The following is a 72089-nucleotide window of genomic DNA, read 5'->3' on the forward strand; positions in this document are numbered from 1 at the left end:
TTTGCTTGTAGCATATCTTCTTTTTTTTCATCAAATTTTCAAACCCATTCTCGACAGTTTTACACCACTAGAAAATTTGTTGCGCCTTAGAACTCTTAAAAAGGTTCGCAACCAACAACATTTTATCATATGTCTATTACCTCAAACTTGTAATTCACATGGCATGATATATGGCTATTACATCATCATTTAATGATAATAAGGACTAAAATTTATGATAAATAATAATTGAGAAATTAAAATTAGTAAAAAATTATTGAAGGATTAAAAATGAATTTTCTAAATATAAAAGACTAAAAATAATAATAATAAATGAGTTAATCACTTATATACTGTTAGTGTAAAAAAATTTTACATTGACAACCAATTATATCTTTTAATTATGTTATGTCACTGTTAAAAGTAAATATATTTATAATGACATGACATAATTAAAATATATAATTGGTTGTCAGTGTAAAATAAACTTTACACTGATAGTGTATAGATGATTATCTCATAATAAATATTATAAGACTAAAAATGAATTTTTTAAAAAGATAAATAACTAAATATATGAATTAAAATATTACATATAATTATCACATTAAATTAATTGATATTATAACTGTTAAATTGGTTGTCATATCATCTTTGATAGTACTTACTAGTGATAAATTCACTAAAGCATCTCGATCTACTAAAAATATGTAATCTTTATCGCTAATTATTCTGATTATATATTCCAAATTCAACCAATTTTTATTAATTTCTTTTTAAAAATACTTGTAGAAGTTCACGAAGATGGTTTGAAAATGGCAACAAGTGGATGAAAATAATCCAAAAAGGTTGGCGAGATAAGGGAAGCGATGGTAGTAGATGGGCTCTTTCAACCTATTGTTAATTGGGATTTATAAGTGGCTCATGATATATACATCTTTTTTTTTTTTTTATAAGTACACTTTTTAAAAAAAATATATAATTAAATTTATAAAATATCTTTAATTTTTTAATTTTTAATTTTTTTAATTTTATACCCTAACATTTAATTTAACACTTTTTTTTTCACACACCTCTATCTCTTGTTTTCGTATATATCCCTACCTATTTTGATAGGTAATTTTATTTTTTTTAATTTTACATTACTCTCTTCTCCCCTTCTTTTTTCAATTTTCTCACTATTATCTTCTCACACTTTTAATTTTCATACACACCCAGAACATAGAACTAGTTTTTGACAATATCATAGGTGTTGCGTATGGCTTTCTCGACAATGTCAAAAGTACCGAGCTAAATGTGCATTTTTTCTTCTAGCACTTCTCTCATGTACACATCTAAAACACAACATCAAATAGTGTGTTTCAAAAAGTAGTTTTTAAAATAATAATTTTATCGAAAGCAAGTTTTAAAATTGAGTTTTTAACATACTTCTGAAAAGTAATTTTTGGAACACTAAATTACTATTCTAGAAAGTAATTTTCGAAATAATGTAAAATAAATATACTTCTAGAAAGTACTTTTCAAAGCATTAATTTTAATGTTTCGAAAAGTACTTTCCAAAAGTGTGTTATTTTACATAATTCCAGAAAGAACTTTCTAAAATAATAAAAATTATGTAAAATAACACACTTCCGAAAAGTACTTTTCAGAACATTAACTTTACTATTCTGAAAAGTATTTTTCGGAACATTAACTTTACTATTCTGAAAATTTATTGTTATGGAAAGTACTTTCAGGAAGTATGTAAAAAATACATTTTTAATGGGTTATTTTTGGAACACTAATTTCACTATTCACAGTACTTCGAAATAGTAAAAATGTTTTTTTCATAACACTAAACTTCATGCTAAGGTTTTTTGGAGGGGTAAAAGGAAAGAAAAATGTTAGAAGAAAAAAAATGTATGTCTAGTCCGGTAGAAATCGTCAAGAAAGCTGCAAGTACCTATAATATTGTCGCATACTAGTTCTACGGTTTGGTTGGATCAGAAAAAGTGAAAGATGTGAGAAAATAAGAAAATAACGTAAAAACTGAGAGAATTAAAACTATCTATTGAAATAGGTGTTGAATTATAAGAAGATAAAATGATGTATGTGAAAACTGAAAGAGAGAAGAAAAGACATGTGAAACTAAAAAAAAGAAGAAAAGACATGTGAAAAAAAAAGTAGTAAATTGAAAATTGGAGGTATAAAATTAAAAAATAAAAAATAATTAAAAAATTATGAATATTTTTATAAAAAAAGGTATATATATCATGAACCTTCATCAGTTTAGAAAGGCACAAAGGAGGGTCCAGCCCAAATGCATTTCAGCCCAATCAGTGCAAGTTTCTGCCGAAAACCAAAGGCAGATGATAAACACACCTCCACTCTCGTATAAACACACCTTTTTTTTTAAAAAAAATATATATAAAATGTCTAAATTATCCTTAAAAAAATGAAATTCCTAAATTTACACCTCCCTTCCCCGCACCCCCTTATCCTGTATCTGCATGTAAACTTTAGTCTGGAACGGCACCAGAACGGGCCGTTTTGCAAGAAGAACGGCCCGTTCTGAAATCAGTACGCCCGTTCTGCAAGCAGTATGGCCCGTTCTGAAAGCAGTACAGATCGTTCTGCTTGCAGTACAGGCCGTACTGAAAGTAGTACAGGTCGTTCTGCTGCAGTACGGGCCGTACTGAAGGCAATACAGGCCGTTCTGCTTGCAGAACGGGCCGTTCTGTTGCTGTACAGGCCACCGCGTCACTTTTAAAATGGCTACCCTATGACTGATTTTAAAACCCCGATTTTAAAAGTCATTTTTGTACTAGTGTTTCTTTCCATAGAACAAGTAAGAGTTTTTCTCTTACAAGACCACCTGCTGACATTGCACACCCCTCTTCTTTCTCTTTGTGGCACTCCTCTTCTTCTTTTTTTTTCCCGCACCTCGCACACCCCTCTTCTTTCTCTTTCTGGCACTCCTCTTCTTCTTCTTCTTCTTACTGTTACGGAAAGTTCTTTATGGAATTATATAAAAATGTTCCGGAAAATACTTTCCATAATATTAAATTCTTATTCCGGAAAGTATTTTCCGAAAATGTTTTGTTACATAATTCCGAAAAGTACTTTCCATAATATTAAAGTTACTATTACGGAAAGTTCTTTCCGGAATTATATGAACAATAATTTTACTATTCCGGAAAGTACTTTCCAGAATGCTAATGACTATAAAAGTACTTTCCGGAATGCTAATGATTGTAAAAGAGCCTTTCTTATACTAGTTATGGTGGGGCTAATTCTTTTTTTTTATTCAGAATGATTGTAAAAGTATATTACTTAATGACATTGAGCGGAAAAAGGCTTTGGGAAGAAGAGAGGTGTGGAGTATGGGGTGCGGGGAAGGGAGGTATAAATTTAGGAATTTCATTTTTTTTAAAAGGGTAATTTAGACATTATATATATATATTTTTTTAAAAAGGGGGTGTGTTTATACGAGAGTGGATGTGTGTTTATTATCAGCCAAAACCAAAACAAGAATGGAAGCCATTAGCGTAGTTGGCGGTAGTTTGCTTTTATGGTGAAACCTATTAGTTTACCTTTGAAAATACATCATATCATAAGTATTAATTCATAATATAACTCGTTAGTAACTAAATTTAATTTTTCTCCAAAAGGTTAACTTTTCTTAATTCTTTGGTCTTATAAAGCCTATGAAACGATAAGTCTATAGTTCAAATCCGAACATTGTATATAAAGTTGACTTGTATTGTTAGTCGAGAAAAATTGTTATGAAACATTAGTATAAAACAATTTTATTTCAATATTCAATCACAAATTATTATGGTATTTTTGTTGATTTTTACATTAACTATCTCAAAAGTAATACCAAAAATATTCATTAATCAATAGTATAAAAAATTTTATACCGACAGTACATCATTATTAAATCTTTATTACTACTACCATTGACGGATTCACATTGTGAGTAGTGGGGACACTTGTCCCCACTACTATTTCATACATAAATATTTTTTATTTAAAAAATAATATATTTTTAAAAAATAATTATATTTTAATAAAATAATTATATTTTAATAAAATAAATAAAATATATTTAAATTATCATATGTATAAAATATAGATTCAGAAAAGAGATTCATTTATTTGATATTTATCAAACTTTTGAAGGATATTAATTTTCTTATGTGATAAAGAATATTTTTTAATAACGAATCAATTTTCTTAAAAAGTTTAATTATAATATATATAGAGTTAATCACCTATATATTAACAGTGTAAAGTTTTTTACATTGACAACCAATTATATATTTTAATTATGTCATGTCACTTTTAAAAGTAAATATGTTTACGGTGACATGACATAATTAAAATATATAATTGGTTGTCAATGTTAAAAAACTTTACACTAGCAGTGTATAGGTGATTAACTCATATATATATATATATATATATATATATTAATACTCACATATATAATGTAATATATTAAAAAAAAATCAATTTTTGATAAAATAAAATTTACAGTATGCATGTTTATCTTTTGCGTTTTCTAGTTATTGTATATGTTGATTAAAAAAATCAAAATAAGAAAAATCGGAAGATTTATGTTCCATTTAGAATTGTTATATAAAATATATTTTAAAATAAATTATCATCTAAAAATATATATTAGATAGTAAAAATATGTTTATATCATAAATAAATTAAACTTGATTTTTATAAAATTTAACATATTTATTTTATATTTTTAATAGTGTTAAATTATTATAAAGTAGGTCTTTAGGATTGTAGTTCTAACCAAACATTTAAAAAATGTCTATGATAGATAAATAAGTCATATTTAGGATATATATTTTTAAAGAAAGTTAAATTCAAACCTATTAAATTATAATAAAATTTAGTCTAACCTAATTTATTTTCATCTTTACTTATAATCGTAGATATAAAAACTTGTAAAAAATAATTATGATATATATTTATGCTTTTAAAAGTTATATGTAAAATTTTTAATACTACAAATATATGAATAAATATTGTCTCTACTATCTAAAATTTCTGGATCCGTCAGTAACTATTACCACTCATAAGTGAGATATCTTCCGCCCTTCTATACTTAATTTATCATTGTTATTTGGTTTCTAAGTTTGAAAATCATTTTGTAAAACCCATTGTCAAGTTCCTCTTCTATGGAAGGGAGCTTATATAGCACCATAACTATATTATTATATATTCTAACTATTTTGATATATTTTAGAATGCCGAGACCCTACAAATTTTTTTTTTTTCATTCTTGGGATCAATGAAAGCTGATTATAAGTTTTGCTTGACAAGAACTACAAAAGCGCAAGAACTCTAGATGAATATTATTATTGAGTTACATTAAGAGTAACGGAAGACTAGGTAAAAGTTTATATTTTTATACTCAAAAATTGAAAACTGGTTTTGATATCTATAGGGAACAGAGCCTTAGATATCTGATCTGTCCAGAGTTATATTATACCGATATTAGTATTGAAACGATCCCTTAATTGAAAGAAAAAATGAACAAGCCTGCACTACCTTATAGTATGATATGGCATATAATTATCGGTGAAACAGCTCTCACTGAAATGATTAGTGGAAACTTCCATAATTCAAACATGGAACCTTTTTCACCAAAAGAACAGTGTCTAAACAAAGTTTTTCATTGTGCATATCTAAATATACAATGTTCAATGTTTATACATTGGATGAGAGGGTCCATGAGCTCCTCCTTGTTCATTTTGCAGTAGGCAAAAGGGGCTCGCCAGCAGCAGATTTACCAGGTTTCCCTCTCAAATTTGATAGAACCAAATACAAGAATCCTGCAGAAAAGAAGCTAATAAACCAGGCATTGTTGTAGATCACAATAAAAGTGTGAGGAACTGAAGTTGCAAATCCAACTTTCTGCAAGAAACCAGGAACCACAGGTAAAACTCCCATAACTAGTGCCAGAATAGCTGCTATATTAAACCCCCCTGAATACCTATATGCCCCATAAGGACTCCTTGAGTACAAATCACTTATATTCAAGTTTGTTTTTTGTATAATATAGTAATCAGCTAGAATAATCCCTGCAATAGGACCCAACAAAGCAGAATATCCAACTAGCCAAGTATAAACAAAGCTCTCACTTGACTGGAGAAGCCTCCAAGGCTGAAATGCAATCCCAAGGAGTGCAGTTAAAAGAGCCCCTCTTCTAAAGGTGAACCACTTGGGGCTGAGATTAACAAGAGCATTTGCTGGTGCCACAACATTGGCAGCAATATTGGTGGTGATAATTGCTAGGCTTATGCCAAAGATTGCAATGATCCTAGTTGTGAGGCCACCAATTTGACCAAGAAGTTGAATTGGGTCAGAAATAACTTGACCAAATATCACTTTTGTGGATGAGGTAACAGCTAGACCAACGAATGTGAAGGCCCCCATAAAGATGGGAAGCCCAATTTGACCAATAATTTGATCCTTCTGACTCTGGGCATATCTAGTAAAATCAGGGATGTTGATAGCCACAGTGGCCCAAAAGCTTATATTGGCGGTGAGGGAAGGGAAGAAAACAGACCAAAATTGTGAAGTGGAGAGCCTTGAAGACAAAGAGAGCATGTGACCAATTCCACCAGCTTTAACACAAGACCAAATGAGAAGGCAAGAAGTGAGAGCAACCAATATTGGAGCTGAGTACTTCTCAAGCTTCCTAATGCCATCAATTCCTCTCCACACAAATGCCAACTGAGCCACCCAAAAGACCAAAAAGCAAGCAAACTCAAGTGGGGAAGTGCCAAGCCAAGGTAGAGACTTTGACAAAGAAGTTTCCTTCACTGAGTTTGGCAAGAGAAGGAAAATTGCCCCTCCACCAATCCAAGACTCAATTCCATACCAACCACAACCAACAAGGGCCCTTAGGAGGGTGGGAACATGAGCACCATGGATGCCAAAGGAGGATCTAGCAAGAACTGGGAATGATATGCCATAAAGTGTGCCTGCATGGCCAGTGAGGACCAAAGGAACCAAGAGGATCATGTTGGCTGCCACCACAGTGGCTATGCCTTGCCACCAAGCCATTCCAAGATCCACAAGGCTTCCAGCAAGGTAGTAAGAAGGGACACCAACAACTAGTCCAACCCATAAACTAGCTATTTCAAAGCCAGAGAATGTCCTTTGGCTTGGTGCTGTTGGCTTGAGGTCTTCATTGGTGAGTGTTGGATCAAACTCAAACTCATTTGAAGAGTTGGAACATTTCATTGGGAAGTGTTTGGGTGAGGGATAATTGTATGGGGTGGGAAAGGCTTTTTTCAGTTTTGGTGATGGCAAAGAAAGATGGGTGGAAGAGTAAGAGAGTCTTGGAGTTTTGGAGAGTGAGAATTGGGTGAGAAAAGGAGTAGTGGGGTGAGGAGGGACATGGAGGGTTAGACATTTGGACACTACCATGTTCTTTGTGGTTGCAAATGCTAAGGTTGTTGTTGTTCCAGAATATAATGGTGTGTGATTGAGATGGATGATGAGTGGTGGACAATGGTTGAAAGTCCATCACATTTTTATTTTATTGTGAACGAAATGAATTTGAAGAAAAAGGAAAAGAAATTAAAATTCGTATAGTGAGCTGGATCAATGAGTTGTCTAGATCAAGGAACCAAAAACTGAGATTTTTTTTTTCTACATTATTTGTTATTGAGATTATAAGTTACTAAAAAAAAATACTCAAAACAATGTTTTATTATTCTACACGTGATTCATAAATAAATTGGTACTTGCTGGTTTGAACTGTCGATTGCATGTTAGCTTAAGATCTTGGCACTGCTGAAACAAACAAGAGGCTAAGAGAACAAAATTTTAGGAATTAATTGATAATTGATTTTCTGCTATCAAGCACAAAAAAATCATGGGTTTGTTTTGAATGGTAATGATGATTATTTTTTTTAATCACAATATTAATATAAAGTATTCAAGATCAAAAATAATAATTAATTTTTATCAAAAGTTATGAATGCATGCAAGATGGTGTTTTACCAAGATTCAAATCATTGACATTTGAGTTAACCAATATAAGGATTATTGCATTTTTCACTTTAAGAATCGTCATAATTTCTTCATATACTTCATGTTATTATGTTAGAACTCATGGTTGACGTAATAATGCAGGATTATTATTTGAATTTTTGGCAAGTGAATAGTCAATTTGTATTCAATTAAATTTTTTAATAGGATTTTTTATGCTAATAATAGGATTTGATTAAAAGAAAATGTGTTTAAGATTTCAAAAGTCAATAAGAAATTAAAAATGTTAAAATTCATTGAAGGGAAATAGATTTAAAATTTGTTTTTTTATAATCATAGATTTAAAACTGCTTATGAGGACTGTCCACTAAAAAAATTTAGTATAAATTTAAATTGTTTGTTGTTTATTTAAATACGATATTTATTATTCATTATTAAATTTTACATCAGTCCTTTATTCAACTATTTATTTGACTATATCAATTCATACATCACATGTTGTTTGTTTCAAGCAAACCTTTGAGGTTATCAAAAGTTGTTTTTTTAAGAAAAAATAACTCTTCCAAAATAAATAATAAGAGTATATTTTAAAGATAAAATATAAAATCATAATCATGATTGAAAGATTAATAGTTTTGATGTTAATAACTTCATGATTTATTATATATCTTCATAATTTATATCATTATTTTTTTTTTCAATAACTATAAACATATTTTTACCTTTTAAAATACCCTTCACCTTTCACTTTGAATGATGAAAATCCTTTTGAATCTTTTAACAAATCAGAGCGAACGCGTGTACAATTGAAACATCCATTGTTGTTTGGGTCTATTTTATACAACAATTATTGTTTGCGTGCATAATTGAAAGCCCCATCAATATTTTTTAATCAATATCAATATAACAAACCGAATCTCGTGTATTGAGGCTGGCGTGTTAATTGAGCCATTGTTCAGGCCTCGTAAGTTTGGGCTTCTTAAGCAGCTTATGAAAAAACTAAAATATTAGACCCAAAAATAAATAAATAAAACACTAGCTGATTTTTTAAAAGAGGGTTTAAAAAAATTTGGCTGGTTTATTCTTCCTAGAAATAATTTTAAGATGTTTTGCTGACTTCCATATGATGAGATGAGATGAAATGTATAGTCATGGATGTTGAGTACATAATTTTTGAGACGTAAAATATATTATCTTATAGAATTTAGATGGAGGATTTAGAACAAATTCTTAATTTAGAAAAAAAATATATAATAAGAGAGAAAAGAGTTGTGTTTAATGCATTTATTATCGATTCTCGATATTTATAGAAAAAGATATTAATTATAATTATTATAATTAATTAAAAAAATTAAAATTAATTAATTTTAAATCGTTGATCATTTAAAATTAATTAAACTTACAACGATTAAATTATTATATCTTATAAAATTAATATTAATTAGGTTTTAAAACTTGAAATTAATAAAATAATAATTCTAAATTGAATTTAAATATAAAATAATTTTGTGAATAAATTAACTTTTTGAAATATCTCAAAATATATAATAATTCCTCACATATTTCAAAAGTTAAAAAAAATATAGGTTATCATATAGGATGTAATACATCAGGCCTGGTGTAGCCAAACAATTGAACCAAACTTACATTCACAAAATTTAATATATGGTATAGTGAGTATAGCAAGCTATTGTACCCAAAACACTTGGCGTGCATTAGAGGTTAATCAAACATAATACACTCCAATAATTATTGTGGGAAATGTATTGCACTTTCAAGCCATACACAAGTCCGATATTTATGGGTGTTCTAGAAATCTCGTCAAATTCTCATGTAAGTGATCTTACTTGACAATCATATATTTGATTTTATCAAATGTATATGTCACCCATAAGAGATATGAAAATCATTAAAATATTTATAAAAGGTAAGTTTTTCTCATAATCACATAAAAGTCTAAATATAAAGATTATCATTTCATTAATGCAACTTTAGCACCTTTTCACATTGTAGGAAGAAAAAAAAAATTGATTAAAATCAATTTTAGTGCTAACAAAACTAACAAGTAACTTATTTTTTTTTCCATTGAACCTTCTTCATTGATCTCTGATCCCAAAGGTTAGGTTATCATCACTATTTGTTTCAATTGGTTTTAATAAAATCTCATTCCCCTTGATTTTTATAAACAATACATAATGTTTCGTAAATAATATCTTTTCAGGGTTTAGGGTCAAAGGATTGACAAAATCCATTATTGACTAACAAACTCTAATTCAATATATAATTAGCTAAGAGATTCCCAATGGAATATTAGCTAAGAGATTTTCAACCACTAAATCTTACAATCAACCATTTCTTGAGTAACAAACTCTAATTCAATAATTATTATTGGTTGATTTCAAATTAATTTCACTGTAATAAAATGTAATGACACAAAATTAGTGGATGTTGTCTTATATGAATTCAGTACTCAATAAAATCATCATTGTATTTTTTTTAACACAATAAAAAGTTCACAACGTTAAACATCATAATTTATGGCATCATTATAATATCTCAATTTATGTAAAATTTGTAATATGAATAACATCATATTTGACACTATAATCAATCATGTTACTTATAATTATTAACATTTTCACAACGTCTATACTAATTCGTGTCATAAATGACAATAGTTTAAGAGTTAAACTGAAAAAACTCATATCAATAATACCACCATACCACAAAGGTATCAATAGATATAATAATATTGATTTTAAGGTGAGTATCATCTCATTCACGAGAACCAATATTAATAATTAATTCTTCCAACTATAGAGAGAATCTCAAGAATTAATTGCTTAAATCATTTTCCAAACAATGTCTCACACTTATTTATTCATGAAGAATAACTCAAATTAATATTATTATTAATTTTTGGCTTCCACACATATGGAGAACTATTTAATTCTCCTCAATGTTTAAGCACAAAGAATTAAATATATAAAGTCTCTTGACATAATGTGCTAATCATGATTGTGAAACACGTACCATGCACCGAACATTTAATTAATAGTTAGAATTTACATATCATAATTAAAAATAATAATTCAATATAACAATAATATATTACATACCATGAGAAGCTATTACTCCTTAGTAATTATCCACACATAAAATATTTAACACATGAAATTGCTACTTGATCAAGAAAATTTTGGCAAATTCTTACCAAATTGGTTGATAAATTAATTATGCTTATTGTTATTGATAAGAACTCCTTCTTCCTACAAAACACAACGCTCTCCAGGAAGCTCACCAATGTCATAATCATGTTTGACTAACCAATTGGCACCTTGTTCTTCTCCACATGTGATAGTTATAGTAGCGTATGTTGTGTTCTCTTTGGCATCGCAGCCCCCCTTCTCAGCGTGGCTTGATCTCCAAGAATTTTCATAGACAACAATAAGTCCTTTAGATTGTTGTCATGGATTTGAGTATCAAAATTGATCTGAACTTCTAAGTGTGCAATGCACTATCCTAGAGAACTTTTTTGCAAACTCTCATGTAAGTCCCCTAAGATACAACTGAATCTTTCAAGTACTAGATTGAAGATGTACAATTCACAAGTCCTTAACTCAAAAAAGAGAGAACATACAATAAGAAAAAGAAGAGAGTAGTACTTAGTGCATTGTTATCATGTGATAAATTTTTGTCTCCCTAATTTTTTTTCTTTTAGTTCTTTTTTTTCTCTCTCTCTCTCTCTCTCTCTCTCTCTATATATATATATATGTGTGTGTGTGTGTGTGTGTGTGTGTGTATGGCAATTTCAAGTTATAAATAAGGAGGGAATAAGAATATTCTATAGAAGATAATAATTTGCAAATGGATGAATAAATATGTGAAAATTGGCATAACTCGACATGGGTTGGAAAAAGAAAACTCGTTATTTTATGGTATAAAAAAATATAGGCAAATAAACTAGTGAAATTTAAGCCAAAAATATCAAACCTTTAGCCTAGCATTTTTTTAATTATATATAAAATTATTAAAATAAAATAAAATAGACTAATTTGATTTCAAGAGACAATAGGCGTCTATTATTGACCATAAAAATAATTGAGTCAAGTGCATTTTTACACCCTATCACTAAATGAAATACTCAATTAAAACTAAATAAATCATCAATGACCTAATTAAAATATTTTTAATTTTATGAACTCACTTAAAAATTTTCAAATAATGTAAGGACTAATCGAGTATTTAAACTAATATTTTTTCCTCTCTTCCCTCCTGTTAATTATCACTAGTGCAAAAGAGGTATTTTACATCTTTTATTTTGAGGTTTCTACGTCAGAAAAAAGTCCAACGTGAATGCTGGAGACGTAAATTTACGTTGGGTTTAAAAGCTGACGTAATATTACGTCAGAGATTTTTAAACACCGACGTAAAAAAGTTGTAACAACAAGAACAAATCGCCACCCCCGACTTCGCCACCTTGCTCTTTAGAAACTCCTCCACGACGTCCATCACCACCCGCGGCGGGTCCACCGCCTCTTCCATCGCCATCGCTATCTCAGCCCGCAGCGACGCCGACTCTTTTCGCTTTGAGACCACGAACAGCAACAGCGCCGCCGCATCCATCTTCTGCGAGAGTGACCTGAGAGAGGTCGAGAGGTCGGGGTCCGATGACGTGGTGGAGCGGAGCTCAACGAGCGCGACATCCTTCTGGTCCTTGATGCGGGTGGCGGATGTAGACTCACGCTCCGGGATGGAGGCTTCGCGGTGGTGGAGGGATTCTAGGGTTTCCTTGGAGCGGGATTCAAGGGCTTGGAGCTTGGAATGAGGAATTGGGATTTAACGGTGAGGGAGTTTTGGAGGGAGGAGAAGTGCTTGGAGAGGGTGGTGAAGAGATTGGTGCATTTGGTGAGGATGGTTTTCTTTGCTTCTAGTTCGTCGAAGAATTGGTGGACCCTGTCAGAGGGTGCCGCCATTGGAGGGTGCTTTCGCTATCTTCTCAAACTAAAACCCTAATTAACCGTTCAAATTCAGAGGAAGAACAACATTTCGCTATCTTCTTGATATCTACGTCGGTTGTGTCTTCTGTCCGACGTAGATTTCAAATTTTACGTCAGACTACGTAGGGTCCAACGTAAAATTGTTTGACTTATTTTCAAAAAATGCCACTACGTCTTTTTCACGTCGCGTATTTGTATGTCCGACGACAAAGAAGTGACGTAAAAGACTGATTTTCTACTAGTGTATCTTTGAGATTAATTATAGTTTTGATGCTTTTACTATTATCACTTTTCAAATTTTGTTCCTCCTAATTTTTTCTTTGAATTTGATTCCCCAATAGCTTTTATTCATGCATTTGATTTCTCCCTATTTTACATGTATAATTTTTCTACATTTGTTAACTTCATATCTAATAATAAAAATGATGATATGACAATCTAGTATAATTCTATGTCAGCACTCAACATCAATGTACTGGCGTGACCATGCAATAAAATATCACATAATTTTTTGTTGAGAACAAAAGATTCTTCTTTTCTTTTACGCACAATAATAATGATAAAAAAATATATTAAAATAGTACTATAAAATAAATAGGAAAAGATTAAACAAATTTATTTAATGTGGTTCAGTCTCTCGTACCGATGTTCACAAGGATGTTCATTATTTATCTCAAAATATATTACATATATCATGAAAATCCTCCCTTCAAGTTTTATAGGTTAAACTTGAAAACCCTTTCCTCACAAGTTTTATGGGTGAAACTTGTAAACTCCTTTCTCACAAGTTTTTTGGCGAAACTTGAAAACCCTTATTCACAAGTTTTCTGGTGAAACTTGGAAACCCTCTTTCACATGACCTCCTCTCTCATTTAAGGCGATGACCCCCTCTATAGGTCGGGTGATTCTTCTCATATCAAGAGTCTCTATTTATTGATTTTACATCACAATCTTAAAAGAGGAAACAAATATCTAAAATAAATACAATATATTTCAATTCTAAACAATATCCTAAAAGAATCAATATAAAATAATATCTTAGAGATTTGAGTTTGAAAACTTAATTATTTTTTTAACAATTCCTTCCTCAATTAAAATTTTCAAATTTGACTTTCTTATTGTCATGGATGCTTGTCACAATCATCTTCAATCATACTTTTACTCTACAATATTTTTTGTCTCCATTTCTTGGGTATTGAAATCATTGTATGTCAATCTTCAATACTCAAGTGACAGGTCACTAGGCTCTAGAATCATGAGCTCTGATACGACTGTTGGGAACAAAAAATCTTCTTTTCTTTTTCGCACAATAATAATGATGAGAAACATATTAAAATAATGTCATAAAAGAAATAGGAAAAGATTACCCAAATTTATTTAACGTGGTTCAGCCTCTCATGCCTACATCCACAAAGATGTTCATTATTTATCTCAAAATGTATTACATATGATAAGTGTTATGTTTTCATGACCCAATTTGGAGCACTTATATCAATTTCCAATAGCTTGAGATCTTGTTTTTAACTCAAAAGATATCTAAATTGATAGGTGATTGATGAGGCTTTTGATAACACACCACTTGGCAAGCGGACCAAGTTTCGTTGTAGAAATACAGTATCATCCTCAAGGATTTGAGTGTTTAGTAATTCTTACTCTAATGATTTATGTGAAGATGTTGGTGTGGTTGCAATTGAGTTAAGATGATGTAAAGCAACATAGTAATATAAAATTAGTAAAAACAATTTTAAGAAACAAGGATTGGTTCAGAAGCACTTGCTAACTCTCAACTCTTCCTAAACAAATATGATTTCAATTTCATGACTTCCACGTTCATTTAGTAATTCAACAAGATTCCTCAAAGTTGAATCCTAAAGTGATTAATCTAAAACATGATTCCTCTATGTTTTATGATTAACACTTTGCATTAAGAACAATAACTTAAACAAGGTGACTAAACAAATCAAGTTTATTCCTAGAGCAAGAGATGTTTAGGTGCAAGACTCAATTCTGATTTTCAAAAACATTTTCCAACCGGATTCAAAAACCAAAAATCGTACAACGGATGATCAAACTGATGTAAGCATTAAGAGAAGAATCAAACGCAAGTGATGAGAATGAAATACATATATATTTAAGAAGAAGAAGAGTTAGTAGTTACATCCAACCAATCCTAAATAGGTTCAGCCACACCCATTCCAAGATCAGAGAAGTAAAAGAAGAAATTACAAGAAGGGATGAAGAAAATGGAGTTGATCTTCGTTCCCAAAGGATTCAGCTTCCAAATCCCGTTCTCCCCTTGTTCTTCCCTCGTTTTGTGCTTCAATCTAATCTTTTTCCTCTGATTTGTGATACCCTGTTTTCTCTCTCTTTTTCCTTTTATATTATCTTCGAAACAAGGGCCAAAATGAGATTTTTCTCTTATGGCTGCAGCTGTAAATCCACAGCTATGGATGTGGAGAGTTCTTCAAGGTAAAGTAACCTCCAACGCTGCAGCTGCAGATCCACAGCCATAACTGTGACAAATCCTTCACGGTGAAGTAAGTCATAGCGCTGCAACTATGAAACCACAGCTCTGGCTGTGAGTTTCTGGAATTTTTCTTGATCTCCCATGCCTCAATGCTTTAGCCGAGAACCTACAACTATGGCTGCAATTCTCTAGAGTCCTATTTTTGCACTGCAGGTTTCCACAACCATGGCTGTAGAACCACCACCATGGCTACAAGTTTCTGACTTCCTGATTTCTCCCCAGATTCCCACAGCTAAAGCTCTAGATCCACAACTATGGCTGTGGAACTCTGTCTTCTCAAATTTTCTGTAAAAAAGGGAGGGAAATAATTAAGATTTTTCTACTACTCTTCTACCTATTTAGTATACTTTGATTCTTCAAATTTAGGGGGTAAAATATCATATATATATATATATATATATCTACAATTTCCAAAAAAGTGTACCAAAAGTTGAGTGTAAATTATGAATAAAAGAAACTCAACAACTCCCCCAACTTAATCTTTTGTTGGTCCCCAACAAAATACCAATCAACTAAAACTTTCCATCATGAGATTGCTTCTGTATCAACAATAGGCCAACACTCAATCAATTTACTATCAAAAACCATTTTCTACTCACTGAGGTGCCCACAACAACAATCATGCTCAACCACAAAGATTGCAAGGAAAATCATAACACGATCATTACAAACCAATATTTGAACATACTCTCTCAAGAATGGCTCTCCAAGGTGAGTGTTTCTCTCAATTTCATTCATCATTTCTATGAACATAAGCATTGATATCATCTCTTCATTACTACTCTTTGAGAGAAAATAAAGGATCACAAGGACTTTTTTAAGGGTTTGGTTTTACTGAGGCTTGGTTAACAAAGGAGTGTGGTTTTTCATATTAACAGGGTTTAAACCCAAGAGAGTAGAATGAAAATGAACCAAACACTCTACCTTGTTTTACTCTTAATATTCAACTCCAACCAAATCTCTCAGCCCAAATTCTTCCTCTAATTACACACCCTTTTTTTCTCAAAATTCTCTACCTAGATTTTAAGAGACCCCTCTATCTTGAGACTTTATGTACAAGTGCTTGCTTATTTTGCTTTTAATTTTTTATTTTTGAATTTTTTTTTTGAATTTTTTTTTTAGAATTGATGATAGAATAAAACTAACAAGCACAAGCACTGCTTTTGACTTAAACTTGAACAATGATGTTGATATAGGGTGACTCTTTCCTTCAAACCATGCACTATCTTGATTTCACCATTTTCCTTATTTCCTTCAACCTTAGTGATTTTAACAACTCCCCCAACTTAATCCCCAATTCATTTTCATTATACTCTCAAAATTTTGGTTAGGGTGAAGAGTTGGTAATTGGAATAGGCTTAAGGTTAACTGAAGGTTAAGGCTCAAACAGGTTTCAAGGAAGGGATTCAATTATGGCTTACTGTTTGGCTCTACGCTTAAGAAAAATTCATTTATGCACAATAGAATGCCTTGATCCTGTCCAAAACTTCCTCACAAGAGTAATCATTCAAGACTCAACCAATGCAAACACATATATCATGATGATGGCTCTCAAAGTAGAAGTGAATATGATATATGCATTGTTTAGTCTCTCTCGCTCACCAGTTTGGCTGAATGTTCAAATACTATTCTTTCATGTCATGCTAATCAAATGACTCAAAACTTCATGATCAAACAAATTGGGTGAGTGCAACCTCAAAGAAAGCTCAAAACAACCATTTTTAAGTGAATTAAAAGATGTGTTTTTCGCTTTTTGTTGATATAAAAGCCATCTCATTTCCTATCTTTCAAGAATGATTTTCAATGTTTCCCAAAATATATATATATATATATTTTTTTTTTTCCACAAAAAGTATATATGTATTCACACTACTGCTATCAAAACAAGCAATGGTGCAAAATTCCAAAACAATGAATATCCCAAACATTAGTATAATTGCACCACAAAGTATGAAATTCAACCAAGAACACCAAAAGTTCAGGCACTTGACCAAAACAAGTAAATCATCAGATAGTCTAAGCAAAACGGAAACTAAAACAGCTGAAATTTAAAATGACTGGAATTTAAAATGGCATAAAATTAAAATGGAACTCCTTTTCTTCAGAAAGTAGGTGACAGTGACCCTTCATCCTCTCCCTCATTCTCTTCTTCATTAACTCCTTCTTGCCTATTGCTTCCTCCCTCTTCACATTCTTCTTCTGAATGCATTGTTTGTCCATGCTCTTGCTCCCCTTGCTCCCCAACATGATCTCCACCCCCTCCAGAAAAGATAGGGTTGTCCCCAAGCCACAGAATTGCTTCCTCAAATTGCTCAGGTGTAGGCCATGGGTATAAGCTATCACCTGTGTCTGCCCAGTGTAAGGTGTAATTGTAGAAATAAGAGTGCAACACCAACTGTCCTCTGTGATTCGTAGCTTGTTGAAGCTGGACATGGCACATATGAGACATTTGTAGCTGGTGTTGCACTTCCATATGTTGGAATTGTTGAGTCATGTAGGTCTGCATAGTGGATAAATCAAAGGGCCCAGTTGGTGGGGCTGGAGGTGAGGGAATGGATGGTGGAGGGTGTTGTGATAGTGTGCGGGATCTTCTAGATGCTCTTGGAAACTCTCTTTGATTATAGAATCAGGCCTTGACGAACACATGATCAATTTTCTTTCTTATGGGAGTAAGTGGTTGTGGAATATGCACTCCCTTTGCCTTGCACATACCAGTGATCAGTCCCAGAAAAGCTAATGGCCGCACCGCTCTAGATTTTGAGGGCTTGGAAATAATAATGGCATGCATTTCATTAGATATCAAGGTATCAATGTCCACGTCTCTCTGTTGCATAATACAGAATATGAGCTTTGCTCGTGCAATGGTGATGTCAGAGGTGTGGGTGAGAGGAAGGACATTGCTGTATAAAACTGCTTGCCATAACCGAATAACAGATTTCAAGTCCGCTGTGAGTATATGGGTGGGTTGACTCCTTGTACCAGCCTGGTACTGGCTACCGGGAAGACTTAGAGTTTCCAGCAACAAAGCAGACATATCTTCATCCATGGCGGTGTGCATGAGCTTTTGGTATTCATCTTCCGAAGGAATGGCATAGTCAGTTTGCAAGTATGCATTAATGGCTTCCGGACTATAAGGAACTGAAATGCCTCGCACCCCAGAGGTTAGATCTTTTGAATCAGATTTAGTCGGGTAGGCATTGGCGTAGAACTCCCTGATCAGAATTGCATTGTATTTCTCTTCTGGTTGTCCCACCTTGGTCCATTTTCTTCTACTAAATTCATCACTGAAGTCTAACAGAGGAAGATATGTGACCACTGGTCGCTATGAAATTATATGTCTGCCCTCCAAATTTATAAATCTCGGTTGTTTAAACTTGTTCCGAAATCTGTTGGGCAAGAAAGTGAAACCCTTGGGTGGTTGTGATGGTGTGGGGGTTTCTTCGTCCTCAGAAGATGAAGATGAATTTGGAGTAGAAGCTGCCACTTTTTCCTTTTACGATTAGTCAGAATTTCGTGGGTTGGTCAAGAACCACCACCTCTTGAGCGAGCCATCTGAAAATTTGATAACCAACCTTACATCCAAGTTAATCCACAAATTGATCATACAAACAAAACACAATGCTTCATGGGGCATAAGGAATGATCAATAAGCATTCTAACATGTGAAACGCTAAAGTTATTTCAAACCCAGAAATGAACAAGCAATTATTTCAACAAGAATCTTACACATGTATTTGAACAACAACCATTAATGAAGTACTATTAGCACTAACATCTTATTCACAGCAATGATCAACCCAGTGTTCCAAGGAAAAATCTTTTTAAGTATGGCAACCATCAATCAACCAACTCTTAACAACAAGAATTATCAATCCACATAATGATTTTACACATTAAAAAATGAACACATATTCACTCAAGTATTTAACCAAACACATGGTGGACACGATAAAGAAAAGCAAAATGCATGTTAATTCCTGCCATGCAAGGCTTCAACTTCTTCATAAAAATGGAATATTTTAGTGATCAATCTTTTCCCCAACGTTCATTGTTTTCAAATAAAAAATTCCTCTCATTCAGGTATTTCATCAAACACAAAGCAAGCAGAAGATGAGAAGATTCATCCATGCGCAAGATTGAAGGATTAAACACCCAAATTCATGTTATCCAGTCCAAAGAGAAAATAGCCAAAATGTATGCTTCCACATTGATGAACAGGTTCAAAAAAAAACATGATGAGAATCATGGAGGGAGTTCATGAAAGATGAAGAACCTACAAATACGTCTCATGCAATGAAGAAAGAAATAAGAAAGATGGAGACTTTACCTTATAATCCTAGCAAAAAGTGAGTGCTTTGATGTTTTAGTGTGTGATGAATGAAGAAAAATGAAACCTTGATGCCTAAGAATGGGAACTTTATAGAGAAAATGTGAGGGGAAGATGAAAAGATGAAGAACCACGAAGTTGCAAGAGTGGGGGGGGGGGGGCTCGGTTTTTAAACTGATAAAAACTGTTCACATGGCCCCTATTTATACGTCTTCGTGTTTGGGCGCATAGCCACGAGCCACCGCTGCAGCGGTGGCTAATTAAATTTGAATTTTGGCTCTAGAGAGTGAGCGCTTAAGCTGTGAAAGCTGGCGCTTGAGCGCTGGAAATAGAACCACACCACAAAAAATTGGCGCTATGGCTGCAGAATTTGACGCTACAGCGGTGGGATTTTATGGGGTCCAGAGAGTGAGCGCTTTAGCTGTGGAAGCTGGCACTGTGGCTGTGAATTTATTTGTACCTACAGTGAGTTGGCGCCATGGTTGTGAGCTTGGCGCTTGAGCATTGAGAGTTAGATATGTCAAAATAACATCGATATAAACTTGGCGCCTTAGCGGTGGAGCTAGTGCTTAAGCGCTAGAATTTGAAACATACCAAAAAGTCCAACAGAGAGTTGGCACCATGGCTGTGAGCATGGCGCTTGAGTAGTGGGACTTAGAATTTCATTTCTAAGCATGAAAATAACTCCTTCAAGCATTCATCTAAGATAACCTTCATTTTTAAAGAAAATGACTTGAATTCTTAAACGTGGAAGCCAGATTCATTCTGAGCTTTCACTTGAGCTTTTCAACTAAACCATCATCTCACATTGGTACCTCTATCAACACCTTAAAACCTCACAACCAAGTGTAGATTTAATTTGTTCATGAGAGTCCAAAACATCACAGAGAATTTCACTACTATTCCACACTAGACATCAAGATCAACATGTACTTAACCATCAAGCAACAGTAGTATGAACTCAGCCAAAACATATTATAACCTATACTACTATGTACTAAGAATTAGAATAATCACAAACTCAAGACCCAAAAATTGCACAACCAACAATAAAACATCAAAGTAAATTCCTACCCACTAACACACAAACACAAACAGACCTTAAACTAGATCAGCAATGTTAACACATTCCAAAACATGCAATCATCAAGCAAAATTCATTTTGAAATCAAGCAACTCTATGAACAAAAACTCTTAACTACTCACTATTCAAAACAAAACTTAATTTAAACTAAAATTAAACAAGAACATGTTAATTTATTGTCTTTAGCTTGACAATTCCTGTATGATCATGGCTCCTTCAGATGAGTAGTGGTAGTGAGTCTTTCAACCTCACCACCCAAATAGTGTTTGAGCCTTTGACCATTCACTAACCAAGTCCTTCCAGAGGCAGGATCTTCAAGTTCAATTACTCCATATGATTTGACAGATTTAATTGAGAAAGGGCCTGACCACTTAGATTTGAGTTTCCCAGGGAAAAGTTTCAACGTGGAATTGAACAATAATACTTGTTGGCCAGGTTAGAAGTTCCTGTTCATAATTTTCTTGTCATGGTATAGCTTAGCATTGTGCTTGTAAGATCTAGAAGGCTTATAAGCTTGCAACCTCATTTCTTCTAGTTCATGCAATTGGAGCTTTTTTTTTCCCCTACAGCCTTCAAGTTATAATTTAAAGCCTTCAAAGCCCAGAATGCTTTATGTTCCAATTCCACCGGGAGATGACAAGCCTTACCATAGACAAGATGAAATGGTGAGAACCAAATAGGAGATTTAAATGCAGTCCTATAGGCCCATAGTGTATCATCTAACTTCAAAGCCCAATCCTTCCTATAACTAGCTACTGTCTTCTCCATAATTCTCTTTAACTCTCTGTTAGAAACCTCAGCCTGTCCATTGGTTTGAGGATAATAAGGTGTGGCCACCTTGTGCCTCACATTATAGTGCTCCAGAACTTTTTGCAACTGAGCATTACAAAAATGAGATCCACCATTACTAATGAGTACCCTTGGTGATCCAAACCTGCAAAAAATGTTTTTCTTTAAAAATTTTATGACAGTTCTGGCATCAGCTTTCTGCAAAGCACTAGCCTCCACCCGTTTTGAAACGTAGTCTACGACCACAAGGATGTATTCATTCCCAAAAGATGATGGCAAAGGCCCAATGAAATCAATCCCCCAGCAATAAAAAACTTCCACTTCTAAGATGTTTTGCAGGGGTAACTCATGTCTCTTGGAAATTATCCCTGTTCTTTGACACTTATCACAACTCTTGCAATGTTCATATGCATCTTTGAAAAAGGTTGGCCAATAAAATCCAGATTGGAGAACTTTTGTTGTTGTTCTTTCTCCATTATAATGCCCTCCATAGGTGAGTTATGACAATGCCAGAAAATATCTCTGATCTCAGCCCAGAGACACATCTCCTTAGTAAACCATCAACACCTATCTTAAACAGATACGGATCATCCAAGACATAGTAATTAGAATCTCTGAAGAACTTCTTCCTTTGTTACCAGTTATACTCTTCCGGAATAACCCCTGCTGCTTTGTAATTTGCCATATCAGCAAACCAGGGTCTTTCACTCATTGCAAACAACTTTTCATCAGGAAATTCTTCTAAGATTTCTTCTTCTTGACTAGTCACCTGCTCATTAACAAGTCTTGATAGGTGATCAGCAACATGATTCTCACATCCCTTCTTGTCCTTGATTTCTAGATCAAACTCTTGTAACAATAGAATCCACCGGATCAATCTTGGCTTTGAATATACTTTTGTCAACAAATACTTGATAGCAGCATGGTCAGTGTAAACAGTGATCTTTGAACCCACAAGGTAAGAACAAAATTTTTCTAATGCATACACTATGGCAAGTAACTCTTTTTCAGTTGTTGCATAGTTAATTTGATTTTCATTCAGCACCTTACTTGCATAGTGAATAACATGAAAAATTTTATCCTTCCTTTGGCCCAAAGCAGCTCCTATAACATAATCACTAGCATCACACATTAGTTCAAAATCAATTTTCCAATCAGGAGCAGTGATTATAGGGGCTAAAACAAGCTTACTTTTTAACAGTTCAAAAGCCTGTAAACAATCATTATCAAAATCAAACTTGTTATTTTTAAGAAGAAGGTTACTGAGAGGCTTAACTATCTTGGAGAAATCTTTTATGAATCTTCTGTAGAATCCTGCGTGCCCCAAAAAGCTTTTAATTCCCTTCACGCTGATTGGTGGTGGCAGTTTTGAAATGATATCTACCTTGGCTGGATCTACCTCTATTCCTTTTTGAGAAACTTTATGGCCAAGAACAATGCCCTCTCTGACCATGAAGTGACCTTTCTCCCAGTTCAGCACCAAATTAGTATCTACACACCTTTTGAGAACAGTGTTGAGATTCTTATGGCAAACTTCAAAGGACGAGCCGAACACGGAGAAATCATCCATGAAGATTTCTATGCATTGCTCCACCAAATCAAAAAAAATTGCAAACATGCAATGTTCAAAGGTAGCTAGTGCATTACACAATCCAAATGGCATTTTCCTATATGCAAATTCACCAAAGGGACAAGTAAAAGCTATCATCTCTTGGTCTTCCGGATCCACAACAATCTGATTGTAACCTGAGTAACCATCCAGAAAGCAATAGTAAGCTTGCCCTGCTAACCTTTCAAGCATTTGATCCATGAAAGGCAATGGGTAGTGATCTTTTCTTGTGGCTTGGTTCAACTTCCTATAGTCTATACACATCCTCCACCCAGTCACAGTACGAGTGGGAATCACTTCGTTCTTCTCATTATAAATCACAGTTATACCTCCTTTCTTAGGCATGACTTGAACAGGACTAACCCAAGCACTATCAGAAATAGGATAAATCATGACAACCTCAAGCAGCTTGGTCACCTCTTTTCTCACCACCTCTTTCATCGTTGGATTCAAGCGTCTCTGAGGTTGGGCTACTGGTTTATAATCCTGCTTCATATGAATCTTGTGCATGTAATAAGAAGGACTAATTCCTTTCAAATCAGATAAATTCCAACCAATAGCACCTTCAATGGCTTTTATCACTTGAATCAATCTACCTTCTTGTTCCTTTGAAGGCTGGCTACTAATTATGATTGGTTTTCCACCATTCTCTTCTAAAAAGACATACTTCAACTGAGGTGGTAACTGCTTCAATTCCAACTTCACTATTTGATCTTTTTCCTCCTTCTTCAATTCTTTTTTTGATTGAACATTGGCAGAAGCGTTTTCACCTTTAGTCAAAGCATCAATCACATCCTGAACTTCCTTATCTATGGCTTTATCCAACTCTTCATCAAATATAGACAAAGCTTTCTCCAATGGTGATGAATTCTTGAAATTATTTTGAGTTTCTAGATACACATCATCTAATACATCAATTCTGAAACAATCTTTATTGCCTTTCGGAAACTTCATTGCTTCGAAGACATTGAAATTAACCTCTTCATCTTGAACTCTCACCTTCATCTTTCCATCATCCATGTCAATAATAAGTATAGTTGTTTTCATAAAGGGTCTGCCCAAAATCAAAGGAACATCAACATCCTCCTCCATGTCCATGACTACGAAATCAACAGGAAACATGAACTTATCAACTTTCACTATCATATCTTCCACTATGCCATGTGGAAGCTTAATGGACCTGTCTGCCAACTATAAGGTCATTCTTGTAGGTCTTACTTCCACTTTTCCTATCTTCTTCAGCATGGATAAAAGGATCAAATTAATACTGGATCCAAGGTCTAAGAGTGTCTTACCCACTGATAAATTACCAATTGATACCAGGAGAGTGAAACTGCCTGGATCTCTGGACTTTTGAGGTAGAGACTTCTGTATAATAGCACTACATCTTGCCTCAAGCTCCACAGTCTCTTCTTCAAGGACTTTTCTCTTCTTAGTTAACAATTCCTTCCTGAACCTGGCATAAGTGAGCATTTGTTCCATGGCTTCAGTGAAAGGAATATTTATTTGGAGCTTCTTTACGATATCCAAAAATCTCAGGAACTACCTTTCTTTTTCTTTCCTAGAAGGAGCATGAGGGTAAGGTAAGTTTCTTATAGGAACAGTAGAACTGACTTCCTTGCCCTTCTTTTTATTTTTCTCCTTCTCCACATCATTTTTTTCTTCTATTTTCTCACTATTTACACTCTTATTTTTATTGCTTTCCTCCTCATTCTTCTCATCTTCTTCCTTAACCTCCCTCAATTCAACATTTTCTTTCTTTTCATTTTTCTCATTTTTCTCACTCACTCCAAAATCTCCACCAACTACCTTCCCACTTCTTGTTGTTATTTCTTGGCAATGCTCCTTGGGGTTGGTCTTGGTGTTGGCTGAAAATGGGCCTCCAGACATGTCAGCTAATTGTTTAGCTAGCTGACCCACCTATACTTCCAAATTCTTGATGGAAGCCTCAATATTTTTCTGGTTGTTCATAAACACTTGCATGAACTGGTTCAGAGTCTCCTCCAATTTACTAGTTCTTTCGTGCATGTGGTGGTGGCCTATTGGATGGTCCAACTTCATTCATCCATCCATATCCCTGGTTGTTGTTTCTCCAACCTTGATTCCCCTGCATATAATTGTTAGTATTATAATTACGGGAATTAAAGTTACCTCCTTTCTGTTGGTTACCCACGTAGTTGACCTCTTCTTCATTTGAACTCTCAGCACAATGATCATTGGGATGCTCTCCCCCACAAAAATCACACTTTAGAGAAGAATTTGATTGAGCTGGGGAAGAAGCAATAGCATGAAGCTGCTGTGGAATTTTGGCCATCTGCTAGTAAGTGCTTCAATCTGTTGAGATAGCAGCTTGTTCTGAGCAAGGATTGCATCACTGGTACTTAGATCAAGAACTCCTCTTTTATGAGATTGATGTCTCCCATGCTCTGCTTGGTGATCAGAAGATGCCAAAGACTCTATAATTTGAGTTGCTTCTTTTGGGCTCACAGTCATCATGGTGCCACCAGCTGCTGCATCTAATAACATCTTTACCTCAGGCTTGATTCCATTAAAAAAGACGTTGAGTTGAGCTATATCCTCAAACCCGTGGTTAGGACATTTTTTAAGCAATGACTTAAATCTCTCCCAGACTTCACAAAGGGTTCATTTGCACCTTGCCTGAAAGTTGTGATTTCTTATTTGGCCTTAATATACTTGGATGATGAATAGAATCTATTAACAAACTTATTTTCCACATCACCCTAGCTTGTCAGACTTTGATTAGGGTGAGATTGTAACTAGACTTTAGCTTTTCCCGTCAGAGAAAATGGAAACAACCTCAAATATACAGCTTCCTCATCACCTTTAGGAATTCCCATTGTTCCACATAGCTCATAAAAATTTGAACGGTGTGAGTATGGGTCCTCAAGATCAAGGCCAGCAAGTTGCTGTGAGCTAACCAAAGTAAGGAAAATAGGCTTCATCTCCATAGCTCTAGAAGTATTTGGAGCTGCTATATTGGAGAAATGCCTAGGACTATGTTGTTGTGTGTAATCACCTAGGGTCCTTCTTGGAGGCCTAGCTGTTCCATGTCCACCATTATGAGTTCCTATTCCTTCTTCAGCGATTTCTGATTCAAGGAATGGTTGATTTGATGAAGTAGAAGAACTTGGAAGATCTTGTTGTTGTTTTTGGAGTCTCTTCAACTGTCTAAGCCTTCTTGTCCTACTGTTGTTCCTCCTTGTCATTCTTTCAATTTCAGGGTGAAAATGTAATTCCTCGGTTGGAGTTTTCCCTCGCATACAAATTCAAGAAGTCTGTACAGCAAGGTGAGTCCACAAAACACAACAAGATAAATGTATCTATATATTATAAATATTCACAGAATGAATTATTTACACAATTACAAAATCAAAAGAACAAGAATTACTAAATAGCACCAAATCCCCGGCAACGGTGCCAGAAACTTGATGAGGATTTTGATAACACACCACTTGGAAAACGGACCAAGTTTTGTTGTAGAAATACAGTATTGTCCTTAGGGATTTGAGTGTTTAGTAATTCTTACTCTAATGATTTATGTGAAGATGTTGGTGTGGTTGCAATTGAGTTAAGATGATGTAAAGCAACATAGTAATATAAAATTAGTAAAAACAATTTTAAGAAACAAGGATTGGTTCAGAAGCACTTGCTAACTCTCAACTCTTCCTAAACAAATATGATTTCAATTTCATGACTTCCACGTTCATTTAGTAATTCAACAAGATTCCTCAAAGTTGAATCCTAAAGTGATTAATCTAAAACATGATTCCTCTATGTTTTATGATTAACACTTTGCATTAAGAAGAATAACTTGAACAAGGTGACTAAACAAATCAAGTTTATTCCTAGAGCAAGAGATGTTTAGGTGCAAGATTCAGTTCCAGTTTTCAAAAATGTTTTCCAACCGGATTCAAAAACCAAAAATCGTACAACGAATGATCAAACCGATGTAAGCATTAAGAGAAGAATCAAACACAAGTGATGAGAATGAAATACATATATATTTAAGAAGAAGAAGAGTTAGTAGTTACATCCAACCAATCCTAAATAGATTTAGCCACACATGGCCATTCCAAGATCAGATAACTAAAAGAAGAAATTACAAGTAGGGATTAGGGATGGCAAAACGGACCAGCCTGGCCCGTTTTGGTCCAGCCCGCCATTGGCCCGCCAAAAACGGGCCAGGCCAGGCTGACCCGCCAGTGTAAAATGGGCTGGGGATGCTGGCCCGCCCCGCCTAAGGACGAGCTGGCGGGTTGGCGGGCCAGCCCGCATACAAAAATAAAAATAATAAAAAATAGAAAAAAATATATATTTTATGTTCAAATAAAAAAAAATTGCTACAAATAAATAAATATAACCATATGAAATTAAAAATGCATACATATTGAACATAATATATGGTCAACAAAAGCAAATTACAAACTTAGAACAAAATCAAATAGAAATTAGTCCACTTACACCAAAATCAAAACCAAATTATGAACTTACAAATTACTTATAAACTAAATTTTTTGATAGACTACAAAACAAGTTCAAATACAATTAATTAAATTTGAATTTTTATTTTAAGAATATTAGAAGTTCTCTTGGAAGAAGTTGTCTCTACTTTTTTTCTTGATCATCTTAATCCTCATCTTCTACATCAAAATAAAATAAACATAAAAATAATTAAATTAAAATAAAAAAAATATGCGAGCCGGCGGGTTGTGGCGGGTCGGCCCGCTATTTGGCCCAGCGGGTTAGCGGGCTTGGCAGGGCGGGCTTGGCAGGTTGAAATGATTGGCCCGGCTCGCCAATTTTTGGCAGGCCAACGGGCCAGCCCGCGGGCCACGACCCACTTTGCCATCCCTAGCAGGGATGAAGAAAATGGAGTTGATCTTCGTTCCCAAAGGATTTAGCTTCCAAATCTCGTTCTCCCCTTGTTCTTCCCTCGTTTTGTGCTTCAATCTAATCTTTTTCCTCTGATTTGTGATACCATGTTTTCTCTCTCTTTTTTCTTTTATATTATCTTCGAAACAGGGGCCAAAATGAGATTTTTTTCTCTTATGGCTGCAGCTGTAAATCCACAGCTATGGCTGTGGAGAGTTCTTCAAGGTGAAGTAACCTCCAACACTACAGTTGTAGATCCACAACCATAGTTGTGACAAATCCTTCATGGTGAAGTAAGTCCCAGCGCTGCAACTATGAAACCACAGCTCTGGCTGTGTGTTTCTGGAATTTTTCTTGATCTCCCATGCCTCAACGCTTTAGCTGAGAACCTACAGCTATGGCTGTAATTCTCTAGAGTCCTATTTTTGCACTGCAAGTTTCCATAGCCATGGTTGCAGAACCACAGCCATGGCTACAAGTTTTTGACTTCCTGATTTCTCCCCAGATTCCCACAGCTAAAGCTCCAGATCCACAATTATGGATGTGGAACTCTGTCTTCTAAAATTTTTTGCAAAAAGGGAGGGAAATCATTAAGATTTTTCTACTACTCTTCTACCTATTTAGTATACTTTGATTCTTCAAATTTAGGGGGTAAAATATCATATATATATATATATATATCTATAATTTCCAAAAAAAGAGTACCAAAAGTTGAGTGTAAATTATGAACAAAAGACACTCAACAGTGATCAAATTTTGTCTTTAAATCATGTTTTTAGGCAATTTACAAGAATTTGATTGCTATTTTGTAGTTTAGGAGAAAGTTAGGAAAGAAGGAAGGAAGCAAAGGACAAAGTGGCGAGTTCAAAGTAGAAGGAATTTTCGGTTAAGTTTCCACACTAAGCCTCAGATCCATGCTCAGGCTCAGCTTGACAAAGAGTCGAGGAACAAACTCCAATCCTCAAGCTAAGCATGGAAATTGGCACTAAGCGTTAGTGTTCAAGAAAGTCATTCCTTTCTAGACCAATCCCTCACCCTTAGTGTGGCATCTTACGCTTAGCGTGAATTGTGCTGACATGTGATTAATCATGTAAGACAAAAACTTTCATGACCTAAAAGGGGGAATTTCGAGGATAGAAAAAGGAGAACCTTTCTTGGAGTCTATGTGGCGGCTATAGAGCTCTGGAACCTTCAAGATCAACCTTCTTCCTTTCTTCATCATTTTGTAGAGTTCTACATGTCTATGTGTAGCTAATCTCACCCTTGTTGGGGGGTTTGATGTAACTAAACCCATTCTCATGTAGAAACTCTAAGTGATAAATCTCAGTTGTTATTTAGCTTTATTGTTTTGTTTCCTGTGCATAATGCTTGTTATGGTTTAAGATGGGGTTATTTTATGGTATTTGTCTGAGGGAATATTTTATAAGAGTTATTTTTATCAGATGAGCATAATCTAATTTTATTCATGAGTTTCTATTTATAGAGAAAATTTGTTATACAAAATCAAATATTGACATTATCCTATTCTAAAAATAAGGAAACAAATCCTAAAATAATCAAAGCAGATTAAATTTAAATATTTGAAATATAATTCTCCTAAATTTGAGTGCTATTATTTTGACTGTTCTATTGGAATAATTCCTTCTTATTTTTGCCACCATTGTTGTTCTTCCATCTGGCTAAATATAGACCTTCCACAGTTCTTTCTTATCTCATAAGTCTCGTTTGTTCTAATGCTTGCAATGCATGTAACACCTCTGCCAAAGTGATCTTATTTAGATCTTTTGTGTTCTCCAAAGTTGTTACTGAAGCTTCATAACTTTTAGGTATAGTTACTAGAATTTTTTCAACAATTCTAGAATCAAGAAATTGTGTTCTTAGTAACCATACCTTATTAGCCATGCTAAGCAATTTTTCTAAGTATTGTTTGATTGTCTCAGTCTCATTCGTTCTTTGTATCTCAAATTCTCTCATTAAATTTAATACTTGCATGCTTTGAATCCATTCATCTCCAACATATTCTTCCTTTAGATAATCCCAAATTCTTTTTTCGATTTGAGAGTTATGATCCTAGTAAAAATATTTTGTGAAACACATGCAAAGAGACAACTTTTTGTCTTTGCCTTCTTGATTTTCTTTTCCTTGTGAATTTTCATTTGGGCTACGGTAGGATTGTCTGGCAACGCAGAAACATGATAATCTTCTTATACGGCTTCCCAGAGATCTAAAGCTTCTAGGTATACTCCATTCTCACCGCCCAAAGATCATAACTTTCTCCATCAAAAATAGGTGGAAAAATTTGTGAAAAGTTTATTTCTGCTTCCATCTCCAAGATCGTAACCTTAGCTCTAGATACCAATGATGTGGTTATTTTATGGTATTTATCTGAGGGGATATTTTATAAGAGTTATTTTTATCAGAGGAGCATAATCTAATTTTATTCATAAGTTTCTATTTATAGAGAAAATTTGTTATAAAAAATCAAATATTGATATTATCCTATTCTAAAAATAAGGAAACAAATCCTAAAATAATCAAAGCAGATTAAATTTAAATATTTGAAATATAATTCTCCTAAAGATATTTAGGCATATTCCTAACAGTTTGATCACCCCTAACTTGCACTTGAGGTTTTTAAGAGATTGGAAAATGATTTTAAACTTTTGAATGGAAATGGAGCAGTTAATGGTGCTTATTGCTAGGAACAGAGTAAATGACATTAGTTTTTCTTAAGCTCTGATTTTGAAAGTTGGTTTCTTGGTTAAACTATGCAAGGGATTGATAGGTTAATCTAGCAACTTATGCCAACTTGTAAGGGACTAGGGTTGGTTATTTTTTAGAGTGATTGATAAATTTTGGATGATGACTATTGTGAGCTCATTGATAAACACGAGTGATTTTGTATAGTGTTGCGCAAGTCCCTTACGAGACGATACTCATACTTTCATTGAACTACTTATATGATTTGGTATACTTGCTAAGGGAGATAACATCATATATCTTGAAAATCCTTCCTTCAAGTTTTGTGGATTAAACTTGAAAATTTCTTTCTCACAAGTTTTATAAGTGAAACTTGGAAACCTCTTCCTCATAAGTTTTCTAGCGAAACTTGAAAACTCTCATTCACAAGTTTTTTGTCAAAATTTGGAAACCCTCCTTCATATAATCATATGACCTCCTCCCTCATTTAAGACGGTGACCACCTTCTATAGGTCTGGTGATTCTTCTCATCTCAAGAATATCTATTTATTGACCTTACATCACAATCTTAAAAGAGGAAATAAATATCTAAAATAAATATAATATATTTCAATTCTAAATAATATCCTAAAAGAATAAATATTTTAAAATCTAAATAATATATAAGATATTTGAATTTAAAAATTTAAATTGTTTTTTCAACATTTTTTCCACCGGATGTTAGTTGTTGTCGAGATAATAAGTAGACAAAATATTACAATTAAAATAGTAAAAATGCCAAATTTATGAAATAACGATAAAAATTACAATCAAGCCTCATCTTGGTTGGATTAATAGAAAGAAGTAAAAGTAAATTTATTATTATTATTATTATTATTATTATTATAATATTGATCATGATTCAACTGTAAATTAATTATTGAACTTAATCGGTGTATGAATCGGTTGAATCATTGATTTTAAAAATATTAAAAATAATGATAATAGATCTGAACTCGGAACTTTGTCCGATGTTAACTACTATGTATTATTGTGGTTTAAACAACAGGTCAGCCAAATTTTGGTTTAAGCACAACTGTTATTCCACATAGAACCAATATTTGTTATCAACTCAGTTTGATCCTTCATTTTCACTGCCACCAAATGGAACCCAGCTTACCTTTATTCAAACCACCTTTTGAAAAGGAAGTCCTAACCAACCACTACTATTACTTCCCTACAACGTGCATTCTAGATGCAACATTATTTTCATCTTTAACCACAACCTTAAGCAATTCTTCCCCTAATATAATTAACAGGGTTAACCACAAACTCATATTTATTGGTTATAACTTATTCAAAATTATAAAATTACAAAAGGAAAAATCATTACATAAAATGTGAAATCTATTAAATTTTGTATTTTTAAATAAATTTTAACTAATAAAAAAATGTATTTATACAATAATTTGTATTATATTATCACTTTTATCATCTTTCTATCATTTTAAAGAGAAATATGAGATAAACATAAAAATAATTTGCCCAAAATTGTTATACTGAACACCTCAAAATAATGTTGATAAGCACGGGCATGAATTAGTGGGTGGTGATTTGACTGTTTCCACCTCAAAGTTTGAACACCCCACCTGGGTTGCTTGGAAACACTGTTTGTGTCTATGTAAATGGATTGGACCCATTTCATGCTCACACACTGCTTAATTGCTGGATACAATTACATATGGAGACTACAAACAATGTGCATCATCAAGTTGTTGATCTAGCAAGGTTTTGGATTTCATCTTCGTGGATAGAAAAATATAATTAATCAGATTTTATAATAGAAATTACTCTTCAATAAATCAGATAAATATATATATTTTTTTACTAATATTTATCCCATGCTAGCTTTTAAATTGTAATTATGGTCACGCCACCTTCATTTATGGTACGTCATTGTTTTAAATTGTGGTGTTTAGCGACTTTGATCAGTTTTAATTTGAAATGTTCAAATCATCTTATACATCCAGATCGTATTTTAATTTATTTTAAAATTTAATTAACTGCTCGTGGAAAAAAAAAAAAACTGTTTCAGATATTTATTAATATGCTTTTTTTTTAATTACTGGCTGTCATTTCCTTCTCAAATTTTTATCATTATTCTATTGCCTTGGCCTATAGTTAGGATGAGTTTGTTAAATTTTGGGAAATTTGTGAACCACGAGATAAGTCATTGTAACAATCTGAAGTAAAATGTTTATTCGTGAGATTGTGATTAGTTTGGTTTGTAATATTTAAGATCGTTATCTTGGCCTACTCCGATCATGAACTAGAGGTAGTATTAGTTGACAAAATATTAATGAGTAATAATTTCAATAATTTTTATTTAAGAAGATTTTTTTCCCCAAATTTATCGAGAATTGAGAGTAAAGTAATATGTCTAATAGTTCCACTTGTTTACGTTATGTTTAAGATAAAACAGTCTAATCTTATATTTTAATGCATAACAAACAAAAATAATGTAATTTATTCATTTCATATTACTTGTTATGTAAAAAGAAAAAAATAAGTCATAAAATAAGTGTTATTTTAATTTTTAATGTAATTTTTTTCATTTATATCAATAATATTTTTTAAAAAAATATTGTTGCATAGGATTGCTTTTAAAAAAAAGATTAATAATAAAATTAATTCTATAAAATTATCATTATTTTTTTATCTATTTATTATTTTCTTTGTTTATATAAAAAAATTTAAAACTGACACTTATTATAAAAGGAATTGAGTATTAAATAAATGTGATGTATGCTTAACAGTTTTCTCTAAGTATGCAAGAATCATATATATGCAGTGGCATTCATCTAAATTATTAAGGTATGCAAGAATCATATGTCAAGAATAGAAGAATAAACACAACTTTCAAAATCTGAATTATAGCAACAACAACTATAAACATTACTTGCATAATAAATGCTACCAATGTTCAAGTTTGGTTGTAGCATCTTGAGGCTAAAGAAATCCCTCGACGTCTCTGAAGAGGAACTGCTACAAATATCAAAAGCAAAGCATTAAATAATTGTTGGCTGCTTAAAAACTGACATGTACCTTAGCTATCTTCGTGTCTTTTTCTCTTGTGCATTTACTATATATCCTTAGAAAAGAGATTTAACAATTATCACAAAATTAGTTTTTTACCATTCACAATAGTTGTTTTTATCTTTACTAACACTGTGTGGAAAATGGAGAAATTTGTGTGAGAATTATTGGGATTGAATCTAAAGAGATAAATTAATAAAATGAGTAGTGAGAATTAATTTTATATTTTTGTTTCATCTTAATAAAAAAAAAATAGTGAATTATTGTTAAATTTTTTAAAAGAATGTCAATTGTTGCATATAGTAAAAGGATCAAAGTCTAAATATTAAATTCACATAAAATAATCAATTTAGGTTTGAATGCGTGATTATAAAAGTTATGTTCTTAAATTTCAGACTCAGAAAACAGTTTAAAATTATGTTGTAAGCCATATTAAAAAATGTCAAGAATTGATTTTACTGATATTTCTCGTATGCAACCACAATTTATTCAATTTCAATATTCTTTTTAATCCAACAACATATAAATTATTTTAATTTTAATATATTATGTGAAAAATTTTAAATCTCTTAATTAAAGTCTCAAATATTCATTGATAAAGCTGATTAAATTATTTGCCTTAAGATATGAGATTTAAATATTGATTAATAATTTTTACATTAATCCTAACACTAAGTGTTATTAGGTTCCTTTCCATATTGTAATTTTAAAAGTGTTTTCCAATAGCAATCAAGTGATTCCATAGGATCATGTTTTGGGTGATCAAAACAAAATAACCATTAAAAGTAAGAGAGAAAACAATTGGTGGAATAAAACACCTCATTGAATAATATATAAGTTTACATAAAGTAAAATTAGTTATGCTAATCTTCAACATGAGTGAATTAGTCACTAATGAATAATCTAATAAACAAAAAGATTCAAAAAAGGCCCTTAATGGTTCTATCATGAAGGTTTTTATTAGTTCAAAAGACAATCTTAGATCTCATCGATTTTAAGTTTTGATGTTCACAAACAAAAAAGTCCTCGATCAATAGTATAAAAGTTTTTTTAAGAAAAAAACTAAGATGAACTTTCTAAGATGTAATTTTTCAATAAGACGGATCCTTGTATAAGACGAAAATTACATTAAGATAATTCTATTATTGAATAAGACGAACCCTTAGTCATAAAAAAATGAATTAAATCTTTATCATTTACGATCTCTAAACAAGAAATTGACTACGTTTTTTTTAATAGATCAAATTTTAAAATACTTCCTTTGTTCCAACGTTCTAGCAAAAGGAAAGAAAGACATGTTTTGCGTTAGAAAATGACAAACAAGTTTCTACAAACACAAAAGGTTGAAATCAAAAGTTGTTTCATCACTACAACGTGCTAATACACACATGACTTTATCCATTTGGTACCTAAAAGGTGATAAATAGCTTCTTTGATTAGATAAGAAGTGATAATTTAGTGAAAGTATTTAATACAAAAATTTATTACATCAACAAACACTTCTCACTTTAAGAAGCAAATTGTGAAGACATGTGAAACAAGTCATGAGAGAGAAGTTCAATAATTTGCAACAGTCATCTTTATTGAAGCCTTATAAAAAGAAGTTTGAAGTTCACAAAGAAGTGATGACGAAAATATGAAAACACAAGACATTGTTTCTTCATTCTTTCTGCAATTAACTTTGTACTTAACTTATTGTATCATGTCTTGAAAGGAAGATAAAGCAACTCTATTAACCTTTTATAACTTTGAGTTCTTGAGTTTGAGTTTGGAGAGACTTTTCTATAAAAGAATGCTTGTTGCTTGAACTTGAAAAGACTTGCCTATGAAAAAGTACTTAATATTAAAGTCTGGAGAGGTTTTGCGTAAAAAGAATATTTGAGTAGTTATTTGAAGAGTCAAGTTAAAGAATATTTAGGATTGAGTCACAAGTGGTTTGGTAAAGAATACTTAGGGTCAACCCCCTTTTAGTATCTCTCTTTTCTCCATAGTTTTTGTGTCATTTTGAGTTCTTTAAGGAAGACCTAATTTTTCCTCACCACAAATTATAAAACTTTTGTTTTTGGGCCTTTTACATGTCTCCAAATGTGAGCTTGTTGAGCCTTGTTTGCTTAAGCAATTAGGATGACTTGCTTAAGTGAGTTTTTGAAATTTTTTCCAATGGTTCTCGGGTTGATCTCGCTCAAGTGAGAGTGTAACTCAGTAGTCGCACCAAACAAGTTTAGTGTGAAATAGGCTTAGAGCCTTTGACTTGGTTTTCTTAAGTTAGTAGGTTACCTTGCTTAAGTGAGTCTTTTTTTGTGTGAACTTTGAAGGTGCTCTCAATCAAGTCTCGATCAAATGACTAGGATGACTTTCTCGACTCTTTCTACAAGCTTTTTTTATCTTTTTGTATCTTTCAAATGTCTGAAAGAACTATAAATATTTAAAATATATAATAAATAACAAAATATGTATCAGATAACTTATTTTACTTTTATTACTTATTCTAAGTAAAAATACAATTAAAAAGTGTAAGGACTCACCATGGTCCCTACACTAAGAGGACTCGTGCTAACTACACTAGTCATCTAAGATAAAATATTAAGATGGATAACAGAATATACATATAAAGGAAGTGATAAAAAAAATCAAATATTTATATACAAACTATAGTACTATGTATATACAGTCATCCAAAATAATAATGTCCTAGTATCGGTCAAGCACACCTAATCAATTACTCCAATAGTAACTTCGACATTGGAACAAAATATCAAACTCCTCAACAGTGGCCACATCAACTCCGACCTAACCTTGACCTGTTCTCATACAATGTATGATCATCACAATCTATTCACATGAAAAGAGAAGGGTAAGCTAGAGTTCAATAAACAACCATACAAGTACAGAATCTATACTACATATTCATCCAATCATATCCCAAGGGACTTCTATCTCACTTAATCATCAACTCACCAATCATGAAGTCAAACACCATACATTTCAATATAATAGAAATCATGCAATAAATGCAACTCATGACAGATATCAATGCATATCAATCATGTTAGTCAAATAGCCTTGTATAACTTAAGAGGGGGGGGGATGAATTAAGTTTTCCAAATTTTCCTCTTATAAAACTTTTCCGAATTACTTTCTTACAAATTCAATTCCTTAGATAAATTTATATGTAAATAATGAATGATGATACAAACTACTTAATCACAATTAACAACAAGTAATTAAAAAGTGTAGGGAAAGAAGAATTGCAAACTCAATTTTATACTGGTTCGGCCAATCCTGCCTACGTCCAGTCCTCAAGTCTACCACTTGAGATTTCCACTATTCTTATAAACCTTACAAGACTTGAATTCTCCAACACCTCGGAACTCACTTTCCTTGTGTTGAGATTCAAAAACCAACAAGGAGAAAAACCCTTTCTCCTTCACAGATCCAATGATCAATTTGGAATTACAGAATAACTCTCTTTAAAGAGTATATATACACTTTTATGATCTTAATGAACTTTTTTAGAATAATGCAAATGAATTTGGCCAAGATGTTTTTGTATATGACTTTTTCATAATAGAGTTCGTAAACTTATTTTGAAAAATTATAGGTATTTATAGACAATTATTTATTGGGTTGTTTCTTTTCATGAAGAGTTATAACTCTTTATAATTTTTCAGAAAAGATACTCTGGTAATCGATTACAAAGTCTGGTAATGGATTACCAGAACATATTTTTGCATAGTTTCAAAAACTTTTATGTAGAAAACTTCATATCAATAATTTCTTCCACAAATCTCTTTTAAGAAATGATTTGAACTATTCTTTAAAGCTTTTGTTAAGTCTTTTGAAAATAATTAATTTGAGATTTTTGAAAACTTATTCTCAAGGCCAAGCATACTTGCAATTCTAAAAGATTCTTTTACATTCTTAGCTAAGTTGACAAGACTTATCTATGTAACACTTGAGATCTTGTTCTTGCATCAACTTGCTTTAGCTCAACCTTGATTCTTCTTCAATGCTTTATAATCACTTTGGCATCATCAAAATATTTGTGCATATTTTCTTTCACAAATCATCTAATGCGTCGTCACGCATTGATCTAGGAGATCTCCTTAACAACAGAGGAGTATAAGTGACATCTCATCCTATCGAAACCACCCCAATCGTTTTCATGCCCAATGCGCCTACTCGTTCACAGTAAATCGGGATATGAATCCCCACTCGAGTTTACTCGGATAATGACACTTACACACTTGGAAGTTCAGTTCCACCGTCAGGTATAGCATAACTAGGTACATGCTTACCACGACCTTGGCATGCATTACCAAGTCACTTGTGGAGTTTGCCCACTAGTTATCCGCAAGGAACCACGCACCTTCCCCATTACTTAGTTAAGGGAATAGTCCTCAACCATATACCCCACTCCAACACTAGCTAAGGACTTAGAGGATACTCACCCAAACCAGTGGCCTATCCAAGCACTACTCTCACCCAAAACCAGTGGCTTATCTAAGCACCACTCTTATCTAAATCAGTGGCTCATCCAAGCACCACTCTCAAGAGACTTTATGTGAGCTCTTCCAGTTTGAAAACGTTTCCCCTCTCCTCAAGTCCTAGGCTAGACACATGTCATAAGGCATCACATGCAACAATGCATCTACATCATACATGGTCAATCTACCATCATGATCAATATTATTCTCATATAGACATATATACATATCCTATCATGTTTAAACATTCATATATATCATTACCAAGCATACATATGAACCATACTTCACCATACATCATATACCATACATACATGATCCAACTTTAACATTAAACATGCGAAGACATCATATTCAATTATAACACTAAACATATTCACGCCCACCGCAGGATAGGTCACGCCCAGCCTAAACCCAACCCAAGAGCTCTAGGGCTCTTCCATGCCCGACATCATTTAGACAAAGGCCCCCTTCAGGAATCACGGCTAGCGTAGTTTACATTGCGCCCGACCTCATGAAGCCAAAGACTTCTAAGGGATTCCTCGCCCAGCGCATCTAGCCCTACGCCTAATGCTATATTAGTAAAACACCATATAGAGCCACTATTTGATATCGCACCCGGCGTTGTTCTCCTCACGCCCGGCGTGACTCATCCAGAGGCTCTCATCTCAAGTCACGCCCAGCACGATTAACTTTGCGCCTGGCGTGATTAGGAAATGGTTGCCTCTGATGAATGCACGCTCGACGCCAAGAACATGCGCCCGACGCAAATTCAAACAGTAGCCCCAAAACCCTAGAAATTCCATCCAAAACCTAAAAAATCAGAAGATCCCAACCACATGCAATCCGTGAAAATAATACATAGACTCCATTCAATTCAAGAACAATCTCATATTCAACATACATATATTTGATGTATCAAAATCACCAAAAACCTTATTTTGCCCGAAACCCCTAAAATAAGAAAATCCTTCAATTCAGCCATTAATTCCCGAAACTCATGCACCAATTGAGTTCCTAAACTCAAATGCAGCCAAACAACCTACATTCTAGCTCCCCTCACCTGAAGAATTGGCTTAAGAAAACCAAGAAATGAGAAGAAGAATTTTCCTCGAAGCTCGACCCGCGGACTTCAATCCTCCAAAAACAAGCTTACTAGCCTGAATTCTAGGAAGAGACAGAAGGGATTAGTGATCTAGAGAAGAAGAATAATCAAACAGAAAAATTTGAGAGAGAAAGGAGTTCACGGACCTAGAGTCATTCTCTGTAAAACTTCTCTCTAAAACTTTCTTTGAGATTGAGTTTATGAGGCTCTGATTCTCAGAGAAAGCCTTATATAATCTTCTCTCTAACATCTAGTAAACTCTGAAATCAACTTACCACATTACAAAAAAAAAAAATGACATATCCAATAATTACTTAACATTACTTAGAAATATACACATTTAACAATTATTAATAATTAAAGATTGGTTGTAATTTGAGCTATTAAGTGAATTAGTATAGAAAATTAGGTTATGATTTTTATTGTATTTCTTATGGTGGAGTTTAATCGTGAAAAAATATTTTTTTAAAAATTAATATTTTACTCAAAGTTGTTTTTATATCATCATAGTCCACAAGACAATATTTGCTTTTGTTTAGATTTGTGCATGTGTACTTTTTGTATCATATATAAAAATATAAAATGTTTCTTTTGCAAAAAAAGAAATAAAGAAAAGTTTTAGTGAAAATATATAAAACACTGTTCAACCTTTTCTTCTCGTGTTTTGTATTATATCTTTTTCACCTAAGGTGAGATGAATGTAATTTTTTTTTTTGTAACTTCTCTGTTAAATGAGAGGCTTTTGTTAAGTTGAGTTTGAACTTTCGACACCATCCCTTCAACCTAAAATTTTGTTCATTAAAAAGATGTTGAAAACTAAAATTAATAAATCTTATCTAAAATATAATAATGTGTGTCAACAAAGATTAAATGAATTTGTTCCTCTATTATTAAAATTAAAGGTTTAATATGGTCTCTTAATTTTCTAAAATGATACAAATAATTTTTTTTTCCAATTAAAATTAATGATATTAACTTTTTTTTTACACTTACTGTAACGACCCGGCTGGCCACTACACTCACGATCACAGCGCACCGGAAACACTAGACAGAACAAAACGAGTATATAAATATAGGATCTAGAATATAAATATATACAAAGGTCCCAATCCGACTAGAGTTAGGGTGTACAACACAAAAATACATCCAAAGTCACTATGCCAAGTGGCTAAAACAAACAAAGCATCAAAAGGAGTCAGCTCCACCTGCCAGCTACAGATACACCACCTATCCCTGCTCTGCTCCCATACATAGTATGATCATTGCAGTCCAATCACATGGAAACAACAAAAGGGTAAGCTAGCATAAAAAGAAACCACATATAGGAAGATTTAAGTAATAATAACAACTACAACTATCAATACTTCATCAAAATGCATCCCGTCAATTCTTACAGCAAAATCATCCATAAGCATACAATGCGTCGTCACGCATATCAACTCGGAGATCTCCTACAACAACTCAGCCTTACGGCCTACAACAACTCAGCCTTTCGGCCTACAACAACTTGTTGAGCTTAGGAGAGATTGAATCTTCAAGGAGTTTTGATGATCACAACAAGTATACAACAACAACTTGGAGCACAAAAACAAAGGCAAAGAAGAGTCAAGAAAATGCTATGAAATGGAGCTATGTAATAGAGCTTAGGAAATAAATTGTTTTGAATGTGTTTTTATATTTTGTGTGCTTAGTATGCTTTGTGCATAATCAAATCTTATCTAAACCAAGTAGAGAGTATATGATGATGAGTTAAAAACATTGGAAAGTTATTTTGAGTCTTAAAATGAAGTTTTAAGAACTAACTCAAAATAATCGATTATTGTTAAATATAATCGATTATTTCAGCAAATAGGCTAAGTGGAATGCCTTGCTGTAATAATCGATTATTTGCCAAAATAATCGATTATCCCAGGAACAACTCTCTGGAATAATCGATTATCCAGCTAAATAATCGATTATATTGTTCTTGGTTGGTTTCCAGAAAACCTGAAGAACAAAATAATCGATTATTCTTTAAAATAATCGATTATCTGTGTCTGAAACTTTTATAAATAGTTTGAACTTTGAGAAACTTCAAACAAGAGTTAGAACTGATAATCAATTTGTGAAAAACGTTTTTGTGAGTCTTTGTGACATCTTGGAGAGTTTTCTTTGTGAAATCCAAGAGTGAAAACGTTTGTGAAAAGCTTTGGTAGAAGATCATCATCATCATAATCTTGAAAGGGGAAGATAAAGATTTGTTCAAGAATTCCAGGTGAATTCGTTCCTTTTATTCTTTGTGAATCTTTGTGGAAAATCTTGAGAAGGGTTTCTCAAGTGGTAAGGTTTCTTGTAGTGGGTTCTACAAGGGGTGCTTTCTTGGGGTCAAGAAAGTGGTTATCTTTTAGTGTTGAAGTATATGCATGTGTGTGTGCTTGTAAACCTTCTTGCTTAAAGATAGTGGAACAAATCTTAATCAGGTGTTGATTAAGGACTGGATGTAGGTCACATGTGGAGTGGCTGAACCAGTATAAAAGACTTGTGCAATCTTCTTCTACCTTATCTTTTACATTGTGTAATTTCTTGGTTAAACTTTAAAGAAGATAAAATTTGATTAACAAGTGTATGTGAATCTTGATGGTTTAAATCTGTAATTGAACATCATTTTTGAACCTCATTATGTTGTAATCAAGTGAGCATATTGCATTCATATTTTCATAACAAGTCTTTAGAAGAGCTTCATTTGGAAATTCTGTCATAGAAAAGTTTTGATTGAAATTAAGATCCAAAATACTCTGATAAATTTTTAAAGGGTCATTGAATCCAATTCACCCCCCCTCTTGGATTGTGCCATTCTTTTCTAACAATTGGTATCTAGAGCAAGGTTCTTGAGAGTTATTCAAGATTTCAAAAATGGCCAACAACAACTTACCCTATGGTGAGGGTGTGTCTATTCATAGACCTCCTGTTTTCAATGGTGAAAACTATGTCTATTGGAAAATTAGGATGAGAATTTTCATTGAAGCTATTGATATTGCTGTATGGGATGCTATAGAAAATGGACCCTATATTCCTATGAAAAAAGATGATGATGGTGAGCTTAAGGAAAAACATTGGAGTGAGTGGAGTGATGAGGAAAAGAAAAGAGCCCAACATGATAAGAGAGCCAAAAACATTATAACATCTGCATTGTCTATTGATGAATTTTTTAGAATTTCACAATGCATATCTACTAAAGAAATGTGAGATACTTTGCAAGTCACTCATGAAGGAACAAGTGATGTAAAGAGATCAAGAAAGCATACTCTCATAAGAGAATATGAGCTGTTTAGAATGCAAAATGGTGAATCTATTTCTGATTTTCAAAAGAGATTTACACACTTGATAAATCACCTTGTTGACCTTGGCAGGAAATTTGAGAAGGAAGAGCTGAATTTAAAAGTGCTGCAATGCTTGGACAGATCATGGCAAGCAAAGGTGACAGCCATTGAAGAATTAAAGGATTTGACCTCCTTGACATTAGCTACTCTCTTTGGGAAGTTAAGGGAGCATGAGAAAAAGCTGCACATATTTGATGAACATGAGCAGCAAGATAAGAAAGGCAAAGGAGTGTCATTGAAAGCCTTGAAATCTGCCAAAGGTAAAAAGGTGTGTGAAGAAACAAGCTCCGATGATTCCGAAACCGAGAACTTCAATCTGCTGGTAAAGAAGTTCAGAAAGTTCATGAGAAGAAAGAAGAATTCCCCCTACAAATTCAATAAAAAGACAAACAAGAAAGAGGAAGCAAGCACATCCTCCTTTAATTGCTTTGAATGTGGAAAACCAGGACACATGAAAGCTGAGTGTCCAAATCTCTTGAAAAAGGGAAAATGAAAAAGGGCCTATATTGCTTGGGAAGACAATGACTCAAGCACAACAAGTGAAGAATCTGAAAGTGAGGAGAACAACCTGTGTTTGATGGCTGGAACTGACCATGACACAATTGTAAGTGACTCTGACCTTGAATCCAATCCAGATTATGATCAGCTCCAAGAAGCTTTTATACAAATTCATGAAGAAGCTGTCAAATTAGGAGCCTTAAATTCAAAGTTGAAAAACAAGCTGAAATGGTATGAAAATGCTTTAATTGAAGCTGAACAAGAGCTTGAAGATTTGAAGCATGAGCATGAAAATCTTCAAACTATGTTTAACTTTAGTGAAGCTCACTCCTCAAAAGATGTTTGTGAACATTGCAAAATTTTTGAAAAAGAAAATGCTAATTTAAAATCTACACTTGCAAGGTTCACTAATGGAAATGAAAACTTGAAAATTCTTTTGGGAAAACAAAGAAACACTTTTGATAGGAGTGGACTTGGTTTTAACCAAGGTATGAGCATGCCATTTAAGTCAAAGAAAGAAGCTTTTGTAAAAAATCAAAATTTTAGAAAATTTAAAAGCAACTTTTCTAGACAAACAACTTGTTTTTATTGCTGCAAAAGAGCATTACAATTAGGAACTGCTATTCTAGGAAATATGGAGTTCCAAATGGAGAAATGATTTGGGTTGAGAAGAGTCAAAGGCTGAGAACTAACCTACAAGGACCCTCCACATGGGTACCTAAATTTTTCCTCTGAATCTTTGTTGTAGGAATGCTTGAGGGCCAAAAATCTACTTTGGTATCTTGATAGTGGCTGCTCAAGGCATATGACTGGGGATCCTTCAAAATTCACAAATCTGAAATTGAAGAATGAAGGGTATGTTACCTATGGTGACAACAATAAGGGAAAAATTCTTGGCCATGGCAATGTTGGTAATCCCTCCTCTCAAACATTGATTGAAAATGTTTTGCTTGTTGATGGCTTGAAACATAATTTGCTGAGTATTAGTCAATTGAGTGATAAAGGCTTTAAAATTGAATTTGATGATACATGTTGCTTGATATGTGATAAAAAGAGTAAAGAAATCAAATTCATTGGCAAAAGAATTGACAATATATATATGCTTGACTTAGAACACTCTATAACAATGTCAAACACTAAGTGTCTAATAACTCAAGAAGAAAACATATGGCTTTGGCATAGGAGAGCTGCACATATTCATATGGACCATTTGAATAAATTGAGTAGGAAAGAATTAGTGGTTGGTCTACCTAAACTCAAGTTTGGTAAGGACAAACTATGTGATGCTTGTCAAAAGGGCAAGCAAGTGAAGGCTAGCTTTAAAAGCAAAAATCAGATTTCCACATCTAGACCTTTGCAATTAATTCACACGGATTTGTTTGTTCCTTCAAGAACCATGAGCTTAGGCGGAAACTACTATGGCTTAGTAATTGTTGATGACTATTCTAGATACACATGGGTTATGTTTTTTGCAAATAAAAATGATGTTTTTAATGCCTTTAGAAAATTTGCCAAACTTGTTCAAAATGAGAAGTGCTCAAACATCACCTCTATAAGAAGTGACCATGGAGGTGAGTTTTAAAACTTGATGTTTCAGAAATTCTGTGAGGAACATGGTATAAACCATAATTTCTCAGCACCTAGGACTCCTCAACAAAATGGGGTTGTTGAGAGAAAGAATAGGTCCTTAGAAGAACTTGCTAGAACAATGTTGAATGAAACAAACTTGCCAAAATACTTTTGGGCTGATGCTATTAACACTGCTTGTCATGTGTTAAACAAAGTTCTGATTCGACCTATATTAAAGAAAACACCCTATGAAATTTACAAAGGTAAGAAGCCTAACATTTCATACTTCAGAGTGTTTGGGTGTAAGTGCTATGTGCTGAACAATGGGAAAGAGCAACTTGGGAAGTTTGATGCAAAGGCTGATGAAGCAATATTTCTAGGATACTCTACAAATAGTAAGGCTTATAGAATTTATAATAAGAGAACTCTAGTTGTAGAAGAATCTGTCCATGTGGTATTTTGATGAGTCAAATAAGCAAGAGACTAGGCAAACTGAAATTGAAGATTTAAATGAGTTGCTTGATCAATCCCTATTGGAGAATGAACCTAATGAAGTGCCTAAGGAGAGTGAATCACATGAAAAAGCAAAGGAAACAAGTGAACAACTGCCTAAGGAATGGAAAACCACTAGAGACTTATCAATGGACAACATAATTGGAAGCATTGGTAAGGGTGTCTCAACTAGGAGTGCTATTAAAAATATTTGCAACACTATGGCATTTGTGTCACAAGTTGAACCTAAGAACATTGATGAAGAACTTAAAGATGAGCATTGGTTAATGGCCATGCAAGAGGAACTAAATCAGTTTGAAAGAAATGAAGTGTGGGATTTAGTGCCATTACCAAAAGATCATCCAATTATTGGAACTAAGTGGGTTTTCAGAAATAAACTTGATGAATCTGGAATAATTCTAAGAAATAAGGCAAGACTAGTGGCTAAGGGGTATAATCAAGAAGAGGGAATTGACTATGATGAGACTTTTGCTCCTGTAGCAAGGATAGAAGCCATTAGATTACTTCTTGCTTATTCCTCTATAAAGAATTTCAAGCTCTATCAAATGGATGTGAAAAGTGTTTTCCTCAATGGATTTATACAAGAGGAAGTATATGTGGAACAACCACCTAGCTTTGTAGACTTCAAGAATCCTAATCATGTGTACAAGCTCAAAAAGGCACTCTATGGCTTGAAGCAAGCTCATAGATCTTGGTATGATAGGCTGAGCAAATTTCTAATTGAGAGTGATTATGAAAGAGGAAAGGTGGATAATACATTGTTTGTCAAGAAATTTAAAAATGATACAATGTATGTACAAATATATGTGGATGACATTGTGTTTGGATCTACAAATACCTCTCTATGTAAAGAATTTGCTAAAATCATGCAAGGAGAATTTGAAATGTCAATGATGGGAGAGCTTACATTCTTTTTAGGATTGCAAGTTAAACAAATGCATGATGGAATTTTCATAAGTCAAAGCAAGTATTGCAATGAACTTCTGAAAAAGTTTGGTATGGAAGGGTGCAAGGAGGCTGCCACACCAATATCAAACAATTGCAATCTTGACTTAGATGAGAAAGGAATTGTTGTTGATAGTTCAAAGTATAGAGGCATTATAGGATCACTCTTGTACTTGACAGCAAGTAGGCCTGACATAATGTTTGCTGTGTGCCTATGTGCAAGATTCCAAGCTAATCCTAAAGAATCTCATATGAAGAGTGTGAAGAGAATTCTTAAGTATTTGAAAGGTACAACAAATGTGGGGTTGTGGTATCCAAAGGGAGTTTCACTAAGTCTGATAGGCTACTCAGATTCAGACTATGCTGGGTGTAGACTAGATAGGAAGAGCACAAGTCGAACTTGTCACTTGCTAGGTAGTGCACTTGTTTCATGGCATAGCAAAAAGCAAGCTTGTGTTGCTTTGAGTATAGCTGAGGCTGAATATATAGCTGCCGGAAGTTGTTGTGCTCAAATTCTTTGGATGAAACAACAATTAAGAGATTATGGAGTTGAGTTAAACAAAATTCCTTTGAGGTGTGGCAATACTAGTGCAATAAATTTGACCAAGAATCCAGTGTTGCACTCTAGAACAAAACATATTGAAATGAGACACCACTTTTTGAGAGATCATGTTCAAAGGAATGATTGTGTTGTAGAGTTTGTGGAAACAAGCAAGCAATTAGATGATATTTTTACAAAACCTCTACCAAGGGAAAGATTCAACCAATTGAGAATTGAATTAGGAATAATCAATGAATCAAGTTTGAATTGATTATGCTTTGAGAATGGAAGTAAGATATGTGTGGAAGAATGTATTTAAAAGTGACAAATAAGACTTGGTAAAATCTGACAAATGTTAAAATTTCTGAGAAGCAAAACTTCTCTGGAATAATCGATTATCTAAAGATATAATCGATTATCTTAAGTAATTCATGGAAATAATCGATTATCTTGGGTAATAATCAATTATCTGGAACATGAAGAATTTCAAGAGTCTCTGAAATAATCGATTATTTGGGTAATAATCGATTATCTGGTAAGAAGGAACTCAAGAGTCACTGTAATAATTGATTATCTTGGGAAATAATCGATTATCTGAGTAGTGGAATCTGAGAAGTCACTGGAATAATCGATTATTCTGTAAATAATAGATTATCTGGGTTGTGTTAGGAGAAAATACCCTCTGTAATAATCGATTATCTTGAAAATAATCGATTATCCATATCAGATTTTGTTTTTGAGAGATTTTTACTGATGCAAATAATCAATTATTTGCATAAATAATCGATTATCTGGACCGTTTGAGAAGTTCCTGAAGTGGTTTCAAACGGTTATCTACGCGCCAACTCTTAAAACCACTCATTACTCTTATACCTAGAATGTGCTAGGGCATAAAACACTTCTCCCAACTTCTCTTCTCTCATTCTCTCATTTTCTCTCAACCCTCAAAACCCTAACCCTCTCAAATCCTCTCAAAATCTCTCTTCTTCTTCATTTTCTTCAAGACCCATCCATGGCATCTTCATCCAAAAGACCAAAGAAGCTTGAAGTGAGGGGGAGCAAGCGTCCTCTTCCCTCTGGGCAGCTGATTACAAAGTGGTTTGCGGATGAGAAAGCTCAAGAATACTACTTTGAGTGGTACGCCGGTCGGAGAATCATTCCTCCAAAGACCCTGAAGCTTGATTGGTTCAAGAACGAGGGTTTTAGCTTTCCAACCCTTCTAGAGCACTAGGAGCTGAAGGCATTTTTAGAGATGGATGGACCCTACTATCCTGAGTTAATCAGGTTATTTCTCTGCTTTGCCTCAACTAATGAAGGGGTTATGCAATCTGTGGTCAAAGGGAAGCTGATCAGGTTGGATGGACCGACATTGAAAGCGGTTGCGGGTCTGAGCGGCACCGGAAAGGAGAAACCCCAACCCTTCAACTTTGGGGATTTTGAAGAGCTGACCACATTCCGGGATTGCCAAAGGAACCCGTTGAACACCAATTATGAGAAATTCTTGGCGGGAGGTATGAAAAAGAACTCTCGTTTAATTTCTTTTATTATTGCTTGGATGTTAAAACCCAGGTTGCACAAACATGCTCAGATGTCTAGAGATGACATTTTGTTGATGCATGTGATTAAGAAGAAAATAAAGATCGATTGGGTATCGGTTGTGAACGATTGTATATGGAAAGCAAGGAGAAAGGAAGATGGTCTGATTCCATATGCTCTTTTGCTATCTAAAATTTTTGAGAATGCTGGAGTAGATTTGACAGGTGAAAGAAAAATTGTGTTGCACGCTTCGAACAAGATAGAAAAATCTTCATTGCATCACATGGGGATGCTTAAGCAAGAAGACAAGTGGGTGTTTAAAGGCGATGTACCCCCTACACCGGAGCCGGCAACAGATGAAGACGGTGTTCCGTCTCAAGATGAGGATCAGCCACCACAGGTGGAAGCTGAGCCTGGAAGGGAGTCTGAACCGGAACTGAAGCTGTTCTCACCGTTTGAGCAAATCATGATCAACAAGATGGATGCAATGATGGAAATGTCAAGGAGACATGAATCTTTATTTTCTGGAATTCTTGACAGATTTGATGATTTGGATTATGAAGTGAAACTGATCAAGACTCAACTTGGCATTCCGGAGGATGAGGATTGATCCGTGTTCTATTTCTTTGATTAGTTTTAATTAGGACTTTTAATTCTGTTTTGGAACAATTAATTTCAATTTGGTTGTAAGCTTTTTTTGGTTCTGAACAATTTACATTCTGATGAAATTTGGACTTTATTTTGCTGATTTGTTGGTCTGAATGTGGTATCATGTTATGGTGTGCTTGACTGATGCAAAAGTGCTCTGTTTTGTGAGCATATGAGTTGCTATTTTGATTTTGATTGGAATACTCTGTTTTTAATATTGTGACCGTGTTTTTCTTGACTTGATTTGGTCTGAACTGTGGCTAAATGGTGCACATATGATTGGTTTGGTTTGCAGAATCAAAGTTTTATTTTGGTTATTGCTAGACATACTCTATACATGGCTTATATTTGAAGAACTTGGCTTACTTTGTTTTTGATAATGCCAAAGGGAGAGAAATGGTATGGTGTGTGTATAGTTGTTGTTTTTGCAGGTATTGTGCTTGTGTGTGTGTATTGTGCAGGTACAACACAGTACAACACATCATCTTACAACACATCAACGCATTTTACAACAATATTCAACTGATACAGCCCAACATCATCAACATCATTATCTACTAGTCACCACATCATATTCATCTATTTCAACTCAACTTATCATAAAATAACATTAACCAGTAAATATTAAAATCTCATCTCCACGCCCGGCGCACACATCTTTGCGCCCGGCGAACTTGCCTAAATGCTGCCTTCAGATGGCCACGCGCCCGGCGCGAAGAACTGCGCCCAGCACGAGTTCAGCAGCAAACCTCATATTTTCGAAAACTCTTCAAGAATCTGCAAAAAAATCAGTAAAACTCCACATACAATCGGTTCAAATTATCACATTTCCATCCAATAGTCCAAAAATGCTACCTTTTTACACATGCAACAACAGAATGAGAAAATCCCCAATTTCCCCCACAACTCCCAACAACCCCAAAAACTCCATGATACACCCAAGTCAGCCAACAAATCCAACACTTTTAACAACTCAATGAGTTCTCAACCCCATTTCAACCAAAACACAGCAAGAAAGCTAACTTCCCTTACCTCGGTTCAACGGTTCCGAGCTTCGGGAGGAAGAGAATGATGAAGAAGAAGAGGAATGAGCTTGAAGAGAACTCCGTACGGCTCAACTGAGTCCAGCACTGGTATCAGCACCTTGATTCCAAGTGAAAATGATCAGCCAAAGAAGATTGAGGAGAAGAGAGTTTTGAGTGGATAGACAAAGAAAGTGAGTGAGGGTTCGAAGGAGAAAACAAAAGAGTATGGGGCCTCACAACCTCCCCAACAACAAAAGTTTTCGTCCCCGAAAATAGACTTACTTGGGAAAAGAGACGGGTAACGCTCCCTGAACTGCTGCTCCACCTCCCAAGTAGCCTCACCAGTAGCTGCATCCCACAATACTTTTACCAGAGCAATAGACTTACCCCTCAGCTCCTTCAGTTTTTGATCAGTTACAGCTACCGGCAACTTCTCAAAAGTCAGGTTCTCCTTCACCTGCACATCATCTAGCTCCACCACATGACTCGGGTCATGAACGTACTTCCTCAGCTGGGAGACATGAAACACATCGTGCAGGTTTGAAAGAGACGGTGGCAAGGCCAACCGATAAGCAACCGGACCCACACGCTGCATGATCTGATAGGGACCCACGAACCTCGGTGTCAACTTCCTTGCCTTTAGTGCTCTACCCACACCAGAAGTCGGAGTCACCTTCAGAAACACATGCTCCCCTTCGGCAAACTCCAAAGGCTTTCGCCTCTTGTCAGCATACGATTTCTGCCTACTCTGAGCAGTCTTCATCCTTTCCTGAATCATCTTCACTTTCTCCGTGGTCTGTAAGATTAGCTCCGGACCTACCACCACTGACTCACCATCCTGATACCAGCACAGAGGAGTCCTACATTTTCTGCCATACAACGCTTCAAATGGTGTCATCTCAATGCTAGCATGAAAACTGTTGTTGTAGGTGAACTCAACCAACGATAGAACCTCCTCCCAACCACCCAAGTGGTCTAACACACAAGCCCTAAGCAGATCTTCTAAAGACTGGATTGTCCTCTCTAACTGACCATCCGTCTGTGGATGATAAGCAGAACTCAGCTTCAACTTCGTGCCTAAGGCTTGGTGTAGACTCTGCCAAAATCTGGAAGTGAACCTCGGATCTTGGTCGGAAATAATATTGGAAGGCACCCCATGCAGCCGTACTATCTCCCTCACATACAACTGTGTCAGTTTTTCCAAGGACCACTTGATGTTGACGGGTAAGAAATGTGCGCACTTGGTCAACTGGTCTACAATCACCCAGATAGCATCATTATTCCTAGCTGACCTTGGCAACCCAACAATGAAATCCATAGTAATGCTATCCCACTTCCACTCCAGAATCTCCATCTGCTGCATCAACCCACTCGGCTTCTGATGCTCCACCTTCACCTTTTGACAAGTCAGACAGGCCACCACATACTCAACGATCTCCCTCTTCATGCCAGGCCACCAGAAAGTCTTCATGAGGTCCTGGTACATCTTAGTCATACCCAGATGTATGCTAAGTCTACTCTTGTGGCCTTCCTCCAACACAGCTTTCTTCAGCTCAGCATCCTGAGGTAGGCAGACTCTGCCCTTGAACCTCAAGATTCCATTTTTCCCAATTCAAAGCCAACAGCCTTCTCGGTACCCAGCAAACCAAGAAGCTTCACCATCTCAGCATCTTGCAACTGCCTAAGTCCAACCTGCCTCAAGAACTCATTAGTTATGGTGACCGTCCCACAACTAATGTGATCCTGAGCTAACTCCACACCGAGTTTCAAGTCTCTGAATTTCTCAATCAGTTCCAACTCCCTCACCATCATACTCGACATGTGGATGGATTTCCTACTCAGCGCGTCCGCCACAACATTGGCCTTACCAGGATGATACATCAACTGGAAGTCATAGTCCTTCAGAAACTCCATCCACCGTCTCTGCCTCATGTTCAGCTCCTTCTGATCAAACAGATACTTCAGACTCTTATGATCACTAAAGACGCTGAACCGAGCACCATACAAATAGTGTCGCCATATCTTCAAGGCAAAAACAACAGCTGCCAACTCCAAGTCATGAGTGGGATAATTCCTCTCATGATTCTTCAGTTGCCTTGAAGCATAGGCCACCACTTTCCCATGTTGCATCAACACACACCCAAGACCCTGGTGAGAAGCGTCACAATACACATCAAAGGGCTCACCAGAATCCGACAACACCAACACAGGAGAAGTAGTCAACCTCCTCTTCAACTCCTCAAAACTCCGCTCACAAGCTTCTGTCCAAATGAACGGCTGCTCCTTCCTTGTCAGTTGGGTTAGAGGCGCTACTATCTTGGAGAATCCCTCAATGAACCGTCGATAGTAACCCGCCAAACCCACAAAGCTCTGAATGTCAGTGATAGTCCTCGGACGCCCCCACTGTAACACCGACTCCACCTTAGCCGGATCAACAGCAATCCCCTCAGCTGAAATCACGTGACCCAAGAACTTCACTTCATCCAACCATAACTCACATTTTGAGAGCTTAGCATACAGTTGCTTCGCCTTCAAAATCTCCAGCACCAGCCTCAAGTGCTCTCCATGCTCTTCCCGAGTTCTTGAATAAATCAAGATATCATCAATGAATACCACCACGAATTTATCCAAGAACGGCCGGAAGATCTTGTTCATGTAATCCATGAACACTACAGGGGCATTGGTCACACCAAACAGCATCACGACATACTCATAGTGACCATACCTAGTCCTGAAAGCAGTCTTCGGTATGTCACTCTCCTTCACCCTAATCTGGTGATAGCCCGACCTCAGATCGATCTTAGAAAACACCGATGCTCCCCTCAGCTGATCCATCAAGTCATCTATCCGTGGCAGTGGATATTTGTTCTTAATGGTCAACTTATTCAACTACCGGTAATCTACACAAAGTCGACTACCTCCATCCTTCTTCTTCACCAACAACACAGGAGCACCCCACGGCGAAACCTCGGCCGCACCAACTTCTTCTTCAATAGGTCCTCCAACTGACCCTTCAACTCAACTAACTCAGCAGGAGCCATCCTATAGGGAGCCACCAACACTAGCCCCGCACTTGGAACCAGATCAATGCTAAACTCCATCTCCCTAACAGGAGGCAACCCAGGCACCTCATCAGGAAACACCTCTACAAAGTCTCTCACCACATCTATCTCAGAAATGACCTTCTCAGTCTCCACGCTCATCATAGCAAGCAGAAGGTAGCACTCCGCTCCATCCCTCAGCATTGATTCAGCTTGTCCAGCTGAAACTAACAACTCATCCTCTTCCTGTGGAAAGATCAACCGCCTATTGGCACAATCTATAAGGATACGATTGGCAGATAACCAGTCCATCCCTAAGATTATGTCAATATCAACCAAAGGCAAACAAATCAAGTTTACCTTGTACTTCTTCCCATTCACAACAATAGGGCAGTTAGCACACAGCTCAAAAGCAACTACTGAAGCAGATGCGGGCGTCGACACTAGCAGTCTTAACCCCAAGTCACACACAGGCACACCCAGCACAGCAACACAAGTATAGGAAATAAAAGAATGGGAAGCCCCAGAATCAAACAAAAGCATCACATCCTTACCAGCAGCTTTGCCCTTCCCCTTCACCAGGTCAGAAGAAGTCGAAGCCTCAGCACCCGTCAAAGCGAACACCCTACCAGTTGTAGTGGGTCTGTCACCCCTCTAAGTCTCAATCCTCTGCACACTACTCCTCTGAGTATCAGCTCTCTACGCATCACTCCTCTGAGTACTCCTCTCCGGTCTACTCCTGGTGGGACAGTTGAAAGACACATGGCCCATCTGCTGACATCTGAAACACCTGCTCTCAGTGTGTGGACAATCCTTGATCAAATGGGATCCACCACACTTGTAACACCTAAGGGCAGCACCTCCACCCTGTCCTCCTCCTCTGGTAGTCTCAGCAGGGGCCTATCATACAGCTTCCTCTGACTTCCACCTCCCCTCTTGGACCCAGCTGGTCCCTCAGTAGCTCTGATCACACGGTTACCCCCTTCCAACCTCTCCACAATCTTCGCCTTCTCTACTAAGGCAGGAAACTCGGTGATGGCCATAGGCACCACAACCTTCTTCAACTCATACTTCAGACCCTCAGCAAACTTTCTACACTTCCAGGCCTCAGAAATAGCCTGTGAATAAAAACGAGCCAAATGCTCGAACCTCATCGCATACTCCAATACAGATAGCCCTCCCTGGTGTAATCGCATGAACTCCGCCTCCTTGGCGTGCCTCACGCTCTCCGGGAAATACTTTTCCATGAACACTGTCCTAAAGCACTCCTAGTCAACTGTAACTCCTCTCGCCACAGGCATCTGATAAGTGCCCCTCCACCAATGTTCGGCCTCTCCCACAAGCATATACACAGCATATGTCAACCTCTTCTCTGGAGAACATCCCAGAACGGCAAAAATCTTCTCCAACTCACATATCCAGCGACCAGCTGCCTTTGGATCTGCATCTCCCGCAAACTGTGGAGGATGACACTTCCGGAACTCAGCTAGGTCCCGGCTTTCCTGTGACCCCGTGGGCCTTGCTGCACCAGCTGCAACTCTTTCAGCTTCCATCTGAGCAAAATAAGCATTTTGCTACTACATGGCCATAGTCATCATCTCTATGGCACGGGCTATTTGTTCGTTGGTTCTAGTCATCGTCTACAAAAATAACAACTTCTTCAGTATACTACCACTCAACCAGATAACAATTAGCAACACAACAATTCATCGCATCAATCAACACAACAGATAACACAACAAGACAGCACAACACAGAGCTAACACAACGAAAGCCTAAAGGAACCACCCCCAAAGAGTGTCCACTAGACTCGACCTGCTCTGATACCACTAAAGTGTAACGACCCGGCTGGCCACTACACTCACGACCACAGCGCACCGGAAACACTAGACAGAACAGAACGAGTATATAAATATAGGATCTAGAATATAAATATATATAAAGGTCCCAATCCGACTAGAGTTAGGGTGTACAACACAAAAATACATCCAAAGCCACTATGCCAAGTGGCTAAAACAAACAAAGCATCAAAAGGAGTCAGCTCCACCTGCCAGCTACAGATACACCACCTATCCCTGCTCTGCTCCCATACATAGTATGATCATTGCAGTCCAATCACATGGAAACAACAAAAGGGTAAGCTAGCATAAAAAGAAACCACATATAGGAAGATTTAAGTAATAATAACAACTACAATTATCAATACTTCATCAAAATGCATCCCGTCAATTCTTACAGCAAAATCATCCATAAGCATACAATGCGTCGTCACGCATATCAACTCGGAGATCTCCTACAACAACTCAGCCTTACGGCCTACAATAACTCAGCCTTTCGGCCTACAACAACTCAGCCTTTCGGCCTACAACAACTCAGCCTTTCGGCCTACAACAACTCAGCCATCACGACCTACAGCAACTCAGCCAACAGACAACACAGTACAACACATCAACGCATCTTACAACAATATTCATCTGTTACAGCCCAACATCATCAACATCATTATCTACTAGTCACCACATCATATTCATCTATTTCAACTCAACTTATCATAAAATAACATTAACTAGTAAATATTAAAATCTCATCTCCGCGCCCGGCGCACTCGTGGTTGCGCCCAGCGCAGTGCAACCCGAGAGCACTAGGGGACCAGTGCGCCCAGCGTAAGCATGCCCGCGCCCGGTGGGACTCAACTAGAGACCCCAAGGCTCTCACGCGCCTGGCGCAATAACCAATTGCGCCTAGCGCATGCCAGGCAGAGACTTCAAGGAGTCTCACACTCCCGGCATGCCCAACCCCGCGCCCAGCGTGGGGAAGGCAGAGACCTCCCTTGGTTTCGCGCCCAGCGCAATTTGAATTGCGCCCGGCGCCTCCCATGGCAGAGACTCGAAGGAGTCCCCACGCCCAGCATGGCCAAAATCGCGCTTAGCGCCATACCAGAAGCCCAAAAAAAAGTCACGACTGACATCGCGCCCAGCGCGGTTCAGCCCTCGCCCGGCGTGGGCCATCTAGAGGCTAACATTTTCAAGCACGCCCGGCGCACACATCTTTGCGCCTGGCGAACTTGCCTAAATGCTGCCTTCAGATGGCCACGCGCGAAGAACTGCGCCCAGCGCGAGTTCAACAGCAAACCTCATATTTTCGAAAACTCTTCAAGAATCTGCAAAAAAAAAAATCAGTAAAACTCCACATGCAATCGGTTCAAATTATCACATTTACATCCAATAGTCCAAAAATGCTACCTTTTTACACATGCAACAACAGAATGAGAAAATCCCCAATTTCCCCCATAACTCCCAACAACCCCAAAAACTCCATGATACACCCAAATCAGCCAACAAATCCAACACTCTTAACAACTCAATGAGTTCTCAACCCCATTTCAACCAAAACACAACAAGAAAGCTAACTTCCCTTACCTCGGTTCAACGGTTCCGAGCTTCGGGAGGAAGAGAATGATGAAGAAGAAGAGGAATGAGCTTGAAGAGAACTTCGTACGGCTCAGCTGAGTCCAGCACTGGTATCAGCACCTTGATTCCAAGTGAAAATGATCAGCCAAAGAAGATTGAGGAGAAGAGAGTTTTGAGTGGATAGACAAAGAAAGTCAGTGAGGGTTCGAAGGAGAAAACAAAAGAGTATGGGGCCTCACACTTAACACACTAAAGAATTAACATGTATTTGATTGTGTTTAAAGAATCACATTACATAATTTTAAAAAAAATTATAAGATCAAACTTTTTTAATAATATAGAGACTAAGTCAAACAAATTTTTTTAAAAAATCAATTATTATTATTATTATTAGTAATTTATAAATACATTTAAGTTTGACTATTCATGTTGAGGTCATGTTAAATTTTCAATCATGTAAAAATAATTTTTTTATCATAATTTTTAAAATCAAATCGAACCGATTGGTCAGACAAATTTTTAATTGAGAATTAGTCCTTAACTGATTTGATTGGTTAGAAAAATGTTTTGTGATCCTATCAATTATTAATTTAAAATGTTTTTAAATAAAGATTATAAATTAAAATAATTTATTTTTAATACTTATTTTATAATTATAATTTAATTATTTATGTTAATTTTTAATTTTTAATGTCTTTATTAAATAGTTTATATTATATTAATTTAATATTTTTTATTTTAAATATAAACTTGTTATTATTAATGGATATTATTATATTTTTGTTAAAATTTAAACTTAAATATTATTTTATATTTAATTAAAGTTTTAAATATAAATTAAATATTAAGAATCTATAAATAATATTTTTTAAATATATTTATTTAATATTATTTTTATTAATAATAATAACTACTAGTATTTTATTAATATCTATTTAATTATAATTTAATTATAATTTAATTATAATTTAATTATAATTTAATTATAATTTAATTATAATTTAATTATAATTTAATTATAATTTAATTATAATTAAACTATTAAACTTTAAATCAACGTGTGTGATGTATATAGATGAATTTAATAATCCAATTTTAAAAACATTCATTTTCTACATAATCATTGATATGATATATATGGTAGGCCTTGTAAGTTGGTAGCAACTCTTTTCTTCTGTTCCATATGAATTCAATTAAATAAGTTTAATTTATTACAACACCTTTATCAAATGCAACGAAAGTTAAAGCAGAAACTAATTTCAGCCTCATACTTATCTTCGATTTATATTATAGTGAAAGAGCCCTGTTAACGAATGTTCAAAAAATATTATTTAAAGAATAAATATTCTTGTAATTTATACTTTTTTTTATAAAATAAAAGTGTAAATATCTTATTTGTTTTCTAAATCAAAAAATGTTGTGATATTAGTTCATGAAATTAAAGAATTATAAAAAGAAAATTTCTTAAAAAATAAATTGCCAATCACATTAGTGTAAAAATTAAAAAAAAAATGTATAACTAAAATAATAATAATATTAATATATATTCAAAAGAGAAAATAACTGTAAGTAATTACTTATTTGACATTTTAAGAAATACTTATCAATTTATTTGTAACGTAGTGAGTAAATTTCAGAGCTTAGTTGACTCTGGAGAGGGGTATATAAGAGTTTTTCTGAGAAGGGAACTTCATAAGTTCATTCTCAAGGAAACTTAGAGAGAGGTTTTAGTGAGAAAGACTCTGGGTCTATGAGCTCCTTTCTCTCCCAAATTTCTTTGTTTAGTTCCTCTTCTCTCCTAGATTACTAATCTCTTTCGTCTTCTCTTGGAATTCAGGCTAGGAAGCTTGCTTTTGGTGGATTGAAGTTCCTGGGTTGAGCTTTAGAAAGGAAATTCTACTTCTTCTCAATTCTTGGCCATTTTGAGCCAATCTTCAGGTGAGGGAAGTTAGAATGTAGGTTGTTCGGTTGCATGAGAGTTTAGGAACTCAATTGATGCATGAATTTTGAGAATCCATGGTTGGATTGGAGAAACTTCTCATTTTCAGGGTTTTGGAAAAAATGAAGGTTTTTAATGATTTTAATGCACATGTTAGATGCATGTTGAATCTAAGGTTGTTTTTAAGTTGTATAGAGCTTATGCATTGTGTTTTTGTGTTTGCATGTGGCTGGATTTGCTGATTTTCAGGTGTTGGAGGAAATTTCCAAGGTTTTGGAGGCTGTTGTTTGAATTTGCGCCGAGTGTGCATTCATTAGAGGCAACCTTTTCAAAGTCACGCCAGGCGCGAGGCTAGTCGCGGTGAATTGAAATAAGAGGTTTTTGGATGTGTTCGCACGGGACGTGAGAGGAACCACGCCGGGCGCGATATCAGATAATGGCTGGGTGAGGAATTTTACTAAGATGGCGTCGGGCGCAAGATTGATGCGCCGAGTGTGGAGAGACTCTGGATGGTCTTTGTTTGGAGCACGTCGGGCGCAAGGTGGGTGCGCCACGCGTGGAGACTCTTATGTGTCTCTGTTCCAAGGATGTTGGACGCAAGCTGAGCGCGCCATGAGTTTTAAGACTCTTGGGTTAGGATTAGGTCGTACGCGCTCAAGCTGCGCCGGGCGTGAATATGTTTATGAATGATTGATTTAAAATGATGCTTATGCATGTTTAAAGTTGAGGATTTGATCATGTATGTATGATATATGATGTATGGTGGCATATTATTCATATATATGCTAGGTAATGATATGTATGAATGTTTAAATATGATATGACATGTGTATATGTTCATATGAGAAGGATATTGATCATTATGGTGGATAGACCATGTATGATGTATGATGCATTATTGCATCTGATGCCTTATGACATGTGTCTAGCCTAGGACTTGAGGAGAGGGAAATATTTTCAAACTAGAAGAGCTCACATAGAGTCTCTTGAGAATGGTGCTTGGATAGGCCACTGATATAAATGAGAGTGGTGCTTAGATAGGCCACTGGTTTTGTGTGAGAGTGGTGCTCAGGTAGGCAATTGGTTTGGGTGAGTCTCCTCTAAGTCCTTAGCTAGTGTTGGAGCGGAGTATGAGGTCGAGGGTTATTCCCTTAACCAAGTACTGGGGAAGGTGTGTGGTTCCTTATAGATAGTCGGTGGGCGAACTCTACAAGTGACTTGGTAATGCATGTCAAGGTCGTGGTAAGCCTGTACCCAGCTGTGCTATACCTAACGATGGAACCGAACTTCCAATTGTGTAAATGACATCATCCGAGTAAACCCGAGTGAGGATTTATATCCTGTTTAGCTGTGATCGAGCGAGCGCATTGGGCGTGGAAATGGTTGGGGTGGTTTCGGTAGGATTGGGATGTCACTTATATTGCTCTGCTGTTAGGGAAATCTCCTAGGTGTATATGTGATGACTCATTAAATGATTGATATGCATTGATATCTATCATGATTTTCATGTTATTGCATGATTTTTATGATGATGAAGTGTATGGTGTTTGACTTCATGATTGATAGTTGGATGATTGTGTAGTATAGATTATTGTTCTATATGTTGGGTATTGGGCTCCCTTCCTATGTGGAGAAAAGGCCCAAAATTAAGAAGCCCACTTGATGTCTCACTTAATTAAGTGAAGAGAGGGTCTGAAGCATAAAAGTGAAAAAGAGGGAAAGTCAGAAGTCACTTAGAGCACCAGCACTTTGAGAGAGAAGAAGAGAGAAAGTCATTCTCGTTTTTACACAGAGCTGCGGCAGAAAACTCAGTACTTCAGATTCGTTCACCGTTGGATCGGGCTAAAAATTGGACAGCAGGTTCGTGACATCTGGTTCTTCATTCTGACCGGTTGGATTGTTGAAACGAGGCCTGAGTAGGGAGATATTCAGTTCGCACTGTAGCTGTGTATTTGGAGTTTTTCATCTTCTTTGTTCTCTATTTGTAAGCTTTATTGCTTTGTTGTTTGGCTGGGTGTTAGCACTATTTTGTGCAGTAGACTGAGACTCTTTTGTACTCTTTATTGATCATAGTGGAGCTATTTCTTTGGTCTGGAAGACTCGTGATTTTTACCCTTATTTTGAGGGATTTTCCACGTTAAAAATCTTGGTGTCTCTGTGTGTGATTTGTGGTGATTTATTATTGTTGTTCATTGGTTGTTGCTCCTCATAGATTCTTGCAAGTTTGGAGAATTTATTTTCGCTGCGATAACTATTTGATTTTGCTCTGTATTGTTATTGTGTTGCTGTTTCCCCATCAGAGTGGCATCAGAGCTCTTGTTGGCTTTGGTTTGGGGCTATTTGACTTGCTTGAATGATGGAGGCAAATACTAAAATGATTTCTTTGAATGGCACTAATTATCACTTGTGGAAGGGAAAGATGAAAGACTTGCTATTTGTGAAGAAAATGCATCTTCCTGTCTCTACTACTCAAAAGCCGGATTCTATGTCTGAAGAAGATTGGGACTTTGAACACCAACAGGTGTGTGGTTTTATTCGGCAATTTGTAGAAGACAATGTTTATAATCACATTGCAAATGAGACACATGCTAGAACTTTATGGGAGAAGATTGAGTCCTTGTATGCTTCTAAATCAGGAAATAATAAATTGTATTTGTTGAATTGTCTGATAAATTTGAGGTACAGGGAAAGTTCTTCCATTTCAGATCACTTGAATGAATTTCAAGGGCTCCTAGATCAGTTATCCGGAATGGGTATCAAATTTGATGATGAAGTTTTTGGACTATGGCTACTAAATACTTTACCTGAGTCTTAGGAGACATTTTGGGTTTCTATTACCAACTCGGCCCCTAATGGTGTTGTTTCTTTGCAAGCGGAAAAGAGTGGTGCTCTTAATGAAGAGATGAGAAGGAAGGCACAAGGTTCTTCATCTCAGTCTGAGGTGCTTGTCATTGAAAATAGGGGGAGAAGTTAGAAGAAGGAACCAAAGGGTGGTAGAGAAAAGAGCAGAAGTAAGTCCAAGTCCCGATACAAGAATGTGGAGTGTCATTATTGTCACAAAACAGGACATATACAGAGGAATTGTTTTCTATGGAAAAAGGAGAATAAAGGTAAGAAGGGTAAGTATAAAGAAAAGGATCATGATGGTGATGATCGTGTTGCTACTGCTACTTGTGATGATCTTGTTATTCTCAGTGACCATGGGTCAGTTAATCTTGTATCAGATGAGAGCATGTGGATTGTTGATAGTGGTGCTACACTGCATGTTACACCAAGGAAGGAGTTCTTCACATCTTACACTTCTGGTGATTTTGGAGTGTTGAAGATGGGTAATGATGGTGTGTCTAAAGTGATTGGTGTTGGTGATGTTTGCCTGCAAACCAACATGGGAATGCAGTTGTTGCTTAGAGGAGTCAAACATGCTCCTGATGTCCGTTTTAATTTGATCTCTTTGCAGATACTTGATGATGGTGGTTATGATAACCACTTTGGTTCTGGAAAGTGGAAACTCACCAAAGGTAACTTGGTTATGGCTGGAGGGGAGAAAAATTCTAAACTGTATTGGACAAAAGCTTTGGTTGCTAAAGACAGTGTGAATGCCATGGATATGGAGGCATCTTTGTGGCACCGAAGGCTTAGTCATATCAGTGAAAATGGATTGAATTGCTTAGCTAAAAAAGATGTTCTTCAAGGGTTGAAGAGTGTAGAATTGGAGAAATGTTCTTATTGCATGGCTGGCAAGCAAACCAGAGTATTCTTCAAGAAGCATCCTCCCTCAAGGAAGTTAGAGTTGTTGAAATTGGTACATTCTGATGTTTGTGGTCCATTGAAGGTGAAATCCTTCAGTGGTGCACTTTACTTTGTTACCTTTATTGATGATTGTTCCAGGAAACTATGGGTCTATGCTTTGTCGAGAAAAGATCAGGTGTTGGAGGGGTTCAAACAATTTCATGCCTTGGTTGAAAGACAGTCAGGGAAGAAGTTGAAACGCATTCGTACTGACAATGGTGGTGAGTATTGTGGACCCTTTGATGTTTATTGCAAGAAACATGGTATTGCACATAAGAAGACTCCTCCTAAAACTCCTCAGTTGAATGGTTTAGCGGAGAGGATGAACAGGACATTGCTTGAGAGGGTGAGATGTATGCTCTCAGATGCTAAATTACCCAAGCATTTTTGGGGTGAGGCACTATACACGGTGGTGCATGTTATTAATCTCACTCCTACTGTTATTCTTAACAGTGAGGTGCCAGAAAAAATTTGGTTTGGCAAGAATGCAAGCTATGATCATTTACGTGTCTTTGGTTGCAAGGCATTTGTCCATATTCCAAGGGATGAAAGATCCAAGTTGGATACAAAGACAAGGCAATGCATCTTCATTGGTTATGGTGAGGATGAATTTGTCTACAGGTTTTATGATCCTGTTGAGAAGAAGCTTGTTAGAAGCCGTGATGTACAGTTCATGGAAGACCAAACCATTAAAAGATATTGATAAGGTGGAAAAGACTACACCCGAGAAAGATAGGAATCTGACTGATGTTGATCTTATGCGGTTACCTATTCACAATCTGGATAATCTTGATGGTAGTGTTCAACCTGGTGAACAACATGATGATGTTGACGATCAACAACTTGGAGGTGGATTAGATGTTCCTATTGATGATGAGCAGGAGGAGCATGAAATGTCTCATGATGAGAATATTGATGATGTACCTGAACCACATCAAGTTCAACTCAGGAGGTCTAATAGACAGAGACAACCTTCAACAAGGTATTCTTCTGATGAGTATGTGACCTTGACTGATGGTGGAGAACCTGAATGTTTTGAAGAGGCTTTGGAAAGTGAGGAAAAGCAACAGTGGTTGGATGCAATGCAAGATGAGATGAAATCCTTGCATGATAATCACATTTATGACTTGGTGAAATTGCCTAAGGGCAAGAATGCCTTAGAAAACAGGTGGATTTTCAGGATGAAGCAAGAAAGTAATTCTACATCTCCAAGGTACAAAGCCAAATTAGTGGTGAAAGGCTTCAGACAGAGAAAGGGTGTTGAATTCAATGAGATTTTCTCACCTGTGGTGAAGATGTCATCCATTAGAGAAGTTTTGATTTTGGCAGCTACTCTTAATTTAGAGGTAGAGGAAATGGATGTGAAAAATGCTTTCCTTCATGGTGATTTGGAGGAAGAGATTTATATGAAACAACCTGATGGCTTTCAGGTTAAAGGCAAGGAAGACTGTGTATGTAGGCTGAGAAAAAGTCTATACGGTCTGAAGCAGGCTCCAAGACAGTGGTATAAGAAGTTTGAGTCTTTTATGTGTGAGCAAGGCTACAAGAAAACTACTTCTGATCATTGTGTCTTTGTTAAAAAGTTTTCTGATGATGACTTTATTATCATGTTATTGTATGTTGATGACATGCTTATTGTTGGGAAAGATGTTTTCAGGATTGACAGGTTAAAGAAGCAATTGGGCAAGTCATTTGCCTTGAAAGACATGGGAGCTGCTAAACAGATTCTTGGTATAAGAATCATTCGTGACAGAGAGAAAGGGAAGCTTTGGCTATCACAGGAACAATATATTAAAAGGGTGTTGCAGAGATTCCAGATGGAAAATACTAAGGCTATGAGCGCTCCTCTTGCTACTCATTTTAAATTGAGTGTTAAACAGAGTCCTTCTAATGAAGCTGAGAAATTAGACATGGAGAGAGTTCCTTATGCATCTACAGTGGGTAGTTTGATGTATGCAATGGTGTGTACTAGACCAGATATTGCACATATTGTTGGTCCAGTCAGTAGATTTTTGTCAAACCCAGGTAGAGAGCATTGGAATGCTCTGAAATGGATTCTGAGGTATCTTCATGGTACTGTTGATATGAAGCTTTGTTTTGGAGGGGATAAGCCTACTTTGGTGGGTTACTCAGACTCAGATATGGTTGGAGATGTTGATTCCAGAAAGTCCACTTCGGGCTATTTGATTAAGTTTGCAGGGGGAGTTGTGGCTTGGCAATCAAGGCTGCAAAGGTGTGTAGCATTGTCTACTACAGAGGCGGAGTTCATTGCCATTACTGAAGCATGCAAGGAGTTGCTATGGTTGAAGAAATTCTTACAGGATGTGCAGGAAAAATATCCTTTATTTGTTGATAGTCAGAGTGTTATCCATCTTGGCAAGAATCCAACTTTTCATTCTAGGTCCAAACATATTGATGTAAGCTATCATTGGATACGTGATGCTTTGGATGCTAAGCTGTTGGAGTTGGCTAAAATTCATACTGATGATAATGCGGCTGATATGATGACTAAAGCATTGCTAAGAGGAAAATTTGAAATTTGTTGTGAGATCGCCGGTTTGGTGATTATCTCCACATAGTTGTGAGGGGGAGATTTGTTGGGTATTGGGCTCCCTTCCTATGTGGAGAAAAGGCCCAAAATTAAGAAGCCCACTTGATGTCTCACTTAATTAAGTGAAGAGAGGGTCTGAAGCATAAAAGTGAAAAAGAGGGAAAGTCAGAAGTCACTTAGAGCACCAGCACTTTGAGAGAGAAGAAGAGAGAAAGTCATTCTTGTTTTTATACAGAGCTGCAACAGTAAAATCAGTACTGCAGATTCGTTCACCGTTGGATCGGGCTAAAAATAGGACAGCAGGTTCGTGACATCCGGTTCTTCTTTGTTCTCTATTTGTAAGCTTTATTGCTTTGTTGTTTGGCTGGGTGTTAGCACTATTTTGTGCAGTAGACTGAGACTCTTTTGTACTCTTTGTTGATCATAGTGAAGCTATTTCTTTGGTCTGGACGACTCGTGGTTTTTACCCTTACTTTGAGGGGTTTTCCACGTTAAAAATCTTGGTGTCTCTATGTGTGATTTTTGGTGATTTATTATTGTTGTTCATTGGTTGTTGCTCCTCATAGATTCTTGCAAGTTTGGGGAATTTATTTCCGCTGCGATAATTGTTTGATTTTGCTCTGTATTGTTATTGTGTTGTTGTTTCCCTATCACTATACTTGTATGATTGTTTATTGAACTTTAGCTTACCCTTCTGTTTCCATGTTGATGGACTGCAATTATCATACTGTGTATGGAGTAGGTCAGGATTAGGTTGGAGCTTGTTGATGTGACCGCTGCGGGACGGGAAGTTGGTCCTCATGTTAGAACTACCATTTTGGATAACAGTTTTGTCTGTGCTTGACCGGCACTAGGACGATATTATTTTGAGATGATTGTACATATATGATGTTATATTTTGTACATAGAAACTTAGTTATTTTTATTCATATATATACTTGTATGTATGAGTTATCCAATTTTAATATTTATTCTAATTCATTAGTAGTAATGCGATTCTACTGAATGTAAAGACCATGGCGGGTCATTACATTATTAGTTCCAAAGACGAATATAACATCATTTTTCAAAAGGGTGGTTGTTTGTTAAAAAAAAAACATTTTAGTTCTTTAATAAAAATATCTTAGCCCTCAACACTTTGTTCACATGACTTTTTATTATTATTTCAAAACAAATTATTTATAGATTTGGTGATATCTAATAAATGAATACCGAAGTCACGGAGTATTTCATTTATTTGATGGGTTTATACATTCATTAATTCCTTCTCTGAAGTTACTTTAAAAACGCCTTCCTAGAGTACTGGTGGCTTCAAATACACTTACATATTATAGATGTAGGTTAATTTTTAGTGACTTAGATTAGATAAATAAATTTATTAATTTGTTTAATTTGATGGGTGTAATCGGTCAAATCATTTTTTTTTTATATTTTTAAAAGATAAATTTATAGTAAATTTATATTGGATCAATGTATTTATTTTATAAATTAACTTGTCTTTCTAAATAATTATTCTCATTTTATATGAAATAAAAGTATATTATTTTAATCACATATTTTTTACTAGTATATTTTAATGTGGAGTGTTTTTTAATAGAAATATATATTACTTTGGTCCTTTATATGAAAGAATATAACATCTTTAATCAATTTTACAAATAATAATAAAATTATAGTTTAAAATGATAGTTTATATTGAAATATTTTAATTGAGATATTTTTTTTAAAATAAATAAATAAATTAACTCATTAACACACTAAAGGGGTCAACTCACCAATTCACCACTATGTTGAGTGGGTAATATTTTTCAACTCATTTTTTTTCTAGTGGACCAACCCACCCCATCCTATTTCTTTGGTGAACAAACTTGTTCCACTTTAAATGAGTTAACTTGTTTTGTGACTCCTAACTCACATATTAATTAGAATCAACCTTACATGAAAAAGGAAAATCAAAATTCCGATGAAATGGGTTCAATGAAGCATTGACAGCTAAATGTAATAAGGACTAGTCATGGGATATCCACAAGCTACAATGTCAAGAAAATTAATACTTAGGAAATTCCCCCATTTTTTGGCTACTCGGAGACATTGTGATAAAAACAAAACACCTAATTAATGTCTCTCGATAGTTTGGACATCTTGCTCTATTTTTTTTTTTCCTTTTCATATTGTCCAATGATCATTCTTTTCCTGTCAATTTTATGGTACATTTTAATTGTATGGTCATTTTCTAAGTACAGAATGTTCAGGAAAAGGAGATGGAACACGCTAATATGAACTTAATTGCTATGATGGTTAAGAGTGATAATTAAGTAAAAGAACCATGGGATTGGGGAAATGAAAGACTAAGAAAAGGTGACTTCATATTTAATATCCTAATATGACGGTGTACTTTAAACAGGAAGATATGTCATTGACAATGAGTAATTTCAAACCATTTACAATTATATAAAATATAAATTTTGAAAAATATATTATATAGAATGTTAGGAAATCGTTCTTTTTAATAGGTAAAATTTATTATGGAAATTATAAAATTTAATGAGTTTCACACCTAATTAATAAATATTTCTCAATTTTCTAATTTTTAATAAATTTTAGTGAATAATAAAGATTATACTACGAAAAATATATTAGATAAAGTTAAAGTGATAATAAAGAAGTGTTTTCGAATCTTTTTGGTTAACATAATTCACTAATTATTGATATTTATCAATAAAAAAGTATTATTTGCACTTCTCAAATTAAAAAATTAAAATATCCATTTTTATTATTTTCTCATAATAAGTAAATAACTCTAATATTTTATAATTTAACATGCATTCCACACTAATTTTTATAATTTCTAAGTACTAAAAAGTTATAAATTTTATTAAAAAAATTATATAATTTCCTTATCATGTGTATAAATATCCTAGACTTCTTAACTAAGGATTGGTGTCCGATCCTCATTTTGAGTACGAAATTACGATCGAAGATATCATTTTACTTTTAGGGAGAGTTTGGTAAAAGAGAATTTTTTTTTATAATTTCTAGGAATCATGGTTTCTAAGAATTATAAATCTCGAAAATCACCATTTCTAGAGTTGGTCATAAATGTTTATGGGAATATTTACATATGATACTCCCTCTGGTCCTTATTATAAGAAACTTTTAACTGAACCACACATACCAATATAAGTAGAGTAGTGATGTTAATTGATTTTATAATGTTCATAAAATAAAATAACAAGTTACCAATTTTATCTTTCTTAATTATCATTACATTTTTATGAAAGAAGTGAAAATATTACCCATATTAAAGCTTACACACCAATATCAATAAAAATAATAAATGACCATTGAAGAATTTAAAAAGTGTGAGAGAAAAACATATACTATCACAGTCTTTAACATGGGTAAAAAATAAAAAGTAAAATTAATGTTTTATAAGAATTATAAAGTGCCTTATAAAAAGTACCAATAATTCCTTCTAAAGTATGCCTCATAATAAGAATGAGAAGGATTTGGAATCAATAATTTTTACTACATTAAATAGGAAAACGAAAGTAACATAACATTTTTACCACATTAAAACTTTATTTTTACCTCAAGAATGTTAGTTTCTCACCTCCCTCATGAGAATAATTATGTGGAAAACCTCTACGAAAACAATTTCCGAGAAACAATATTTCCTAGAAACGTTATCCCCCTTTAGACCTACATATAAGCAAAAGATGCTTAAATTTTTGGACTAGAATATAAACAAATTTCAATTGAGTCAACCTTATTTAATGTTTTTAATCCAAAAATATCCTTATAGTAATAAATGAGAACATTATCTATCATAAATGTGGTTAAGGATATTTTAAGAAATGTAGTGTATATTTTATGTAAATTTGTGAAAAATAAATATATTTAACGAACTTTCTTAATTTGTGTGAAATTATTTATTTTTACTTCTATATAGGTCTAGATAGAGTATTTTTTTAAATAACAAACTAAATGCGATAAATTAACATTCTCGATATTGGATTCTTAGGGAAGTAAAAAATTATGGGAACAATTTCTTGAGAAATATATGTACAAATCATTTCTAGGAAACAATGTTTTTTAGAAATATCATTATTTGATTAATAAACTAAACATGAAAAACAAACTTTTTCAACTTTAGATTCTTGAAAGAAAAAAAAATTATTATACGATACACCTTCTTATCAGGATCGATTCAATGAAAATGAGGTATATCTTTTTATAAAAATATAATAATAATTAGTTGGTAGAACTATTTGTAACTATTAGTCTTAAAAACACAGTAGCATTAAACTCTAAAGAGTTTCACCGTTTTTAACTATCTAATCTTACCCAACTAGAGCCCAATAGAGCGGAGCAAATCCCAAAAAGTAATACTAAATCCATGAATTTAATGTTGAATAGAGATATGGTTAAAACTAAAATTTAATTCAGGTTTATTTGTAGTTTCCAACTGTCTAAAAGCATAAAAAAAAAATGCAGTTAAAGTTTAATAATAAGATGGTCGTCTTGATTGAGGAACTTTATGTTATTTAAAACTTGAAATATCTTAATTAACGTACCTACTATATGTTAAATTTGGATGACGCGCGTTTTCAGAATTGATAACTTTGAGTAACGATCAATTCATATCTGCTCTACCTAATTGTCTTGGCTCATCGATTCAATTATGCAATAGAGACAAGGACTCTAGGTAATTATAAAGACAACCAATGATTTGCATTTGGTACCCTTTCCATTTTCATATTTTCCCTAGCCAAAAATCCATGAAAAATGAAAATAAAAGAAAACAGAGACATGGGGAAAAGAGGGAAATAAAAAGTGAAACAGAGAGAACCCAAATCATTGAGCTCTCAAAAATTTGTAACGTGATAAGTTGTAAGTTAATTTGTCCTCAATACATTACATACAATGCAACAATTTATACAACATTTCTCTATCTGATCATTTATTATATTTCAAAATTCTCTTCTTGTTCTCTCTCTTAATCATAAAATTTTGTTGTATAAGTGTCATTTTCTTTGTTAATATTGGTCCGATTACCGTATGGTATAAACAGTGTGGTTAACTTGATGTAAACGGCCCATGTGGATGGTGGGCCATATAAAACTCTAAAACGGAGTCCACAAAGTCATGCTTTTAAATTTCTTAATGACATGTACACTCAGCAACTATTAAATATTAAACAAATATGCATTATTGGTTCTCCACAAGGGATAATTTGTTGTTTTGGGACCCAATCCCCAAAAGAAGGAACTTTCCTATATACCCTTTCCTTTCTTTTCCTTTCCCACTACATGGACATTCGACAAATGACACCCTCCCACCAAAGTCTACCATTTCTTTTTCCCTTTACTGAAAAAAATAAAATTATACTAACCAGATTCCCCAAGAGGGGTAAATTGTTTCAAAGGTAAACGGGGTTGAATGTTGAGTATGTACCACCAATTTTGAAGGTAAAAATAAATAATCATTATGAGCCAAAAGGTGCCCTATGAGGAATTCCTTTTCTTCTCCTTGCGTTTGAAGCAGCAAGTGGTGGTGGCGTGGCCGGGTACATGTCTTGTTGTGAGCCTTCACGCAATTCCTCTTCTTCATTCCTTGAAGAGTTTGATCTTCTTGACATACCCTCCATTGTTGATGCCTCATTTTTACCCTCCAAAGCAAACTTTGTATCCCCATTTCTCTTTATTCCTACGAGCTGATTTTACCATTGCCAACATTATAATAATTAATACAACTAAGTATCAAATTAGTCCAATCATATTCATTGATTATTTTAGTACACTATGCCATGTTCATGTTCCCCTCTCTTAATCTAATAGTAATAATAATAGTATTAACAATGTATGAAAATGTCTATGGACTAGATATATATATATATACACAAACATGGTGATTAATGGCGGTGGCCGGGAATATAATTATGATGTTGATGGGCTTTCAAATGTAGGTGATGATGTAGGGGTGGTGGGTGTTATACCCATATGAGGAGGGTGAATGGAGTTTTGAATTATGCGAATTTTGATAATGATATGATGAAACAATAGTTGTGACTTGTGAGAGGGAAATTAAATTAAATTAAGGTTAAGAAAATATCTCACCTTACACCCCAAAGAACAGAAGCGAAAGGGGTCCAAGAGGCTTCTGCCACAAATCTCACAAATGTGAGCTACTCCTTTTCCAGATTTTGGTGGAGGCCTCTCATTCAGAAACAGAACTCTGGCACCGTTGATCACATATGTCTGAACTCCACTAATGTCCAACACCTTCTGAATTTCCGCCACCCTCACTACATCGTGATATGAAGATCGCCTTATCTAATCAACAACAACACTGTTAACTTAGGATATGTACATAGATTGTGCAACACATAGTTTCAATCATTGTTATTATCAAAAAAAAAAACTCACCAACCCCCACCATTGTCCATAGGCTTTGACTTTGACATGTATAAAAAATCAGGAACAGAAAAGAGCAAATGCAAAAATTAAATGTGAATAATGAATTATACTATATAATATAGTATATTATAGGAGTCATTTACCTGAATGACTCGGTGATCCTTGTGTCTTGAGGAACGGCAATAAAAGCAAAATGCTTCCTCATTGCAATCGAGACAAAACATGTTACACTCGCTCTTAGCGGCAGCCCCGTGAATCCGACACACATTGAAAAAGGGTGTGGTTAGGAGTGGCTCAAGCCATGGAGGCACCAACATTGTGTCCTACTCAAAATAAAAAAAAAAATAAAAAAAAATGGGTATTCAATTGTAAATGATATAGAGGGTGCCAATACCATATATTATATATGTACATACCATGGTCTAAATTGATGTAATGTGGCTCAATGGTGGAGTGAGGAAGGCATTGGGATTCACTTGGGAAAACGAGAATGGCGGAATCAGAGAGAGAGAGAGAGTAAACGGGGTTGAACTAAGAATTCAACAAGAGAGAAGAAGCAAAGACTATAAGGACAAAGGGTTATTAAAGAACTGGGGATAGGAAGGAAGGGGTGAGATTGAAAGAGGTGGCTGAGGAAGGATAAGAGCCGTTGGATGAGAATGAGGTGTGGTTGTGCTTACGCTACTTTGGATCTTGTTTGCGTCTGAACATTGCAAGTGGC

General features: G+C 34.9%; 5 protein-coding genes and 1 non-coding gene across 6 annotated transcripts; 1 reads left to right on the plus strand and 5 right to left on the minus strand.

The window, feature by feature from the left end:
* Positions 1-5581: 5581 nt before the first annotated feature.
* Positions 5582-7503, minus strand: NCS1 (permease, cytosine/purines, uracil, thiamine, allantoin family protein). The gene has a single exon (XM_020383456.3). The coding sequence runs from the start codon at positions 7420-7422 to the stop codon at positions 5734-5736; it is 1689 nt and encodes a 562-aa protein (XP_020239045.2). The 5' UTR covers positions 7423-7503; the 3' UTR covers positions 5582-5733.
* Positions 7504-21458: 13955 nt separating this feature from the next.
* On the minus strand, positions 21459-25215 carry LOC145949827 (uncharacterized). Its single transcript, XM_083060718.1, has 4 exons — positions 25009-25215; positions 24621-24840; positions 22355-24509; positions 21459-21861 (listed from the first exon to the last, which is right to left on the minus strand). Exons 1-4 carry the CDS (start codon positions 25213-25215, stop codon positions 21459-21461), a joined length of 2985 nt encoding a protein of 994 aa, XP_082916844.1.
* A 691-nt stretch (positions 25216-25906) lies between these two features.
* Positions 25907-26011, plus strand: LOC114914961 (small nucleolar RNA R71). The gene has a single exon (XR_003802801.1). It is a non-coding gene; the product is annotated as a small nucleolar RNA R71 (small nucleolar RNA).
* Positions 26012-49963: 23952 nt separating this feature from the next.
* On the minus strand, positions 49964-51705 carry LOC145949828 (uncharacterized). Its single transcript, XM_083060719.1, has 4 exons — positions 51591-51705; positions 51040-51194; positions 50502-50676; positions 49964-49971 (listed from the first exon to the last, which is right to left on the minus strand). The coding sequence occupies exons 1-4, from the start codon at positions 51703-51705 to the stop codon at positions 49964-49966; spliced, it is 453 nt and encodes a 150-aa protein (XP_082916845.1).
* Positions 51706-54078: 2373 nt separating this feature from the next.
* Positions 54079-54507, minus strand: LOC145949829 (uncharacterized). Its single transcript, XM_083060720.1, has one exon. The coding sequence runs from the start codon at positions 54505-54507 to the stop codon at positions 54079-54081; it is 429 nt and encodes a 142-aa protein (XP_082916846.1).
* A 15631-nt stretch (positions 54508-70138) lies between these two features.
* Positions 70139-71941, minus strand: LOC109818064 (protein RGF1 INDUCIBLE TRANSCRIPTION FACTOR 1). Its single transcript, XM_020383461.3, has 4 exons — positions 71785-71941; positions 71512-71691; positions 71069-71284; positions 70139-70665 (listed from the first exon to the last, which is right to left on the minus strand). Exons 1-4 carry the CDS (start codon positions 71785-71787, stop codon positions 70438-70440), a joined length of 627 nt encoding a protein of 208 aa, XP_020239050.1. The 5' UTR covers positions 71788-71941; the 3' UTR covers positions 70139-70437.
* Between the last annotated feature and the right edge of the window lie 148 nt (positions 71942-72089).

Source organism: Cajanus cajan, chromosome 7, assembly GCF_000230855.2.
Source record: "Cajanus cajan strain Asha chromosome 7, NIPB_CcT2T_4, whole genome shotgun sequence".
Lineage (NCBI taxonomy): Eukaryota > Viridiplantae > Streptophyta > Magnoliopsida > Fabales > Fabaceae > Cajanus > Cajanus cajan.

Excerpts from the sequence above, each read along its gene's own strand:
- LOC145949829 (XM_083060720.1), bottom strand. The coding sequence starts at position 54,507 with ATGGAAAAGTATTTCCCGGAGAGCGTGAGGCACGCCAAGGAGGCGGAG.
- NCS1 (XM_020383456.3), bottom strand. The coding sequence starts at position 7,422 with ATGGTAGTGTCCAAATGTCTAACCCTCCATGTCCCTCCTCACCCCACT.
- LOC145949828 (XM_083060719.1), bottom strand. The coding sequence starts at position 51,705 with ATGTACCAGGACCTCATGAAGACTTTCTGGTGGCCTGGCATGAAGAGG. Across the intron at positions 51,195-51,590 it reads GGTGGAGCATCAGAAGCCGA|ACCACTTGGGTGGTTGGGAG; the intron begins GTGGGTTGATGC and ends CTTGTGTGTTAG. Across the intron at positions 50,677-51,039 it reads AGGATGGTGAGTCAGTGGTG|GTGAAGGAGAACCTGACTTT; the intron begins GTAGGTCCGGAG and ends GATGATGTGCAG.
- LOC145949827 (XM_083060718.1), bottom strand. The coding sequence starts at position 25,215 with ATGTCTGGAGGCCCATTTTCAGCCAACACCAAGACCAACCCCAAGGAG. Across the intron at positions 24,841-25,008 it reads AAAGCAATAAAAATAAGAGT|AAGCTCCAAATAAATATTCC; the intron begins GTAAATAGTGAG and ends GATATCGTAAAG. Across the intron at positions 24,510-24,620 it reads AATTGGTAATTTATCAGTGG|ACAGGTCCATTAAGCTTCCA; the intron begins GTAAGACACTCT and ends TATAGTTGGCAG.
- LOC109818064 (XM_020383461.3), bottom strand. Across the intron at positions 71,285-71,511 it reads AGGATCACCGAGTCATTCAG|ATAAGGCGATCTTCATATCA; the intron begins GTAAATGACTCC and ends GTTGTTGATTAG. Across the intron at positions 70,666-71,068 it reads TCTGTTCTTTGGGGTGTAAG|CTCGTAGGAATAAAGAGAAA; the intron begins GTGAGATATTTT and ends TGGTAAAATCAG.